Below are 72089 nucleotides of genomic sequence, written 5' to 3' on the forward strand. Positions count from 1 at the left end.
TTATACTAATGTTGCTAATAAGAATTGTGTGAAGTTTCGTATGAAGGAAGTTTTCAAGTGTACGGAGAGAAGAATGATGTGATGAGATGAAGGATGGACAAAAGCTCAAACTTGGGGATACCCATGTCACCCCAAGAAATATCCAAGAGTTATAAGCGTAAAATCTTGAGGATGTCAAAGGCATCCCCTCTTCATCAACAAAACAACATGTCATCTTTCTATGTGCTACATTTTTATTGCTTCATATGTTATGTGTTGTTCTTGGAGTGTTTTTATTTTGTTTTTAGTTTTATTTGTTTTGTTTGATGTAGCATATGGTTGGATCCTATCATTCTTGTGTGTGTGAGAGAGAGAGACAATCCGTTTTTATTGCATAGAACACTCTAGTTTTTACTCTTATTGTTCTGCGAGTGTTCTCTTTTGCTAGTACTGCGTTTAGCTCTAGTTTTTCCACTCATATTTTGTTCAAAGCTTGTTAGTTTTATTTATTAAGGTATGATTATCTCTTTGGTTTTTATTGATTATTATCTATGAGAGTTATTTCAAATAAGTTGATTGGTGTTGGAAACGAGTAAAATATTTCATGCTTATAGTGATGCAAAAGGAAGCTTGTTTAGACTGTGGCATAGACTTTGGCATGTCATGTTGGATGTTATTCTTATCGTATGCTTATTACATATTGTTGTAGCCTTACTTGTCTCAAATAGCTGACAGTGCATAATGTGCCATCGAAAGAATCATGTGATGTTTCCATCATACAAAGCATAATATTGTGGTATTCTCCTTTGATGCTTTATTGGGTTGACTTGGCACATGATTATACCATGTTATGACTACCAAGCAGTCAACTAAAGCCTCTATGATCATTTAGTTTTTGACTTGTAATATCACTTTATGCTTTTATTAATAATGTTTTGTCTCTATGCATGAAGCCTTTCATGTCGCACGCTTTCAACATTGCACTTATTCCTATTTAGTTGATATCATGTTCTTCTGCTTATGGATGCCTAGCGGTGCGAAATAAAATGGAAACTTGTAAGTACATGGAGTTTGTATATATGTTAGAGAAACGCCTGGGCGGACAACTTAAGACATGCATCATTCATGGTGGAAATTTACGGCGAACCATAGTGAGCTTTCTATGAAGCATCTTCAGTAAAAAGATATGCCCATAGTAAATAAAAGGATTGCTGAGATGCTCATTATCTGTTTGTCTTGTCATTTTTGTATGTGATTGCTCCTATATCAACACGAGTACTTCTATATCATGGGGCAGGAGGTACCCCGTTGGCATTCTCAATGATACATGTAAACTTACAATGACAATAACTTATTTGGGACCTAAGTTGAGTAGCATGAGGTTTAGGTACTCGGATTCAAGGGGCACGAGATTTTCAACTTGTGATTTGTCAAGCATATAACTCATACTTGCCCTCACATTAACTTTAACCATTCAAGATGCTTATGATAGGGGTAATGAGAGGTCAAAGCTAATGAGTACCATACTTTTTGGAAGGTTTATAAAACTTGTTAATCTTGCTTCCTTCTACGAAGGACCCTTTCCTTTACTTTTATGTTGAGTCTTCATCTTCTTGCTTTATGCACCAATTAAGAGAGCATAGTTGTCATTCTTAGTATAATGTGCATAGTCCAAAAATCTATTATTGATTGGCTTATGATTATTCTATTGCTTGTTCTCATATTACTTGTATCTAGTCACCCTTTGAACTTTAAAAGTGTCCTAGAATTTATGTTTTGATACTCCATAAAGGACATGCTGAGTACCACTTTGCTATGTTTTATCTATGCTCATAAACAAACAGTTGCTTTCAATGCACAATTATTCATGATCCTTTGTTTGGGTTACTTTTCATGTTATAACATAGTTGCTAAGTTCTATTGTTAGAATTATATCTAGCATGCCTGTGTTTAGAGTACTTTGATCCTAGCTCACAATGTTTTACAATAACTTGATCAAGATTGTGTTGGCTTCATGTCACCTCAAAAATTATTTTTGTTATCACCTACCTACTCGAGGATGAGGAGGAGTTAAGCTTGGGGATGCTGATACGTTGCAAACGTTTTTATACTTATTGATGATCCATGCTTGTTTTACACCAATTTATATATATTTTGTTTACACTTCGTTGCACTTTTATAAATTTTCCGGCACTAACCTATTGACAAGAAGCTACAATGCCAGTTCCCTGTTTTCTGTGTTTTTGTATTTCAGAAAAGTTGTAAAGGAAATATTCTCGGAATTGGACGAAACAAAAGCCAAAGATCTTATTTTTCCATAACGAAGGTGAAGTCCAGAGGGCGGGGAGGGCAAAGAAGCGCCACATGGCGGCCAGACCAGGCCTAGGGCCTGGGCCGCGCCTAGGGGTAGTCTGGGGCCCCCTGGCCTCCACCGACCTCACCCTTCGGCCTATAAGAAGCCTCCTGATGCGTGAACCCTAAATCAACCAGCCTCCACCCACGAAAAGTTCCGTAGCTCCGCCGCCATCGCAGACAATATCTGGGGGATAGAAGTCTCTGTTCCGGCACCCTGCCGGGACGGGGAATTGCCCCCGGAGCCATCTCCATCGAGTCCACCGCCATATTCATCGCCATTGCTGACTCCCATGATGAGGAGTGAATAGTACTCCCCCGAGGTCGAGGGCTTTACCGGTAGCTATGTGGTCTATCTATCTCTCCATGTATGATCTTTATGTGATCATGAGCTTTGTATTCTAGTTGAATAAGTAGATGTTATGCTTCAACTATTGTGCTACTCAAGTGGTTTTATTATGTGATCTCCGGGGACACCTTGTCCAATGGTGTGAAGATGACAGTGTGCACACCATGTTTGTTTCTTAAGCTTAATTTACAGAAATACTTATGAATTGTGGTGTCTAGTTAGTACCATCTTTGTATGCTCAAAGTGACAACGTGGGGAGTCCATAGATTGGGAATGCGAACTTTAAGGAATGCTTATGCAGCTCTACGCAGTGAATTTGTGTTGGTTATCAAACCGGAGAGTGGTTCAGAGTAGCGTAGTTAAGAGATAATATCTATGTATTCAATTATGGTATCATTGTTGAGAGTGTCCACTAGTGAAAGTATGATCCCTAGGCCTTGTTTCCAAGCATTGAAACACCGTTTACAACCAGTTCTGCTACATGTTTGCAATGCTGCCTTTTTTTATTTCACATTGCAATTACCACTCATAATCATCCATATTACTTGTATTTCACTATCTCTTCGCCAAACTAGTGCACCTGTACACCTAACAAGTCTATTGGGTGTGTTGGGGACACAAGAGACTTCTTGTATCATAATTGAAGAGTTGCTTGAGAGGGATATCTATGACCTCTACCTCCCTGAGTTCGATAAACCTTGGGTGATCCACTTAAGGGAAACTTGCTGTTGTTTTACAAACCTCTGCGCTTGGAGGCCCAACACTGTCTACAAGAATAGAAGCGTGCGTAGATATCAAGCACGCTCAGTCCACCTCACTAACTCTTTTGATCAGCCACTAGCAGAACTAACATCATTATCCCTTCGTATCATAGGATCACCCAAAGGACGCGGAGTTCCTGAATGTGCCCATTGCCAACTACGAAGAGATGCATACCATCTTCTCTTTCGGCCTCGCCACCGGAAAGTACGCCGTGGGATCCAGTGAGCCCCTAGGCTCGGCTGCAGCAATTACTTCACTCGAGGATGCTGAAACCCAGGAAATCTGACACGGTCAACCTCGATGGGCCACCTGAGAAGGCTGGCGACACGCCTGAGAAGGTGGCCGCCAGCAAGAGGAAGAGAGGCGCCTTCACCGACGACGAGCTGGTGGCCTTCACCAACATGATTGTTGATGTGAAGGACATCGCACATGCCATCAGGGACAACGAGCCCACGGGCATGCACCCTGACATGTACAATGCGGCCATGGACATGCTTGACTTCACCGAGGATGATCTCATGGCCGCCCTGAGCCACCTCCTCGACCACAAGGCCTAGGGTTCTAGCTTCGTCGGCATTATCGAGCCACACCACGTCCTCTGGCTAAGGAACTACCTTGGAAAGTACCACTCAAAGGTATAGGGATGCCCTTGAGGGGGTGGTTCAGGGGACACATGCATGGAGCTGGTGATGATGATGTACATTCTGGCAGTAGCTAGGGATGAAAAACATTTGATGGCCCCCTTTTGTAACTATGATGAGGTGGTATATACTAACCCCTCAGGTGATGGTGAACTTGCGGTGTTAGGATGACACCCACTTTTGTTGTGGTGGTAGGATGACACCATGGTAGTGTAGGATGAACTTGTGATCAACTTTTGGAATGGTCATGCATGCCCCTGTTAGTTTATCATTTGCTGTCAACACTTGTGTTGTTCTATTGCTCTATTATGAATTGCTTCATGGTTGTGATCGATTACATGTTCTTCCTATGCCATGCTAGTGGTATGTGGTGTTCCACGGACGGGTTCGAGGAATCTACAGCTTATGGAGGGTTTGTCAAGACCAAGACAATGGCTACTCCAACAACAGCTACCGAGGGTATGAAACATTGGAGGAGGCACAACAAGAGTACCTCACCTTCCTAGAAGAGGAGTTCCTGGAAGATCAGGCCATCGATGAGGTAGTGCCATTAGCACAGCTGTCGCCGAAGGAAGTACATGCTCTACAAGGAGCACCACCGATGGCATGTCCCAATCGGGTCAAAGATTACATCACCGCCTTCCTCGTCGTGGTGATCGTGAGGATCTTGTTCTTCTAAGTGGTACCTGATCGTATGTAACATGCTATGACATGGTAATCTCACCCTATTTGAACTGTGGTAAGGATATGGAACTGTGATTTGAGCAACCAAACAACTGATTCCTGTATTCCTGCGTGCAACTTGGGCTGGAAAAGGGCAACCAAACGATGGGGCCTGGCTTCATTCTCCGGCGCACAAAAGGTCACCCAGACTACCAAACGACCTGCGTTTCATGGACCATGGCCATTCGCGACGCGTAGGGAGGCTCATCTCGCTGGCGCAGTGGTGCAAGAATCCCATGCAGGCTACCAAACACGCCCAAAAAGTTTCGAGATGATGTTGCAACGGTATATATTTTAAAGTTGCAAGTTGGATTGCAACTGAGATTTTTCTAGTTGTTAATGGGGTTGCTGAGTTTTTTTAGGTTGCAAGTTGAACTGTAACTGTTGGAGATATGCCCAAGAGGCAATAATAAAAGTGGTTATTATATATCTTTATGTTTATGATGAATGTTTATATACCATGCTATAATTGTATTAACCGAAACATTGATACATGTGTGATATGTAAACAACAATGAGTCCCTAGTAAGCCTCTTAGCTAGCTTGTTGATTAATAGATGATTAGTTTCATAATCATGAACATTGGATGTTATTAATAACAAGGTTATATCATTATATGAATGATGTAATGGACACACCCAATTAAGCGTAGCATAAGATCACGTCATTAAGTTATTTGCTATAAGCTTTCGATACATAGTTACCTAGTCCTTTCGACCATGAGATCATGTAAATCACTTATACCGGAAAGGTACTTTGATTACATCAAACGCCACTGCGTAAATGGGTGGTTATAAAGGTGGGATTAAGTATCCAGAAAGTATGAGCTGAGGCATATGGATCAACAGTGGGATTTGTCCATCCCGATGACGGATAGATATACTCTGGGCCCTCTCGGTGGAATGTCGTCTAATGTCTTGCAAGCATATGAATAAGTTCATAAGAGACCACATACCACGGTACGAGTAAAGAGTACTTGTCAGGAGACGAGGTTGAACAAGGTATAGAGTGATACCAATGATCAAACCTCGGACAAGTAAAATATCGCGTGACAAAGGGAATTGGTATCGTATGTGAATGGTTCATTCGAATACTAAGTCATCGTTGAATATGTGGGAGCCATTATGGATATCCAGATCCCGCTATTGGTTATTGGTCGAAGAGAGTTCTCACCCATGTCCACATAGTTCACAAATCGTAGGGTGACACACTTAAGCTTTGATGTTGTAATAGTAGAACTTGAATATGGAATGTAGTTCGAAGTATTGTTCGAAGTCTCGGATGAGATCCCGGACATCACGAGGAGTTCCGGAATGGTCCGGAGAATAAGATTCATATATAGGAAGTCATTTTATAAGTTTTAAAATGATCCGGTGAATTTATGGAAGGTTCTAGAAAAGTCCGGAAGAATTCACTTTGGAAGGCGGAGTCCCGGTGGGACTCCACCACCCATGGCCGGCCAACCCTAGAGGGGGGAGTCCAAGGTGGACTCCACCAAGGGGGCCGGCCACTCCCCCCTCATGGAAGGGTGGGAATCCCACTTGGGTGGGAGTCACACCTGGGGTAGGTTTCCCTACTACATGGAAGGTTTTGGGTTGGGGTCTTATTCGAAGACTTGTAGTCCAACACTTGGGGGTTCCACCTATATAATGAGGGGACAAGGGGAGGGGGCCGGCCACCACAAAGCCACCAAGCTGGCCGCACCCCATAGAGGCCGGCCACCCCCTCTCCCCAAACCCTAGCCGCCCCACTCCTCCCCTCTCCCGCAACGCTTAGCGAAGCTCCGCCGGAGATCTCCATCGCCAACGCCACCACGCCGTCGTGTTGCTGGATTCAAGGAGGAGCTACTACTTCCGCTGCCCGCTGGAACGGGGAGGTGGACGTCGTCTTCATCAACACCGAACGTGTGACCGAGTACGGAGGTGATGCCCGATTGTGGCACCGTCAAGATCTTCTACGCGCTTTTGCAAGCGGCAAGTGATCGTCTACCGCAGCCACAAGAGCCTCATCTTGTAGGCTTTGGAAATCTTCAAGGGTGAGTCACGTTCATCCCCTCGTTGCTCCCGTCTTCTAGATTGCATCTTGGCTTGGATTGCGTTCTCGCGGTAGGAATTTTTTTGTTTTCTATGCAACGAATCCCACAGTGGTATGAGAGCCGTGTCTATGCATAGATGGTTGCACGAGTAGAACACAATGGTTTTGTGGGCGTTGATGCTTATGTTGTCTTTAGTTTGAGTACTTTGCATCTTTGTGGCATAGTGGGATGAAGCGGCTAGGGCTAACTTTACATGACCGCGTTCATGAGACTTGCTCCTCGTTCGACATGCAACTTGTATTGCATAAGAGGCTTTGCGGGTGTCTGTCTCTCCTACTATAGTGAAGATTCAATTTACTCTTCTATTGACAACACTAGTATCACAGTTGTGGTTCATGTTCGTAGGTAGATTAGATCTCTCTCGAAAACCCTAAACCACGTAAAATATGCAAACCAAATTAGAGACGTCTAACTTGGTTTTGCAGGGTTTGGTGATGTGATATGCCATAATGTGATGATGAATATGTATGAGATGATCATTATTGTATTGTGGCAACCGGCAGGAGCCTTATGGTTGTCTTTAAATTTCATGTTGAGTAGTATTTCAAAGAAGTTGTAATAGTTGCTACATGGAGAACAATCATGAAGACGGCGCCATTGACCTTGACGCTACGCCGACGATGATGGAGATCATGCCTGATGATGATGGAGATCATGTCCGTGCTTTGGAGATGAAGATCAAAGGCGCAAAGACAAAAGGGCCATATCATATCACATATGAACTGCATGTGATGTTAATCCTTTTATGCATCTTATTTTGCTTAGATCACGACGGTAGCATTATAAGTTGATCCCTCTCACTAAAATATCAAGATAATAAAGTGTTCATCCTTAGTAGCACCGTTGCCAAGACTTGTCGTTTTGAAGCATCTCGTGATGATCGGGTGTGATAGAATCAACAAGTGCATACAACGGGTGCAACCCAGTTTTGCACATGCGGATACTAAGGTTGCCTTGACGAGCCTAGCATGTACAGACATGGTCTCGGAACACGTGATACCGAAAGGTAAAGCATGAATCATATGATTGATATGATGAACACTTTGAGTGTTCGCCATTGAAGTTACATCTTGTCTCGTGATGATTGGACTTGGTGTGGTGGATTTGGTTCATGTGATCACTAAGACAATTCGAGGGATATTGTTTTGAGTGGGAGTTCACCTAGTTTTTAATTATGTTGAATTAAAATTTGAACTCAATTTGTCATAAACTTAGTCTAAACTATTGCAAATATATGTTAGATATGGCGTCCCCAATCAATTTTAACCAGTTCCTAGAGAAAGAAAAGCTTAAGAGCATCGGTAGCAACTTCACCGACTGGTTCCGTCATGTGAGGATCTTCCTCGCTGGTGGAAACCTGCAATATGTGCTTGATGCACCGCTAGGTGACCCTCCTGCAGAAACTGAAACCGATGAAGTAAAGAATGTTTACGCGACTCAAAAAACTCGGTACTCTCAAGTTCAGTGTGCCATCCTGTGTAGTCTGGAAGCCGATCTTCAAAAACGTTTTGAGCACCACGATCCTCATGAGTTGGTCGATGAGCTGAAAGCTATATTTGAAACTCATGCGGCCGTGGAATGCTATGAAGCATCGAAACACTTCTTCAGCTGCATGATGGAAGAAGGCAGCTCCGTTAGTGAGCACATGCTCATCATGAGTGGGCATGCGAAGAAACTCAGTGACTTGGGAATAGTGATTCCTAACAGACTGGGGATTAATCGTGTCCTGCAATCACTGCCACCTAGTTACAAGAACTTTGTGATGAACTACAATATGCAGAACATGAACAAAGAGTTACCTGAACTCTTCGCCATGCTAAAAGCTGCTGAGATTGAGATCAAGAAAGAGCACCAAGTGTTGATGGTCAACAAGACCACCAGTTTCAAGAAACAGGGCAAGTCTAAGGGAAAATTCAAGAAGGGTGGCAAGAAAGCTACCACGCCTCCTATGAAACCTAAGAACGGCCCTAAGCCTGATGCTGAGTGCTATTACTGCAAGGAGAAGGGACACTGGAAGCGTAATTGCTCCAAGTATCTGGCTGATCTGAAGAGCGGCCTTGTCAAGAAGAAGAAAGAAGGTATATCTGATATACATGTTATAGATGTTCATCTCACTGGTTCTCGTACTAGTACCTGGGTATTTGATACTGGTTCGGTTGCTCATATTTGTAACTCGAAACAGGAACTAAAGAATAAACGAAGACTACTGAAGGATGAAGTGACGATGCGCGTTGGAAACGGATCCAAAGTCGATGTGATCGATGTCGGCACACTTCCTCTACATCTACCTTCGGGATTAGTTTTAAGCCTAAATAATTGTTATTTTGTACCCGCGTTGAGCATGAACATTATATCTGGATCTTGTTTAATGCAAGACGGTTATTCATTCAAGTCTGAGAATAATGGTTGTTCTATTTTTATGAATAATATCTTTTATGGTCGAGCACCTGAAAAGAATGACTTATTTCTGTTAGATCTCGATAGTAGTGATACACATATACATAACATTGATGCTAAGCGAATTAAATTGAATGATAATTCTACTTATATGTGGCAATCGGCTGCCTTGGTCATATTGGAGTGAAAAGCATAAAGAAACTCCATACCGATGGATTACTTGAATCACTTGACTTTGAGTCACTTGATAGATGCGAAGCATGTCTGATGGGAAAAATGACTAAGACTCCATTCTCTGGTATTATGGAGCGAGCTACTGACTTATTGGAAATCATACATACCGATGTATGTGGACCAATGAGTGTAGCATCGCGCGGTGGTTATCGTTATGTTCTAACCTTCACAGATGATCTGAGTAGATATGGATATATCTATTTCATGAAACATAAATCCGAAACTTTCGAGAAGTTTAAGGAATTCCAAAGTGAAGTAGAAAATCAAGATAACAAGAAGATTAAATTTCTACGATCTGGTCGCGGAGGTGAATATCTGAGTTATGAGTTTGGCATGCATTTAAAGAAATGCGGAATACTTTCACAATTGACACCGCCGGGAACACCACAACGAAACGGTGTGTCCGAACGTCGTAATCGAACTCTCTTAGATATGGTTCGTTCTATGATGTCTCTTACTGATTTGCCGTTATCATTTTGGAGTTATGCAATAGAGACAGCCGCATTCACTTTAAATAGAGCACCATCAAAATCCGTTGAAACGACACCGTATGAATTATGGTTTAATAAGAAATCTAAGCTGTCGTTCCTTAAAGTTTGGGGTTGCGAAGCCTATGTAAAGAAGTTACAACCGGATAAGCTAGAACCCAAAACGGAGAAATGCGTCTTCATAGGATACCCTAAGGAAACTATAGGGTACACTTTCTATCACAGATCCGAAGGCAAAATATTTGTTGCTAAGAACGGAATCTTTCTTGAGAAAGAATTTCTCACTAAAGAAGTGACTGGAAGAAAAGTAGAACTCGATGAGATTGATGAATCTTTACTCGTTGATCAGAGTAGCGCAGTACCGGAAGTTGTTCCTATACCGCCTACACCGGTAACAGAGGAAGCTAATGATAATGATCATGAAACTTCGAACGAGGAAACTACTGAACCTCGCAGATCGACAAGGGAACGTGCCACTCCTAATTGGTATGATCCTTGTCTAAATGTCATGATTGTGGACAACAATGATGAAGACCCTACGACATATGAAGAAGCGATGATGAGCCCAGATTCCAACAAATGGCAAGAAGCCATGAAATCCGAAATGGGATCCATGTATGATAACCAAGTGTGGACTTTGGTAGACTTACCTGATAGCCGCAAGGCTGTCGAGAATAAATGGATCTTCAAGAGAAAAACAGATGCTGATGGTAATATTACTGTCTATAAAGCTCGACTTGTCGCAAAGGGTTTCCAACAAATTCAAGGTGTTGACTACGATGAGACTTTCTCACCTGTAGCGAAGCTAAAATCTGTGAGGATTTTGTTAGCAATAGCTGCATTTTTCGATTATGAGATTTGGCAGATGGATGTCAAAACGGCGTTCCTTAATGGAGACATTGTGGAAGAGTTGTATATGGTACAACCCAAAGGTTTTGTCGATCCTAAAAATGCTGACAAAGTATGCAAACTTCAGCGTTCAGTTTATGGACTGAAGCTAGCATCAAGAAGTTGGAACCGACGCTTTGATAAGGTGATCAAAGACTTCGGGTTTATACAGTGTCATGGAGAGGCCTGTATTTACAAGAAAGTGAGTGGGAGCTCTGTAGCATTCCTGATATTATATGTTGTAAGGGTATTTTACCCTTATCCATTATTTTGGTATCCATGACACCGTGCTAGAGTATTTGGACTAATACATGTCTACAAGATGACTTTCAGGTATTAGCCAAAGAGGTATGATGGTGTAGCAATGGAACAAAAAGGCAACGGGAGACCCCCCCCAATTCGACGAAAAATCAGCAAGTTTTTCAGAGCCTGGCCGGTCACAGATCCGGTCGGACCGGCCCTGGCACCGGACAACCCGGTCACCAACCGGACCCAGAACCGGTGCCATCCGGGCAGGTTCCAGTAAAGAGGGCAAGCCCTCCGGTCGGCGTCCGGTCGCCAGCCCGGTTTTGGACCGCTGCTCCGGTCCATGGCCCGGTCCGACCGGGCACTGCATCGAGCGGCCCGGTCTGCAACCGGACTTTGCGCTGTGCCATCCGGCGCCATCCAAGAACCTCGTACGCCTGCCCGGTCAAGACCCGGTCCCAGCTCCGGTTGGAAACCGGCCGGCCGGATCTCAGGCCCGGTCTGACCGGGCTGTGGACCGGCCTGTCCGGCGCCAAATCCGGTCGACCGGGTTTCTCGACGAATCTGCTGATGTGGCAAGTGACCAACGGCCGTATTTCGAAGAACACTATAAATAGGCCTTCTCCTACCTCTGAACAGTTAGGCACTTAACTACAAGCTGTTCTTGAGCTCTCTCTCTCTTACTCCATTGCTAGAAACACCAAAAGCCTCAGATCTCCCTCCTCCTCCACCCAAACTCAAATCCCTCCGGGGAATCGTTAGAGGAGGACCCGATCTACCGTTCTACCAAGCCAAATCTCATTTCCCCTTGTATTCATTGAGAAGCTTGCTTCCTAGGGTTCTTTGGAAACCCTAGGTGGGCAAGAGGAGTCCGGAAGCATCCGGGCTGTGGATTTGCTCCGGGCAAGATTGTGAAGGTTTGGAGGCTACCTCAAAGTCTACCACAAGTGAGTGAGCTATTCCTTCGTGGGATAGGCTCCGGAGAATAGGGTGAGCCTTCGTGGCGCGGGGAATCCTTCGTGGGACCTCCACTCCTCCAAACGTGACGTACCTTGTTGCAAAGCAAGGGAACACGGGAATACATCCTCGTCTCCGCGTGCTATCGGTTATCTCTAAACCGAACTCCTTACTTGTGATTTAACTGCCTGTGAGAGCCTTCGTGCTTGAGTTAGTTGTATCCTCATATAGGTTGCCTCACCTAGTTTGCATTAGGCTCACCTTTATATTCCGCAAAGCCTAATATTGCAAAGAAAGAATTAAAATCTGTAGAAACCTATTCACCCCCCCTCTAGGTTTACCATCTCTATACTTTCAATTGGTATCAGAGCCTGGACTCTTATTAAGGGCTTCACCGCCTTAAGAGTGAGATGGATAAACTCTTCGAGGGTCTAGATGACGACTCTAACCTTTCGGTTAAAGAGATGAAATCTAGATTCTTGGCATATGATGCCGAGAAGAAGAAAAAGGAGGATGAGTTACAAAACCAAATGACAGAAATGACTGCCATGCTTAAGAACCTAACTGCGGGTGGAACTCCTAGTGGGGCTTCGGCCTCTAAGGAAACCTACCATGATGTTAACCATGACTATCCCAAAAACACTTCACCCATGCCTCATATAAACCATAGTGGGACCGTTCCCCATTATGATGGAACTCACTTTCCACATTGGAAATCTGCTATGGAATCTCATATTCGCAGCTGCAGTGTGGAGCTATGGGAGCTCATTGTTCATGGACATCGGGAGCAACAAGATCCTACTCGGTTGACCTCCACCGAGTTCTACAACCGTCAACTCAATGCATCCGCACGTGACAAGATTAGAAGTGGCATCAACCGCAAGCTTCTTGATCAAGTCGATGACATTGTCTCCGCTAAAGAGTTGTGGGATCGGATCGTAGTACTCCAAGAGGGAACCGATTTGATCCAATCAGCTCTTTATGAGACTGCAAAGCAAGAGGCCCACCAGTTCATGATTCGAGATGGAGAATCCATATCCGATGCCTATGCTAGGCTTGGTGCTCTGAAAGTAAGGGTCAAGGGACTTGGTGCTGAGAAGTACAATGACGGCTTCGAGATGAACGAAGCCTTCATAAAATCCAAGGTCATTGCTATGATTGCCGTCAAACAAGAAGACACCAACCTTGCACTCAACTTGCAAATCATGACCAAGAGTGCCGATCTCAACTCCGATGATCTAGTCTCCTATGTGGCCGCCAATGAAAGCAGGGCCAAAGCCGGAAAGAGGCTCAAGGCAATGAACCGTGTTGATGAAGCCTCACACAACCATGAAGCGTCACACAACCTTGCTCTCAAAGCTAGAGCCGACCATGGAAGCAAAGAAGACTATGAAATTGAAGAAGATGAAGAGATGACTTCAACTAGTGACATTGCTACCGACTTTGCTTTCTTTGCCAAGAAGTACAAGGCAAAGTTCCCAATGCTCCTCAATGACAAGAAGAAGAAGAGAACTTGCTACAATTGTGATGAAGATAACCACTTTGCAAATGAGTGCCCTTATGAGAAAAGGGTAGACAAGCCAAAGTTCATCAAAGGGGTCAAGCCAAGATTGAAGCCGAACCCAATCAACGATCGGTACAAGAAGAACAAGGGAAGAGCTTTTGTTGGGGCCGAGTACTTGTCCGATGAAGAAGAGGAAGATGAGGAGAAGGAGGCCGGAGTGGCCGGTTTAGCTTACTCTAAGCCCGGGTCACTCTTCACATATGACTACTCCAAAGATTACTCCACGGAGAATGATGTTGGCTCTTCCTTCATGGCAAGAACAACTCAAGATGATGACTCCGATGACTCTCCCTCCTCTCCAATCATTGGCTCTTGTCTTATGGCAAGGGAAACCAAGGTAATGGAACCTCCACCTTCCCTATCTAGTGTTCTTGATGATGAAAACGAAGATCAAGAAGAATTAATTGTGCTTAAGGAACTCTATGATGTTAGATGCACCCTTCGTGGTGAAGCTCTTGTCAAGTTTGATTTCTTGATGGACTCACTCAAAGAAAAGGGTGAGTCCATTGAGGAATTAGAATATCAATTGAATGAGAAGGAACGGAGATTCAATCTCCTAAGACAAGAGCTAAAAACCGAAAGGTGCATATCTCAAGGCCTTAAGCAACAAATTGAAACTTATGAACTTGATAAAGTTAAGGACCTAGAAACTATTGATAGGGCTCAATTATTGACCCAAGAGCTCAATGCCTCAAAGGAGGAACTTGAAGTTGCTCATGCTTCTCTCACTAGGGATCTTGACCACCTTGAAAGAGCTAACAAGCTTGTCAAGGATGAGCTCAAGAAACTTGGAGAGAACCATGATCTACTTCAAGAATCCTACAACAGGGCTCTTGGATCAATGAAGGATCCCATTGATGTTGAAAAGCTTGCTTGTTCCTCCATTTCCTTTACTAGTGAGCATGCTAAACTTGTTGAGGAACATATTCGTTTACAAGAGGAACTTTCTTTGCATGTTGAGACCAATGCATATCTTGAGTCCTTGGTGACCAAATATGGTCTAGACTATCATCCTAATGAATCTTCTTGTGAGCAAGCATCTATTCTTGAGGAAAATGTTAGGCTAACAAAGGAACTTGCAAAGTTCACCACCGCCAAGAACAAGATGGGATTGGATGACCTCTTGAGTAAGCAAAGGTCAAACAATCAAAAGTATGGACTTGGATATACTCCCAAGTCCCACAAGAAGAACAACTACAAGAAGGAGAAACCCGCTCAAGATAAGAACAAGAAGGTCACTAACAATGGCAAAGCCTCAAAGGGCAAAGCCACTAGTGGTGACCGCACGGGCCAAACGATCACTATGCATTATTTGTTGATTATTATGGTGATGTCTATGCTAACTATGTTGGCCCTCCTAATGGCTATGCTTATAGAGAGTACTCAATTTGGGTACCAAAAGATATTGTTGCCATTGCAAAGGAACCCATTAATCGATGGGTTCCTAAATCCTCTACTTGATTTTGTAGGGATATTCCTCCGGTGGTCCAAAATGGGTGTTTGATAGTGGATGCACCAATCATATGACCGGAGGAAAAGGTGTGCTTGATCAATTCATTGAAGATATCAACAAGAAGTCAAGCATTACCTTTGGTGACAACTCAAAGGGAAAGGTACTTGGGTATGGCAAGGTAGCAATCTCTAAGGACTTGTGCCTTGAGACGGTTATGCTTGTTGAACACCTTGGCTATAACTTACTTTCTATATATCATCTTGCCGATGCCGGGTACAATTCATATTTCACTAAATATTATGTGCAAGTCTTTAGGAGTGACAATCTCAAATTGGTCCTTGTTGGATATGTGGAGAACAACCTTTACGTGGTTGACCTCTCGAAAGAGAGCCCCTCCTTCTCCACATGTCTAATGGCGGCCAAGCATGACGAAGGATGGTTGTGGCATCGCCGCCTTGGTCATGTTAACATGAGGAATCTTAAACAACTCCTAAAGGGTGAGCATATTGTGGGACTAACCGGCGTTTCTTTTGAGAAAGATCGTGTTTGTAGTGCATGTGTAGCCGGAAAGCAACTCAAGAAGAAGCATCCCATCAAGAGTATTGTTACCACATCTAGGCCTTTGGAGCTCCTTCATTTGGACCTCTTTGGGCCATCACATTATGATACTCTTGGTGGGAGCAAGTATGGACTTGTCATTGTTGATGATTACTCAAGATACTCTTGGGTCTTTCTCCTTAAGTCTAAGGACGAGACCCATAGAGAGTTCATCACCTTCGCCAAGAAAGCTCAACGTATGTATGAATCCGAGATCAAGGCAATTAGGACCGACAATGGCACCGAGTTCAAGAACTACACTATGCAAGAGTTTGTTGATGATGAGGGCATCAAGCATGAGTTTTCGGCGCCATACACTCCTCAACAAAACGGTGTTGTTGAAAGGAAGAACCGGACTATCATTGAGATGGCAAGAACCATGTTGAGTGAATTCAACTCACCCCACAACTTTTGGGGAGAAGCCATCTCTACGGCCATCCACTACTCCAACCGGCTCTTCCTCCGTCCCCTCCACAACAAAACCCCATACGAGCTCCTTACCGGTAACAAGCCTAATGTCATGTATATTCGTGTCTTTGGATGCAAATGCCTTGTTAAGAACAACAAAGGAAAGCTCGGTAAATTTGAAACTAGAACCATAGAGGGTATATTTGTTGGATATGCGGAGAACTCTCACGCCTATAGATACTACAACCGGTCCTCCGGGACTATTGAAGTATCTTGTGACGTGGTGTTCTTGGAGGATAATGGCTCCCAAGTGGAGCAAGTTGTTCCATGTGTTGCAGGTAATGATGATGATCCATCTAGTGCCATCAAGCATATGGGCATTGGACACATCCGGCCCATGGAGGTTCATAATGATGATCAAGATGATGGAGTAGATGTTTCAAGCACGCCACAAGTGGAGCCTAGCTCAACTCAAGCCGAACCATCAAGTGCAACTCAAGAACCATCCTCTACTCAAGATGAGTCTCAATCCGAAGAACAAGAAGAAGATCCTCATTCCATGGAGCAAGATCATGATGACGATCAAGAAACATCCTCAACTCATGATCAAGCTCAAGTGGTCCCTCATGATCAAGTACTAGCAAGAGATGAATTCATTGATCATGAAGGAACCGTTCGGAAGATCAAGGCCGCTACAAGGGCAAGTGACATGAAAGTGGATCAAGTCCTTGGTAGCATCTCAAGAGGAGTGGTAACTCGTAGACACCATGTGTTACTTATCACTTATTGTCAACATCATGCTTTTGTGTCTAGTTTTGAACCACTTAAGGTACATGAAGCCTTGGTCGATCCGGATTGGGTAATTGCCATGCAAGAAGAATTGGAGTGTTTCACTCGTAATGAAGTATGGTCCCTAGTTGAGAGACCCAAGGATCATCGCATCAATGTCATTGGGACCAAATGGGTATTTAAGAACAAGCAAGATGAGAATGGCATTGTTATACGAAACAAAGCAAGGTTAGTGGCGCAAGGGTTTGCCAAATAGAAGGTATGGATTTTGAGGATACCTTTGCGCCGGTAGCCCGTCTTGAAGCTATTCGTCTTTTGCTTGCATTTGCATCTTTCCACAATTTCAAATTATATCAAATGGATGTGAAAAGTGCATTTTTGAATGGTCCCCTAAAAGAAACCGCATATGTGGCTCAACCCCCGGGTTTCGAAGACCCATGCCGACCCAACCACGTGTATTTACTCCATAAGGCACTCTACGGTCTCAAGCAAGCTCCACGTGCTTGGTATGAGTTCCTTAGGGATTTCTTACTACATGATGGGTTTTGCATGGGTACGGTCGATTCCACCCTTTTCACCAAGCGGGTTAAAGGGGGTGGCCTCTTTATATGTCAAATATATGTTGATGATATTATCTTTGGTGGAACTAACCCCAATCATAACAAAGCTTTTGAGCTATTGATGACTAGGAAATTTGAGATGTCCATGATGGGAGAGTTGAAGTTCTTCCTAGGCTTCCAAGTGAGGCAACTTGCAAAAGGCACCTTCATCTCTCAAGAAAAGTATGTGAAGGACATGCTCAAGAAATTCAACATGACCAATGCAAGCCCAATGAAGACACCCATGCCCGTAAAGGGGCAACTTGGTTCATGTGATGGTGAGAAGGATGTGGACATAAAGGTATACCGCTCCATGATAGGATCCTTGCTCTACCTTTGTGCCTCTAGGCCGGATATCATGCTAAGTGTAGGGATGTGTGCTCGTTTTCAATCTGCTCCCAAGGAGAGCCATTTAATGGCGGTCAAACGGATTCTAAGATACCTTGTTCTCACTCCTACTCTCGGGCTTTGGTATCCAAAGGGGTCAACCTTTGAACTCATTGGCTATTCGGATTCCGATTGGGCCGGTGATAAGGTTGACCGGAAGTCTACCTCCGGGGCTTGCCAATTTATTGGCCGGTCATTGGTGAGTTGGTCATCCAAGAAACAAAACTCCACCGCTTTATCCACCGCCGAAGCCGAATACATATCCGCGGCATCTTGTTGCACTCAATTGTTATGGATGAAGCAAACCTTGATAGACTATGGTGTGTCTCTTGGTACGGTGCCTCTTCTTTGTGACAATGAAAGTGCAATTAAGATCGCCAATAACCCGGTTCAACATTGTCGCACCAAACATATTGACATTCGCCATCACTTCCTACGTGATCATGTTGCCAATAAGGATATTGATCTCACTCATGTGGGAACAACCTACCAATTGGCGGATATTTTCACTAAGCCTTTGGATGAAGCCCGCTTTGTTAACTTGAGAGGAGAACTTGGTATTCTTGATCCTAAAAACTTGGATTGATTAACTTCTTGCACTATATTCTTGCATTTATCTTGCTATCTAGCTTAGAGGCATAGCACATATGGGGATAGACATCTTACCATGTCTTGGTATGATGCATACCTATGTGTGCAACATAAATAGACCCAATGTCATTATATGGACCCAAGCATGTCTCTTCGCGGTCACATGATATTTGCGCTTTCACATAGGGGGAGTAATCCCCCGCCCCTCATTGAGCCTTCATTACAAATTGATTTGACTATATAAGGCCAAATGATCTTATTGCAAAAATCATTTTAAAATGACTTATGATTCTTGATATAAATATACTTCGAATCATACCCATTGTCACTATTTATATTTTGTTTGGATTTCATTCCAATGGGTATGCCTAGAGAACTTTGTGTTTCCAACCCCATGTCTATGCTCATCTCATCATCATCTATCTATCTATATGTACATGTCATCATCTGAGCACTCACACACATTTACACAAAAAAATAGGGGCAAAACGAGGCAAAATGACACATTTTTGGGCAAATTGACTCCGGCCGGTCACTGGCCCGGTCGGACCGGCCTTTGCGCCGGGTCGTCCGGCGTCTGGCCCGGTCGACCGGGCGCCCGACCGGCCGTGCGGGCTGTTATGTCTTGGGAGAGGATACCCCTTGGGGATCTTCTTCCTCATTATCCCCCACCTCTCAAACCTCCATGGCCGCCGCCTCCACCATCTCCACCACGCCCTAGGCACTTCCCACCACTAGTTTCTCCCCAAACTTCACACAACCATAGATCGGGATCTCTCAAGCCTCTTCACCAAAGGATTTGGTCCCTCTCAAGCTATTTTGGGAGATCTTGGGGATTTGGCCCTCAAGCCTTCTTCACGTGTTCTTCTTGCTCACTTGGGCAACAAGGACAATGTCATCGGGTAAATTTCCCTTCTATTCCCTCTCCTTCTTGATTTCCCTCTCCCATTGCCACATGTTGAGGAAAATTGAGAAAAGTTAGGGTTAGGGTTAGGGTTAGTAAGTCCTCATGCCACCTAGAGTGTCACACCCCTCCTATGCACATTGTTCACTCTCCTGGTATAATCTATGTTCAAGTTTGTGAGTTTTTGCATGATTTTGTGTCGAATTTCTGGGCAAACATCACAACTCAGCACGACCCGGTTTACAGCCCGGTCGACCGGCCTCTCAACCGGCTGGTCCGGCGCACCGCCCGGTCAACCGGATGGCCAACCGGCTCGTCCGGTCTGTCGTCCGGTCGGACCGGCCCCTGCGCCGGCTCGCCCAGCTTTTTCGCATGATCTCGTCGAAACACTTGAATATAGGCTATGCTTTTGGCTTCCTCATATATGCTGATGACATGTACACTTACCTCATTGCTCTCCTCGTCCTATATTGCTTATTCACAGGAGACTGGAGCGGTGAGGACCGTGACACCACTGCCAAGAGAGGGAGGCATGCAGGACACCCACCACGCCGTACTAGTGGTCGTGCATCTCAGCCCACTGGTGGCAGCTCATCTAGGGGCCGAACCAAGACATCTGCCAGTAAGAGGAAAGATAAACATGCAGCACAGGATGGTGATGAGGTACTGCCAGAGTTCCATGTTGGTGATGTACATATTGGTGCATGGAGAAGACTCAGAGAGTCCAACCCCTATCGCTTTGAGGAACCCACTTACACAGGGGGAGATCAGTTTTTCTGGACCAAGACACAGCAAGTCATGTGGGATGACTACTATGACTCCCACGAGCACATGAAGAAAGGCACCATTGTTATGCCCAAGGCCATCAAGGATGTCACTGGAATGTATGAAGCCACCAAGTTTCGCTTTGTGGTTGCGACCTTGAGGCGGATGGGGTTGTATGATCTTATGTGCTTGACACCTACTGATGGGTGCTATTGTCCAACCTTGGTGAGACAGTTTCACTGCACAGTCTTTTTCCATGATGATGCAGCTCGGACTATGACTTGGATGACTGGCAAACAGAAATACACTTGCAACTATCTTGATTTCTGTGAAGCTTTGGGGTTTGGTGGAGGGAGTGCTTCTGGTTTCAAGATATATTCTCAGCAGAAGTTCAACAGAGGGGACATTGCCTTTTGCTATCCTCTGGAACCCACACCTGGACCTCCCACCATCTCTGGCATGTACTACTCCTACCTTATACTTGCCAAGCTATTCCGTGAGACTCTCATCAGCAAGTCCGGCGATACAAGTGAATGCCGTGCATATCATCTGAACTTGATGTACTACTATCACCCTGAGCACCGGAAACTTATTGATGGCTGTGATCTCATCTACTGTGAGTTACGGCGCTGTGTTCGCGAGCGGTTGACTCCTAATCTTGCCCAGTACGTTCAGCTGCTCATCAACAAGGTTGTGCCCGCACCTCTCAATACTCAAGGTGAGCGGGTCAGGATGGAAGCTTTCAAGGTACCTGCCCAAGGTGATAGACCGGATGTTCCTGAAATGATGCCTTCTGAGCGCCGGTCCAAGGAATGCCATGACCATGCTAGCTCCAGCTCCTCTAGGCGCCCACAGCATGGTGTCTCACGGTTCTTCTCTAGCTTATGGCAGATGTGCAAAAATACCAATGATGTTGCACATCAAAGTCTTTCTTTGAACCAAGAGACAAGGAGGCGCCAAAATGAGTTCATGGCTACTAGGAATGTACCTGTCCCTCCTCCTGGCCCTGAGTTGGAGCCTGTCCACGCACCAAACTGGGAGATGCCTCTTCTTTCTGATGAGATGTTCCAGAACTTTGATCCTTCCCTGTACTTTGGTGGTCCTCCTCCTAGATCTGCTCGTGCACCTCCTGCTGATGCTGATGATGAAGAGGATGAAGGTGATGAGGATGACAATGGCGAGGATGATGATGAAGAGGATGACGATGAGGATGGTGATTGATATGTCTCCGACGTATCGATAATTTCTTATGTTCCATGCCACATTATTGATGTTATCTACATGTTTTATGCACACTTTATGTCATATTCGTGCATTTTCTGGAACTAACCTATTAACAAGATGCCGAAGTGCCGATTCTTTGTTTCTGCTGTTTTTGGTTTCAGAAATCCTAGTAAGGAAATATTCTCGGAATTGGACGAAATCAAAGCCCAGGGGCCTATTTTTCCACGAAGCTTCCAGAAGTCCGAAGATGAGACGAAGAGGGGCCACGGGGTGGCCAAACCCTAGGGCGGCGCGGCCCCACCCCTGGCCGCGCCGGCCTATGGTGTGGGCCCCCCGTGCCGCCTCTTGACTTGCCCTTCCGCCTACTTAAAGCCTCCGTGACGAAACCCCCAGTACCGAGAGCCACGATACGGAAAACCTTCCAGAGACGCCGCCAACGCCGATCCCATCTCGGGGGATCCAGGAGATCGCCTCCGGCACCCTGCCGGAGAGGGGAATCATCTCCCGGAGGACTCTACGCCGCCATGGTCGCCTCCGGAGTGATGTGTGAGTAGTCTACCCCTGGACTATGGGTCCATAGCAGTAGCTAGATGGTTGTCTTCTCCCCATTGTGCTATCATTGTCGGATCTTGTGAGCTGCCTAACATGATCAAGATCATCTATCTGTAATTCTATATGTTGCGTTTGTTGGGATCCGATGAATAGAGAATACTTGTTATGTTGATTATCAAAGTTATATCTACGTGTTGTTTATGATCTTGCATGCTCTCCGTTACTAGTAGATGCTCTGGCCAAGTAGATGCTTGTAACTCCAAGAGGGAGTACTTATGCTCGATAGTGGGTTCATGCCTGCATTGACACCTGGGACAGTGACAGAAAGTTCTAAGGTTGTGTTGTGCTGTTGCCACTAGGGATAAAACATTGATGCTATGTCTAAGGATGTAGTTGTTGATTACATTACGCACCATACTTAATGCAATTGTCTGTTGCTTTGTAACTTAATACTGGAGGGGGTTCGGATGATAACCTGAAGGTGGACTTTTTAGGCATAGATGCAGTTGGATGGCGGTCTATGTACTTTGTCGTAATGCCCAATTAAATCTCACTATACTCATCATGATATGTATGTGCATTGTCATGCTCTCTTTATTTGTCAATTGCCCAACTGTAATTTGTTCACCCAACATGCTGTTTGTCTTATGGGAGAGACACCTCTAGTGAACTGTGGACCCCGGTCCAATTCTCTTTACTGAAATACAATCTACTGTAATACTTGTTCTACTGTTTTCTGCAAACAATCATCTTCCACACAATACGGTTAACTCTTTGTTACAGCAAGCCGGTGAGATTGACAACCTCACTGTTTCGTTGGGGCAAAGTACTTTGGTTGTGTTGTGCAGGTTCCACGTTGGCGCCGGAATCCCTGGTGTTGCGCCGCACTACATCCCGCCGCCATCAACCTTCAACGTGCTTCTTGACTCCTACTGGTCCGATTAAACCTTGGTTTCTTACTGAGGGAAACTTGCCGCTGTGCGCATCACACCTTCCTCTTGGGGTTCCCAACGGACGTGCCAACCACACGCATCAAGCAAATTTCTGGCGCCGTTGCCGGGGAGATCAAGACACGCTGCAAGGGGAGTCTCCACTTCTCAATCTCTTTACTTTGTTTTTGTCTTGCTTAGTTTTATTTACTACTTTGTTTGCTGCACTAAATCAAAATACAAAAAAAATTAGTTGCTAGTTTTACTTTATTTGCTATCTTGTTTGCTATATCAAAAACACAAAAAAAATTAGTTACTTGCATTTACTTTATCTAGTTTGCTTTATTTATTGTCTTGCACTCTATATTAAAAATACAAAAAAAAAAATTTAGTTACTTTTGTCACCATGTCTAGCTCTGAACCTGTTACTTCTTCGCCTGAAGAATTAGTCTTCACTTTTAAACAAGGGGATGAGGAGAGTTTTAAGGATGCTTGGTCTAGAATTTTTACTTCTTATCGTAAAACTGAACCTCAAATGACTCTAAGTTTGCTTCTTAGTAATTTTGATTTTGGTCTTATGGTTCGCTATAGATATGCTTTGGATACTTTAGTGGGAGGAGATTTCCTTCATTGCAATGGGGATCAAGCTTTTAATGCCATAAAGAAGTTGGTTGCATCACATGATTCAGCTAATAACTTTGATTCAGCTCTCACTAGCATATATAGTAGATTAAATAATCTCGAGATAAGTACATCTCGCTTGAATGATAACTATTGCCACGTTCGTAATCGTCTTGAACAAGTTTTAGTGAACTCTAAACTCTCATTGTGGGATCCTGCTGTTAAAATTGTTATCGGTGATCGAACTCTCCATGCCTACTGTGATATTATGTATGAATTTTGCCTTATGCCTGAAAGTATTTATAAATCTTTGAAACTTTGGGGAGTTGATGAAGGAGGAGAAGAAATAACTCTCATTGATAACTCTACTATAATTCCTAAAGGAATAGCCGCAGGTGTGCATACAACCATTTTTGGAAGAACAATATCCATTGATTATCTTGTTGTTGAAACAGGAAAACTTACACTCGGAAGATCCCTGCTGAAACTATTGGGAGCAGTCATTGATGTTGGAGAAGGCACTCTGAAATTCACCTCTATACCGGGGGGAAATCATATATTTCCTAAACCAAAGGGAAAGAAAAACAATAAGAAAGGTAAGGGTAAAGCCCAAGGTAAGGTTGACACACCAACTCTTGATAATACTTGATACACACTTTCTGCGCCTAGCTGAAAGGCGTTAAAGAAAAGCGCTTATGGGAGACAACCCATGTTTTTACCTACAGTACTTTGTTTTTATTTTGTGTCTTGGAAGTTGTTTACTACTGTAGCAACCTCTCCTTATCTTAGTTTTGTGTTTTGTTGTGCCAAGTAAAGCCGTTGATAGAAAAGTAAGTACTAGATTTGGATTACTGCGCAGTTCCAGATTTCTTTGCTGTCACGAATCTGGGTCCACCTCCCTGTAGGTAGCTCAGAAAATTAATCCAATTTACGTGCATGATCCTCAGATATGTACGCAACTTTCATTCAATTTGTGCATTTTCATTTGAGCAAGTCTGGTGCCATTTTAAAATTCGTCAATACGAACTGTTCTGTTTTGACAGATTCTGCCTTTTATTTCGCATTGCCTCTTTTGCTATGTTGGATGAATTTCTTTGATCCACTAATGTCCAGTAGCATTATGCAATGTCCAGAAGTGTTAAGAATGATTGTGTCACCTCTGAATATGTTAATTTATATTGTGCACTAACCCTCTAATGAGTTGTTTCGAGTTTGGTGTGGAGGAAGTTTTCAAGGATCAAGAGAGGAGTATGATGCAACATGATCAAGGAGAGTGAAAGCTCTAAGCTTGGGGATGCCCCGGTGGTTCACCCCTGCATATATTAAGAAGACTCAAGCGTCTAAGCTTGGGGATGCCCAAGGCATCCCCTTCTTCATCGACAACATTATCAGGTTCCTCCCCTGAAACTATATTTTTATTCCATCACATCTTATGTGCTTTTTCTTGGAGCGTCGGTTTGTTTTTGTTTTTGTTTTGTTTGAATAAAATGGATCCTAGCATTCACTTTATGGGAGAGAGACACGCTCCGCTGTAGCATATGGACAAGTATGTCCTTGGTTTCTACTCATAGTATTCATGGCGAAGTTTCTCCTTCGTTAAATTGTTTTATGGTTGGAATTGGAAAATGATACATGTAGTAATTGCTATTAATGTCTTGGGTAATGTGATACTTGGCAATTGTTGTGCTCATGATTAAGCTCTTGCATCATATGCTTTGCACCCATTAATGAAGAAATACATAGAGCATGCTAAAATTTGGTTTGCATATTTGGTTTCTCTAAGGTCTAGATAATTTCTAGTATTGAGTTTGAACAACAAGGAAGACGGTGTAGAGTCTTATAATGTTTTCAATATGTCTTTTATGTGAGTTTTGCTGCACCGGTTCATCCTTGTGTTTGTTTCAAATAAGCCTTGCTAGCCTAAACCTTGTATCGAGAGGGAATACTTCTCATGCATCCAAAATACTTGAGCCAACCACTATGCCAATTGTGTCCACCATACCTACCTACTACATGGTATTTTCCGCCATTCCAAAGTAAATTGCTTGAGTGCTACCTTTAAAATTCCATCATTCACCTTTGCAATATATAGCTCATGGGACAAATAGCTTAAAAACTATTGTGGTATTGAATATGTAATTATGCACTTTATCTCTTATTAAGTTGCTTGTTGTGCGATAACCATGTTTATCGGGGACGCCATCAACTTTTCATTGTTGAATTTCATGTGAGTTGCTATGCATGTTCGTCTTGTACGAAGTAAGGGCGATCTACACTGAGTTGAATGGTTTGAGCATGCATATTGTTAGAGAAGAACATTGGGCCGCTAACTAAAGCCATGATCCATGGTGGAAGTTTCAGTTTTGGACAAACATCCTCAAATCTCTAATGAGAAAAGAATTAATTGTTGTTGAATGCTTAAAGCATTAAAAGAGGAGTCCATTATCTGTTGTCTATGTTGTCCCGGTATGGATGTCTAAGTTGAGAATAATCAAAAGCGAGAAATCCAAATGCGAGCTTTCTCCTTAGACCTTTGTACAGGCGGCATAGAGGTACCCCTTTGTGATACTTGGTTAAAGCATATGTATTGCGGTGATAATCCAGGTAGTCCAAGCTAATTAGGACAAGGTGCGGGCACTATTAGTACACTATGCATGAGGCTTGCAACTTATAAGATATAATTTACATAATGCATATGCTTTATTACTACCGTTGACAAAATTGTTTCATGTTTTTAAAATCAAAGCTCTAGCACAAATATAGCAATCGATGCTTTTCCTCTATGGAGGACCATTCTTTTACTTTCAATGTTGAGTCAGTTCACCTATTTCTCTCCACCTCAAGAAGCAAACACTTGTGTGAACTGTGCATTGATTCCTACATACTTGCTTATTGCACTTATTATATTACTCTATGTTGACAATATCCATGAGATATACATGTTACAAGTTGAAAGCAACCGCTGAAACTTAATCTTCTTTTGTGTTGCTTCAATGCTTTTACTATGAATTATTGCTTTATGAGTTAACTCTTATGCAAGACTTATTGATGCTTGTCTTGAAGTGCTATTCATGAAAAGTCTTTGCTTTATGATTCACTTGTTTACTCATGTCATATACATTGTTTTGATCGCTGCATTCACTACATATGCTTTACAAATAGTATGATCAAGATTATGATGGCATGTCACTCCAGAAATTATCTGTGTTATCGTTTTACCTGCTCGGGACGAGCAGAACTAAGCTTGGGGATGCTGATACGTCTCCGACGTATCGATAATTTCTTATGTTCCATGCCACATTATTGATGTTATCTACATGTTTTATGCACACTTTATGTCATATTCGTGCATTTTCTGGAACTAACCTATTAACAAGATGCCAAAGTGCCAGTTGCTGTTTTCTGCTGTTTTTGGTTTCAGAAATCCTAGTAAGGAAATATTCTCGGAATTGGACGAAATCAAAGCCCAGGGGCCTATTTTTCCACGAAGCTTCCAGAAGTCCGAAGATGAGACGAAGAGGGGCCACGGGGTGGCCAAACCCTAGGGTGGCGCGGCCCCACCCCTGGCCGCGCCGGCCTATGGTGTGGGCCCCCCGTGCCGCCTCTTGACTTGCCCTTCCGCCTACTTAAAGCCTCCGTGACGAAACCCCCAGTACCGAGAGCCACGATACGGAAAACCTTCCAGAGACGCCGCCAACGCCGATCCCATCTCGGGGGATCCAGGAGATCGCCTCCGGCACCCTGCCGGAGAGGGGAATCATCTCCCGGAGGACTCTACGCCGCCATGGTCGCCTCCGGAGTGATGTGTGAGTAGTCTACCCCTGGACTATGGGTCCATAGCAGTAGCTAGATGGTTGTCTTCTCCCCATTGTGCTATCATTGTCGGATCTTGTGAGCTGCCTAACATGATCAAGATCATCTATCTGTAATTCTATATGTTGCGTTTGTTGGGATCCGATGAATAGAGAATACTTGTTATGTTGATTATCAAAGTTATATCTACGTGTTGTTTATGATCTTGCATGCTCTCCGTTACTAGTAGATGCTCTGGCCAAGTAGATGCTTGTAACTCCAAGAGGGAGTACTTATGCTCGATAGTGGGTTCATGCCTGCATTGACACAGGGACAGGATGAGAAAGTTCTAAGGTTGTGTTGTGCTGTTGCCACTAGGGATAAAACATTGATGCTATGTCTAAGGATGTAGTTGTTGATTACATTACGCACCATACTTAATGCAATTGTCTATTGCTTTGCAACTTAATACTGGAGGGGGTTCGGATGATAACCTGAAGGTGGACTTTTTAGGCATAGATGCAGTTGGATGGCGGTCTATGTACTTTGTCGTAATGCCCAATTAAATCTCACTATACTCATCATGATATGTATGTGCATTGTCATGCTCTCTTTATTTGTCAATTGCCCAACTGTAATTTGTTCACCCAACATGCTGTTTGTCTTATGGGAGAGACACCTCTAGTGAACTGTGGACCCCGGTCCAATTCTCTTTACTGAAATACAATCTACTGTAATACTTGTTCTACTGTTTTCTGCAAACAATCATCTTCCACACAATACGGTTAATTCTTTGTTACAGCAAGCCGGTGAGATTGACAACCTCACTGTTTCGTTGGGGCAAAGTACTTTGGTTGTGTTGTGCAGGTTCCACGTTGGCGCCGGAATCCCTGGTGTTGCGCCGCACTACATCCCGCCGCCATCAACCTTCAACGTGCTTCTTGACTCCTACTGGTCCGATTAAACCTTGGTTTCTTACTGAGGGAAACTTGCCGCTGTGCGCATCACACCTTCCTCTTGGGGTTCCCAACGGACGTGCCAACCACACGCATCAGTGATGGCAGCTCTCCATCCGCGGGGCACGAGTTCTATTGATGGGACGCTAGCATCTCTCCTCTTTTCTTCGCCTTTTTGGTGTTCCGATGCCAAAGGGGGAGAAGAGAGTAGAGTCTAGAATTACGGGGTTCTTTGATTGTCACAAGCCATGGGAGTTGCTTTATTTGGATTTTATATGGCTTGTGCGTATTTTCTTTGATTTCTCAAGAACCATTTGCTACTTTGAATAATTCATGTATGGATATGTATGGACGACTATTATGTGTGCTACTCTATGTTAGGATAATCATGCTTTATGGATAATCATGCTTTATGCTTATATATCTTGATATACTTGTCCATACCATGCTTGTTTCCTAAAGATATTGGGGGAGCTTCTCATATTCCACAAATGGTGCACTTTGCATTCAAACGCAAATTCTCCAAGTGCACACATTATGGGGGAGCTGTCGTAATATCTTATATGGAATCAAGGTTTAGAGCTTATCATAATATCTATATGTAACTCTAGCTCGGTTTGTCATCGTATACCAAAAAGGGGGAGATTGTAAGGGTATTTTACCCTTATCCATTATTTTGGTATCCATGACACCGTGCTAGAGTATTTGGACTAATACATGTCTACAAGATGACTTTCAGGTATTAGCCAAAGAGGTATGATGGTGTAGCAATGGAACAAAAAGGCAACGGGAGACCCCCCCAATTCGACGAAAAATCAGCAAGTTTTTCAGAGCCTGGCCGGTCACAGATCCGGTCGGACCGGCCCTGGCACCGGACAGCCCAGTCACCAACCGGACCCAGAATCGGTGCCATCCGGGCAGGTTCCAGTAAAGAGGGCAAGCCCTCCGGTCGGCGTCCGGTCGCCAGCCCGGTTTTGGACCGGCTGCTCCGGTCCATGGCCCGGTCTGACCGGGCACCAGACCGAGCGGCCCGGTCTGCAACCGGACTTTGCGCCTGTGCCATCCGGGCGCCATCCAGTAACCTCAGACGCCTGCCCGGTCAAGACCCGGTCCCAGCTCCGGTTGGAAACCGGCCGGCCCGGTCTGTGGCCCGGTCTGACCGGGCTGTGGACCGGCCTGTCCGGCGCCAAATCCAGTCGACCGGGTTTCTCGACGAATCTGCTGATGTGGCAAGTGACCAACGGCCGTATTTCAAAGAACACTATAAATAGGCCTTCTCCCACCTCTGAACAGTTAGGCACTACACTACAAGCTGTTCTTGAGCTCTCTCTCTCTTACTCCATTGCTAGAAACACCAAAAGCCTCAGATCTCCCTCCTCCTCCACCCAAACTCAAATCCCTCCGGGGAATCGTTAGAGGAGGACCCGATCTACCGTTCTACCAAGCCAAATCTCATTTCCCCTTGTATTCATTGAGAAGCTTGCTTCCTAGGGTTCTTTGGAAACCCTAGGTGGGCAAGAGGAGTCCGGAAGCATCCGGGCTGTGGATTTGCTCCGGGCAAGATTGTGAAGGTTTGGAGGCTACCTCAAAGTCTACCACAAGTGAGTGAGCTATTCCTTCGTGGGATAGGCTCCGGAGAATAGGGTGAGCCTTCGTGGCGCGGGGAATCCTTCGTGGGACCTCCACTCCTCCAAACGTGACGTACCTTGTTGCAAAGCAAGGGAACACGGGAATACATCCTCGTCTCCGCGTGCTATCGGTTATCTCTAAACCGAACTCCTTACTTGTGATTTAACTACCTGTGAGAGCCTTCGTGCTTGAGTTAGTTGTATCCTCATATAGGTTGCCTCACCTAGTTTGCATTAGGCTCACCTTTATATTCCGCAAAGCCTAATATTGCAAAGAAAGAATTAAAATCTGTAGAAACCTATTCACCCCCCCTCTAGGTTTACCATCTCTATACTTTCATATGTAGATGACATATTATTGATTGGGAATGATATAGAACTATTAAGCAGTGTAAAAGGTTATTTGAATAATAGTTTTTCAATGAAAGACCTTGGTGAAGCATCGTATATATTAGGCATCAAGATTTATAGAGATAGATCAAGACGCCTAATAGGGCTATCACAAAGTACATACCTGGACAAGATTCTAAAGAAGTTTAGAATGGACGAAAGTAAGAAAGGATTCTTACCTATGTTACCAGGCAAGGTCTTGAGTAAGACTCAAGGACCGGCTACGGCAGAAGAAAGAGAAAGGATGAGTCAGATCCCCTATGCCTCGGCAGTAGGCTCTATCATGTATGCCATGCTATGTACTAGACCGGATATAGCACATGCTGTTAGTTTGACTAGCAGATATCAAAGTGATCCAGGGATGGAACACTGGACAGCGGTCAAGAATATCCTGAAGTACTTGAAAAGAACTAAGGATATGTTTCTTTGTTATGGAGGTGACCAAGAGCTCGTTGTAACAAGTTACACCGATGCAAGTTGGAACACTGATCCTGATGACTCTAAGTCATAATATGGGTACGTGTTTATATTGGACGGTGCTACAGTAAGCTGGGCAAGCTCGAAGCAGTGCACGGTGGCGAAGTCTTCAACAGAATCAGAGTATATAGCGGCTTCAGAGGCTTCATCATAAGCGGTATGGATGAAGAGGTTCATTGTAGAGCTCGGTGTGGTTCCTAGTGCATTGGACCCACTAGTCATCTACTGTGACAACATGGGTGCCATCGCCAATGCACAAGAACCAAGGTCACACAAGAGGCTAAAGCATATCAAGCTGCGTTATCACTCGATTCGCGAGTACATCGAAGATGGAGAAGTAAAGATTTGCAAAGTACACACTGATCTGAATGTAGCAGATCCGTTGACTAAAGCTCTCCCTAGGGCAAAGCATGACCAACACCAGAATGCCATGGGTGTTAGGTACCTTACAATGTAATCTAGATTATTGACTCTAGTGCAAGTGGGAGACTGTTGGAGATATTCCCAAGAGGCAATAATAAAAGTGGTTATTATATATCTTTATGTTTATGATGGATGTTTATATACCATGCTATAATTGTATTAACCGAAACATTGATACATGTGTGATATGTAAACAACAATGAGTCCCTAGTAAGCCTCTTAACTAGCTTGTTGATTAATAGATGATTAGTTTCATAATCATGAACATTGGATGTTATTAATAACAAGGTTATATCATTATATGAATGATGTAATGGACACACCCAATTAAGCGTAGCATAAGATCACGTCATTAAGTTATTTGCTATAAGCTTTCGATACATAGTTACCTAGTCCTTTCGACCATGAGATCATGTAAATCACTTATACCGGAAAGGTACTTTGATTACATCAAACGCCACTGCATAAATGGGTGGTTATAATGGTGGGATTAAGTATCCGGAAAGTATGAGTTGAGGAATATGGATCAACAGTGGGATTTGTCCATCCCGATGACGGATAGATATACTCTGGACCCTCTCGGTGGAATGTCGTCTAATGTCTTGCAAGCATATGAATAAGTTCATAAGAGACCACACACCACGGTACGAGTAAAGAGTACTTGTCAGGAGACAAGGTTGAACAAGGTATAGACTGATACCGATGATCAAACCTCGAACAAGTAAAATATCGCGTGACAAAGGGAATTGGTGTCGTATGTGAATGGTTCATTCGATCACTAAGTCATCGTTGAATATGTGGGAGCCATTATGGATCTCCAGATCCCGCTATTGGTTATTGGTCGGAGAGAGTTCTCACCCATGTCCACATAGTTTGCGAACCGTAGGGTGACACACTTAAGGTTTGATGTTGTAATAGTAGAACTTGAATATGGAATGGAGTTCAAGTATTGTTCGAAGTCTCAGATGAGATCCCGGACATCACGAGGAGTTCCGGAATGGTCCGGAGAATAAGATTCATATATAGGAAGTCATTTTATAAGTTTTAAAATGATCCGGTGAATTTATGGAAGGTTCTAGAAGGTTCTAGAAAAGTCCGGAATAATTCACTTTGGAAGGCGGAGTCCCGGTGGGACTCCACCACCCATGGCCGGCCAACCCTAGAGGGGGGAGTCCAAGGTGGACTCCACCAAGGGGGCCGGCCACCCCTCCTCATGGAAGGGTGGGAATCCCACTTGGGTGGGAGTCCCACCTTGGGTAGGTTTCCCTACTACATGGAAGGTTTTGGGTTGGGGTCTTATTCGAAGACTTGTAGTTCAACACTTGGGGGTTCCACCTATATAATGAGGGGCCAAGGGGAGGGGGCCGGCCACCACAAAGCCACCAAGCTGGCCGCACCCCATAGAGGCCGGCTACCCCCTCTCCCCAAACCCTAGCCGCCCCACTCCTTCCCCTTTCCCGCAACGCTTAGCGAAGCTCCGCCGGAGATCTCCATCGCCACCGCCACCACGCCGTCGTGCTGCCGGATTCAAGGAGGAGCTACTACTTCCGCTGCCCGCTGGAACGGGGAGGTGGACGTCGTCTTCATCAACACCGAACGTGTGACCGAGTACGGAGGTGCTGCCCGATTGTGGCACCGTCAAGATCTTCTACGCGCTTTTGCAAGCGGCAAGTGATCGTCTACCGCAGCAACAAGAGCCTCATCTTGTAGGCTTTGGAAATCTTCAAGGTTGAGTCACGTTCATCCCCTCGTTGCTCCCGTCTTCTAGATTGCATCTTGGCTTGGATTGCATTCTCGCGGTAGGAATTTTTTTATTTTCTATGCAACGAATCCCTACAGTAACAAATATGTTTTTTAGTTACAAGTGAGGTTGCAACTAAGACTTTTAGATAAATATGAGATTTCAACTGAATTTTTTCCGATTACAAGTGGATCTGCAACTGACAAAAAATGTTATCAAATATTATATTTGCGTCTCGTGATTTTTCTCAAATATAATTTACAAGTGAGTTGTAGCTAAGATATGGTTACATAAATAGTTTGAATTTTTTAAATTGTTTAATGTGTATCATATTTTGATGCACACTATCTATGACATAAGATAGTCCATGGTCCTAGCTTATCACTCTGGGCGTTCGGGAAATCCCGAAAATTCGGGACGGGAAATTCGAGAAAAATATATTTCGGGAGCTGGAAAATGACACCCGAAAATGCACCTAAAAATGTGACTCCCGACAATTCGGGTACCCGATAATTCGGGTTCGGGATCGGGAAATCCTGAATATCCCGATTTATACACAGAAACAAAAAAAAGTAGTGTTGAGATTTGTCGCTGGCTTGTTGGCTTCGTTGCCGTACTTCAAACAAAGCATCGGAGGGGTCCCGGGCGGCAAGGCATCGAGCCATCGAGGAGAAAAGGCTTCGTTGCCATCCTTACATCGACGCACCGGAGGAGAGCAGCGGGGCGTCGAGGAGAGCGGCGGGGCGTCGACGCGCCGGAGGAGAGCGGCGGGGCGTCGAGGAAAGCGGCGGGGCGTCGAGCCGTCTGCCCGTATGACCTCTGCGTGTGGCGGCTGGGAAAGGGGCAAGTCACGAGGGATTGGGGACGATGGAGGATAAGCTCGTGAGTCCTGACCTCGTATAGTAGTCTAGGCTTTCTTGAACATGGGCTGGGCCTCCACCTCGCTACAACATGGGCTGGGCCTCCACCTTGCTACAACTTCTTTCGGGACACTCGGGAAATTCGGGATACTAGCTTACAGGCCCGAATTTCCTGAACTAATTTCGGGAAATCGAAACACGTTCCCGAATTAATGCTCGGGTTTTTTCGGGTTCGGGATATACGGGTTCGGGATCGGGAATTTCGGGTTCGGGATTCGGGATTCGGGATTTATGCCCGGAGTGACTAGCTTAGTAGCCTACTAGGTGAAGGATTGTGCATGAGAAAGGAAAAAAGAAAAGTGATGTTTCTTCTGTATTTTCTCATTTTGCACGCACATGCGAGCTAGACTAGTAGTCACTCTAGTGACCCATGTAAGCAAGCAGAGCAGGTTGCCTCGCATTCTTGCAACGCACACAGTGCTGTGATGGTGGCCGAACGCCCGAACAACCTGCGCAAGCACCTAGGCAAAAAAGAAAACGTTAATATTCTGAAAGCTAGTTTAGTTCCCAGTAAACTGAGCACTAGTGAGACCCTAATATTTGTACTAAACTTTTATACTTTTAAAATGGATTTTGTGAAAAAAAAAATATTTTATAATATTATTGAATGATATTAATTTTAGGGGTTATTTGTTATAAATTTCTAGCATCTACGATTGAACGGTGCAGACATGCCACACTAAATTTATATTTATTTTTATACCATAAGATTTTTATTTTTATTTTTCGAGACATTGCCACTAACAAAGATTAAGTATGATTCCCTTAAACTGAGAAAACCATGAATCTCACACAATGACGAATTAATTTATGATGTTTGTTTTATCTGTAGTGTATATATGTAGATGTTTATACATATTTAATATTATTAGATATCTTGGAGCATAATTGCGAATCATAATTTTTAAGAAATATCTAAATAGTTGCTTCTAGTCGATGAATAGGTGCAAGCAAAAAAACTAGTATATAAGAATTTAATGTGTAGTATATTATCTAATGGTTAGCATGTAATCTTAATAGCGGCCAAATGTGTCTTACATGTTGTGTCTTGTTCAATAATCTGTTTGTTTTGAATTTGGTATGCAAATCACATCTATTTAAACAATGGCGCATCGTCTCAAAATGATCTTATATCCTTACCGCACACTGTGAAGTTCAAGCATTATCGGCCACTTAAGAATATCTCACACGCGAAAACAAATATCTGGCCGTCCATACACCGTAATCTAGTACTGGATATGGTAGGTGGCAGGAGAACAAAAGAATCATGCACCATCATCATTCTCTCCTCATCTCTCCCTTTCGTCTTTCTCCATAAAACCCTAGTATAATACTGTCCTTGAACGGGTCAACCCAGGTGTTGGACAACCGATATGAAGGGATGATGTATCCAGCAGTCAACTCCGATGGCCACCGCGGTAACCCGGCGTGCCGCCACCTGGACTTCTTATTCGTAGCAACCCGGTAATGGACCAACTAATGATGTCGTACTAACATCGCCGCGCACTAACACGAAAAAGTGGCTTTCGATGTAAACCTTAGATAGATTGCCCCCTCTATGTGGAGAGCCTCAATTGGGTAAAGCCTCAAAGAGCCACTCCTTTTTGCACCCTGTGCCTCCCAGCTAATCTATAGCTCGGCGTCGATCGAGCCAGCAGCAAAGAAAAGCAGAAAAACGCGTATGTTTTCACCAACTTTGGCCGGTTCCCAGAGCTTTTAAACCCTCCTGAAACCGGCATATATATCTCAGTTAACGTAGTCGAGCTAATTAAGCTAGCTAGTCTACCGGTCACTAGCTAGCTAGATACTCCAGCTAGATTGGTTAGTGCAATGTACGTAGTGCATTGCATGTGTTGATTGGTCGTGTACGTGTTGTACTCTGCACGGGTGTGATTTGGCTGGTGATCATTAGGTCGTTGATGGAGCAAGCGAGCTTGTGCGGGAGGCGGCCGCGGGCGGAGACGCGCCACCCGGTGTACCGCGGCGTGCGGTTCAGGGCGGGGAAGTGGGTGTCGGAGATCCGGGAGCTGCGCAAGCCCACCAGGATCTGGCTCGGCACCTACCCGACGCCCGAGATGGCCGCCGCCGCCTACGACGCCGCCGCATTGGCGCTGCGGGGCGCGGGCACGGCGCTCAACTTCCCGGACGCGGCCGGGTCGCGCCCGGCACCGGCGTCCATGTCCCCTGACGACGTCCGAGCCGCAGCGGCAGCGGCCGCCGCGTCTGCCACGGCCAGCTCATGGACGACGACTTATCGGAGCGACCAATACTGCCATCACGATGTTCAGTTGCGTGGCGGCGAGGAGGACCGCCGCAGTGACCACATAATGGGCGTCGTGGACGAGGACGACGTGTTCGAGATGCCGCGGCTGATGGTGAGCATGGCAGAAGGGCTCATGATAAACCCGCCGATGCTGGGTCCAGCGGCGGCGGACGGTGGCACGGCGACGTCGTACTACACGGAGGTTGAGGTTGAGGATGAGAATTGTGTGAGCTTGTGGGATCACTCTTGATTGATCGATCACGTAGCTGGAGGTAGTGGAGGAGGGTGTGACTGAGACCGATGGCGACGTCATGACCTGGTGGTGGAGATGTGGGATCGCCCGTGATATGGACGGAGGAATATATTTGGCGTCTTCGCGAAACGTATATGTATACGTTCTGTGATGAGCCCTAGTACGTAGCATGGATGTGAAATGGACGATAGAGACACAAGACGTATACACAGAGATACAAATTCCATGTCATTTTTTTTCTTGAAATCACTTTAGGGTGAGTGCATGGTGTTTATTTTATTGTAAAGCGAAGAAATCATACAAAGTTTGGACGGTTTGATTTAGTTTTTTGGATGGTTAGAACAGCACGAAGATCGTTCCTCCTCGTGTTACTCTTGTGGGCGATGGGTGGTGCCCTAGCTGCCCGGCGCCCAACTCCCCTCTTCTCCCTGGCTGGCATCGTCGGCGGTGGAAAGTTGGGCGCTGGCGGCATCGGGGTGACCTATTCTCCCTAGCTCGGGGATCTCAGCACGGGCTTAGTTCTTCGATCTGGTTGCTTTGTTGGTGAGAGGTGTGGCTGCTCTGGCGGTGTGGAGATCTTATGATGGCGGGGCACATATTAGGCGGAGGCGGCGTTCCAGGCGGTGGCTCATGGCTTCTCATCTAGGAGGTGCCATGGCGGCCAGACGGGTTATTGTCCACAGGAGGTGACGTCATGGGCCCTTTTGGGTCCGATCTTCACCGGGTCAGGTAAGGTGGCCCGCGGTCTTGATCGACTTCTCCGCTACACCCGACTGGTGTTGTGGGTGCTATTGGCTCGGCCTGAATAAATGGGGATAGTCCCGCTATTCTTCGAGTCCCACATTGTCGATCTGCTTCATGTTGGCCTTCTCGATATGGACACCGATGAATTCCAGTCTTCCTCTCGGAGATCTTTGCTGGTGCGCGCGTGATGCCACGGGATATCTAGATCGGAGTTGATCCGGTCATGCGGTCCTTTATCTTCGGCCGCAAAGGAATCATCTTTTTTTTTGAAATGGGAGCTGATGTCAACACCCGGATTTTTAAGTCCAGATGCCTGTTATGCCATACATCGCAATCCCAGGAATATTGTTGTTGCGAGACATAACAGTTGAATATCATAAGTCATCATTCATTACATATCATAGTCGTCTTACAAAAAGATCACATGATCCAATATTACAATAATAGTTGAACTATTGTTTCAACACACATCACAAATACATAGCGGAAGCGTAGATCGAAGGGGACTCTATAGTCCACAGGCCAACGCTTGACGTCAGGAGTGATCCTAGTTGTCGTAGACGTCCTGCTGTCCTTCTTCCGGGGTCTGGTACTCCTCTTCATAGTCTGGCCATTTGAATAGCCAGGGACAAAGCCATGAGTACTTTAAAGTACTCGCAAACTAATACTAAGGTAAGTATTATCAACTATGGAAGGGGATGCTAAGCTCTAGTTTCATTTGCATAAAGCCAGTTTTATTTCATAAGCACTTTAGTAAACAAAAACCTTTATTTGCTCAACTAACTCAAGTGGGAACATTAGTGTCATTCCCACAACTCAGTTGTGATTCAAAGTCCAAGTCACCTTTCAATTCAAATCACAAGTCACCATTCATATTTTTAGAAAAGTTCTGATGACGGAACAGTATGGCCTTTCCAACTGTCCATAACCGCGGACGCGGCTATTCGAATAGATCTACACTCTGCAGAGGTCGTACACTTGTGCCACAACATTTGCAATAATCCGTCAGGGTTAACTGGCCCTGATTTACCACACTCCGTGTGCGGACTACCAACCATAACCTTTCACTTACATATCCTAGTATAGGCATCTCTCCCCATGAGCTTGGCCTCCCAGTGAAGACAAAGCTGTCGGCACAGGAACTGCACAGGGCTTGGGCCGGACATTCACCTCATTTCACGTCATATCACATCATTTCATATCTCGTTGGAGGCAGCCCTTGGCATAACCCCGATGACGCTTGTTTAGAGGGAACCCATACTAAGATACATAAACTTCTAGTTAAGCCCTACCCATATCAGGTATTGTGGGGGTACTTGCAAAATTGGAATGGTATCGCATCCGAACCCAACCATCAGTTTTGGTAAAATTCACCAAGTCATTCACCAGTCATATTCACCTTCAAAATCTTTCAATAGAATGACTCATCATTCCAAGGTTTTCAAAGTCATTTCATTTCACAAGTTCCCAACTAGAGTAGTCATTTTCAATTTAGCACTAGCATCTAAGGATGAGGGGTGCTAAGTAATTTGCTTTGCTTCTAGGCTAACTTTGATACTCTTGTACTAATCTAATACTAACCAAGTGGATCATAAATCAAAAGTACTTTGATAAACAAAAGTAAATAACGCTTGTAAAGTAAAACTGAGAAATAGGATCATAAGCATAAAGTAAATGGGGTAATGCCTTGCTCATGGTGAGCTTTGCACTTTGCAAGGGTATTATCTTGCAAGAATATAGCTTGCAACAATATAACTTGCATTAGTCTAGCTTGCATTGGTAATAGCTTGCCTTGGTTGAGGTGGTGGTCAAAGTTCTCTTCTTCTTCTTGAAAGTAGACTTCCTCCTCCTCTTGATACTCCTCGGTACTAGCGTCTAAAATACGAATACGAGGATACAATCACCAAACAATTCATTGGCTATTCCAAACCTCACATATATTCACACAAACTATTCTATTCACCCAATTAATACAATTTGGTGCATTGGTGGTCTTGCTTTGAGGAAAAAGAATTTCCTCTCATTTTATATGTAAAAGATAGTTTCCATATAGTTCTTGAGGAATAATTTCCTCTCCTTGAATCTTCTTTAAGATTTAATTTCTCAAACCATCACACATGAATTTATGTTGACCTAAGTCAACCATTCATCATCATCATTTGAGAAAATGATTTAAATGAGGTAGGGATACCTCATACCATTTAATAATGCCTATTATGAGTTAAAAACTCCAAGTATTTCATGTGAGAGTATTTGACCAGGGGTTCAAACTTCATATGAAAATACTTGGGACAAGATTTAAATGAAGTGGAACACCTCATATAATTTACCAAGTAAACTAGCATCACTCATTACTATTAAGTGTGTAAGGGTGTTGTTTTCTTATTTAGGAAAAATAATTTCCTCTCATACTAATTAAGGTGTTACTTTTAATTTCTTAGAGAAATAATTTCCTCTCATTATCTTATTAATATTTAAATTTCTCTTATGAACAAAGTGTGACCTAGGTTGACCAAAGTCAACCTCTTCATACTTATCATTTGAGAAAATGATTTAAATGAGGTGAACACCTCATACCTTTTAATCCTAACATGGTAAAGATTTAATATCATCAACAATTCATATGAGACCTAAATGACCAGAGTCTCTACCTCATTTTGAATTGTTCATGACAGGATTTAAATGAGAGAAACACTCCCATAAGATTTAATAATTTGTTGGAACAATTTAAAAGCTACTATGGCAAACATTTAATATTCTTAAGTGAACAAATATGAGACCAAGCAACCAGGGTCATCGCACTACTTCATACAACTTAAGAAGATGATTTAAATGAGGTGCTACACCTCATAGATTTGAAATCTTAAATTTGGAAAATACTTTAAATGGGCTAGTAATGGCTACATAGCCATTATTTGATTCTAACCCATGATCATATGAAACAACTATAGTATTTTATTACATAATAAAATTAGACAACATCAAATGTGATTTTTGAGAGGTGGAACCACCTCAAAATAGTTTATGGTTGATTTTTAAGATTTATTTGAATACTGAAAAGTATCTGTTTTGTTATTTTTGCTATTCAAAAACTACACCACATATGAAGTTGAATCCAATGGGGTTAGTTAGGGCAAATCATAATCTTTCCAGAACATTTTGATTTGCTAAAATTGAGTTTGTAGAATTTGAACTATTCAATTTATAGGATAGACCAGTATTGATTTTCCAAACTAAAAGAATTAATTGAATTCAAATAACTGGGCCAGCGCGGGAAAACGAAGTGGGCTTCACAGGGGTTAAACGGGCCAGCCCAGCTGAGCTGCCACGCGGGCGAGAGAGGGCTGACGGCGGGGTCCACTGTCAGCCAGTGTTTCCCCAGCCGAAACGGTACGTGAGGAGGGCCGTCGGATTAGAGGGGCGATCGGCGGCTGAGGGTCGTCCTCATCCTCGACGAGGCTCACCGGAGACCAAACCCTACCGGCGGCCAGACTAGGGGGTCGGGGAGCTACCTGGAGGCGGGCGAGCGTCGGCGAGGCGGGCAAACGAACTGGTCGACGAAGGCGAGTCGAAGGAGGGTTGCGGCGGCTCCAGGGGTGCTCGGAAACGTCGGCTTCGTTGAGCTGCTGCAGCGGCGGGCTCCGGCCAAATTCCGGCGAGGTGGGGTGTAATCGGAGAGGGGAAGAGGTCGAGGAGGTTCAGGAGGGAGAGGAGAACTCGTTGGTGTGCAGAAATCGTCCGGGAAGCGTCGGCTTTTATAGGGGCGAGGAGGGGCAGCGCGGCATGGGTTGGTCGATCATGGCGACGATGGCACAGTGGCGGAGAGGAGTGGGTGGTGATGCTGCTCTCTTCCCTACGTCACGGGGATCACGACGCGCTTGAAGGCACTGAGAATGGTGGTCTGTAGCGAGCAGGAGCGTGACGCGCGCGTGCTGTACCGTGGCGGACAGTCGTCGTCCGTGACGACGGCGACGGGGCGTGCGAGGTCAGGGGAGCGTGTCCACTTGGTTCCTGACGTCGAGGGGAAGCTGCAGGTGAAAGGAGAGGTCGAGGGGAGCGCTGAGTCGACGGGGCGAGGTGAGGCTCTGGCGCGCTCCGGGGCGTCACCATGCGCGTCCTGTCGCGCATGGGCGTTTCTGGGCGCGTCTGGGCACGCGGCTGCTGGTCAATGTCGACGTCGAAATGGTCAAGGGGTGCACGGTCGTGATCAGTAGGGTCGGGTCATGCTTAGGGACATGGTGGTGCAGGGTGGATGTGAGAGGAGAGGGGAAGGGCATGGGGAGTGACATGAGGCCGGCATGGTTGGGTTTTTGGTCATGGTGACCAAAGCAAGGGCAGGCAAGTGGTGGCTCTGGTGCTGCAGGGTAGGGAGGGTCTCCAGAAGTGCAGGGGTGGCCAGAGTTGGACCAAGTCCAACCAAAATTGCAGCATGGGCACAATCATAGGGGCTGCCCACAAGGTGTTTGTAAAAATGGCCGAAAGAGAAAAGTTTTCAAAATTTTGAAATTCCTTTGGTGGATCTCAAACATATATTCATAGAGATGGAATGGTGGTGGTGGTGGTCAATTTGGTGGAGGTTTGCAAGTTTTCAAAAAGTGGAGGAATCTTCTCTTTGTTTCAAAGTCCTCACTTGTCAATTCTCTACTGGTCAACCTGGTCAACTTCAGCAAGGATGGTCAACATGGAAGTTGTTGACCTTGACATGGTCTTGGATGACATGGTCATAGTTGACCAAGTTTGGTTGAGGAATCAGAAGATAAAAGGGTGCGAAGTGGTGAAGATAATATAAAAGTGACATATGACCATCATCACATGTGAGATGGTTTTGAGATTTCCTTTGATTTGATTCTTGTTTCTTTGATGCAATTGTGTTTGTTTATCACCTATAAGTATTCTACAAACAATAGATCAAGCAATGGTGGCCTTGGTTGAAGATTTGCAAATTTTGGCTAAGTGTATGTGAGTGAATTTGGGATTTTCTCACTATTTGATTTCTCTCCAATTGAGTTGACTTTTGTTGACTCTAAAGTGATTCTTATAAGTTTAGAAACATTTTCAAACCATTAAATCCATTTCAAAAGGTCTTGATCCAAGATTTGCAAAATTGGCCATAACACATAAGAGGTGATGTGTTAAGTTTTATTATTTTTGTAAATTGTTCCCCTTGCTTCACTTGGATATGGGTTAGGGTCAATTTAGGGTTATAATAGGTTGAGAGATGGTTTCCCATCATTTGGTCAAGGTTTAAAGCCATAGGTCAAAGTTTGATGAAATGGCTATGTGTCTCATATGCCTCTATGCATATGTGGCATTTGATTTTTCATTTGAGTGTTCTTGGCCCAAAAGGTGTTCTTGAGTGTTGAAATGGCATATGGAAGTGATCCAATCATTCACAACAAGTCCTAGGGTCAAACTTCTCAAATTCACAAATTTGCACTTTACTCTCATATGCCTCTATGGCATTTTTAGTTTCTCTTTTAATTTCTTTGGAAACCACTTGGAATTGGTTTGGTAGGTACTAGGTAAGTTGTATGAAGGTTTTCCAATCCTCTATATAAAGTGGAAAGGTCTAGGGTAAAGTTTTATAAATATAGCCATAGGCACATATGCCTCTTTCTTATTTAATTTCTTTTTATTTCATTTTAACTAGTAGTGGTGAAAAGAGGGGTGAGGTTTAGGGTTTAGTGGGGTTCACAAAGGTTCCACCATTTAGCATAATTAATAAAGGGAGGGTTCAAGATTTACCTATTGGGGTTATATGCCCCCATATGTCTTTTATTTTATTTTTGGTTTCTCAAAAAGGGTCCAAAGGAAATACTTGGAGAAGGTTAGGGTTTAAGGTTTTTCTTATTTGATTTCTCTCTCTTTTGTTTTATTGGGTTGGTGATCTTCACTTGATCACTTTGGGGTTTTAGGGTTTAGCATATAAGCATAATAACACTCATCATGGCAAAACACAAGATTTGAACAAGATCTATATGTATCAATCTCATTTTAATAAAAGTTTTTGTTGGTTCCAAAATTTGGAACTGGGGAAATTCATTTTGTTTGTTTTGAAATTTTTGGGTTGTTACAGCTGACCCCGGCCTCTGCATCATTTGATGCACGCAACCCTCTTTTATTACCCAGATAACATCATCCTTAGTTTTACAATTCACAAATCACAAAGCGTGTACACAAAAACTAGCCAATGAAAAATAAGAGAGACTCGCTTATACATCTGAAAGTCGTTTAAAAGGACGCCAGCCATCCTGGTTGTATATAGCCCGTGTCACCGCATCCAGTTGGCGCATCCAGCATGCATAGGCTCGTGTTGCGTCTCCGACAGTAAAAGAGACCATTCGTGGATCCAGTGTGAGACCATACGGGTAACCTGTAAAAAATTAGAGTTTGTACTCTTGTTAGACAATATCATTACGGCAGATCCATATAGCCCACATGAGCGCGCAAAACCCAATTCTAATTCTGAACTTGCATAATTTGTCAACTTTCGTTTAACCAATTTCCAAACATATTTGTAACATTTGTTGGAGGAAACAATATTGAAAGTGAACTGAATAACTCTCCAAATAAGTTTAGCGAAGGGACAATCAAAGAACAAATGACTGATTGATTCCGATGAATCATAGAACGCACATTTCATGCAACCATTTCAATTTCGGCGAGCTAAATTATCTTTAGTGAGTATAACTTTGCTACGAAGAAACCACATAAAAATCTTGACTTTGGTGGTATTTAAAGTTTCCAAATATATTTACGAAGATAGATCGTATGGCCATTCATATAATCTTCATACATGGATTTTCTGTGAAAGATCCAGACGTTGTTAACTTCCATACGAAAATGTCCTCCTCTGACAAGGTTACAAGAATAAGGCGTTGGACCAATGCAATCCAAGCATCCCACTTGTTTCATGTCAAAGTTCTTCTAAATTCTATATTCAGAGGTGTATTTGAAAGAACATCGGTGACTAAAACATTTTTCGTCGGACGATATTATACAGTAAAGGATATTGGGATGCCAAAGGAGCATCACCCAGCCAAGTGTCTTCCCAAAAGCGTACTTGCTGGCCATTCCCAATTGTGAACGAACCTCGTGAGAAGAAATCATCTTTCACTCCCATAAGTCCTTTCCAAAAGGGAGAGTCGGTGGGTTTCGCAGTCACTTGTGACAAAGTCTTGTTCTTGAGGTATTTATTGTGTAAAAGTTCTTGCCAAACTCTTTCTTCATTAAGAAGTTTATATAGCCAATTACTTAACAAACATCTATTTTTGAGTTCCAAGACCTCTACCCCAAACCCCCCTTGCTCCTTAGGTCTACAAATAATGTTCCATTTAGTCAATCTGTACTTTCGTTTTAGCTGATCGTTCTACCAAAAAAGTCTAATATTTTCCTAACCCCTTTGGGTATTTCAAAAAAAGATAGCATGAACATCAATAGACTTGTTAGCACTGAATTTATCAAGACCAGCCTTTCTCTGAATGAGACAAGCTTGCCTTGCTAGCACCCCAATTTACGTTCGAAACGAGTTTCAACGGAACTCCATTCTTTGTTCAATAATCGTCTATAATGGATTGGGATGCCAAGATAATTGAAAGGAAGTGTCCCAGATTCACAGCCAAAAATCTGCTTGTATTTATCTTCCACTTCTTTCGACTTACCAAAGCAAAAAAAATCACCCTTGTGAAAATTTATTTTCAGCCCAGATAAATGTTCAAAGATACAAAGTATGACCTTCATGTTAACGGCCTTCTCAAGATCGTGCTCCATGAATAAAATTGTATCATCGACATACTGCAAAATAGAGACTCCTCCCTCTACTAAATGAGGTACAAGTCCCCCTACTTGGCCACCTTCTTTCGCTCGAGCGATTAAAATAGCCAACATGTCCGCGACAATATTAAAAAGAAGCGGAGACAGGGGGTCACCTTGTCTCAGTCCTTTCATAGTTTGGAAATAATAGCCAATGTCGTCATTAACCCGTATCCCCACAGATCCTCCCTCAACAAATGTACTTATCAAATGACACCATTTTTGGGAGAATCCTTTCATACGCAAGGTTTGTTGGAGAAAAGACCATTTAACCTTATCGTAGGCTTTTTCAAAATCACTTTTGAAGAGTACACCATCCATTTTGTTACGATGAAGTTCATGGATGGTTTCATGCAACACTACTACCCCTTCTAAAATATGTCTCCCCGGCATAAACACTGTTTGGGTAGGTTTTATCACCTTAGGTGCAACACTTGTAATTCTAATCGTGCCAACTTTCGTAAAAATCTTAAAGCTTACATTAAGTAGGCATATCACTCTATATTGTTGAATTCTATTTTTTTGGTATCAACGTAATGATTCCAAAGTTTAGTTTGTAAAACGTCAACTCACCGTATGGCAATTGGACAAACAAAGCCATAAGGTCATTTTTAAGCACCTCCCAAAAGCATTGATAAAATTCAGCCGGGAACCCATCTGGTCCCGAAGCTTTATTATGTTCCATTTCCATAATAGCTTCTATCACTTCCTTCTCGGTGAAGGCAGCGGTTAGAATTATATTCTCCTCAGGAGTTACTCTAGTAATATCCGCAACTAAATCCTCTCTCATAGTAAAATTATTTTTAGCCGGTATTGGGCTTCCAGTAAACCCCGGGTACCATCTTTGGCAGGCCCATTTGGGATGCCTATGTCAGCCGGTGCTCCAAATAACTTTTTATAGAAATCAGATATGTATAATCTAAGGTTTTGCTCACCAATGATTGTCCCTTCTTCTCGCTCTAATTGGAAAATTCGCTTCTTTCTATATCTACCATTAGCCATAAGGTGAAAATATTTCGTATTATTTCCACCTTCTTGGATAAATTTAACTTTAGCACGTTGAGCCCACTTTGATTCCTCATCACGTCTAAGCTTTCCGATCTTATCATTTGCACTCCTTAGCATCTTACTCTCTGTTTCATTAAGGGGTGATGATTCCGCCTTAATATCAAGATCATCAATAATTTTAGTGAGTCTGTCTCTCTCTTTTTTATATACCCCATTTTTATTTTTCGCCCATCCGCAAAGAAACCGTCTCAAATGTCTAATCTTTTTTTGCCAAATATCAATGGGGCTGAAGCCGTTCGCTACAGAGTCCCATTCATTTTAACCAAATCAAAAAAAACCTTCTTCCCTTATCCATGACAATTCAAAGGAAAATAGAGCCTTATTCCCTAAATGGGCATGATCTCCTGAATCAAGCAATAGAGGTGTGTGATCCGACCCCGTACGAGTCAGTGCGCGCACAGAAGGTAACGGAAATTTTTGTTCCCACTCTACGCTAGCTAGGACACGATCTAACTTTTCGTAGGTGGTATTCTCACGACGACTCACCCAATTGAACTGTCGGCCCGACAAAATCAACTCGCGCAGGTTAAGTGAACCTATGATTGCATTGAAGACAAACGGCCACTTTGCACTATAATTCCCGTTATTTTTCTCTAATGGACTTCGAATAATATTAAAGTCTCCTCCTAAAAGCAAAGGTGTTCCTGGACTATCAGACAGTCTAACTAACTCAGCCAAAAAGGCTGCTTTGTGAGCCTCCTGAGCTGCCCCGTATACAGCCACAAAGGACCATTCAAAACCATCTTTTTTTGATCGTAAATTCAAACGCACTAAAAAATCACTATAGTCCACGTCTTTAACTAAGAGTGTTTCAGCGTTAATCCCCACTAGAATTCCACCAGATCTTCCGTGTGAAGGTAAGCAGAACCAGCTGAAGTCCTTGCCAGCCGAGAGATTTGAAAGAAAAGAAGTCGAAAAATCCCTCCTTCCAGTCTCAAGAATAGCGACTATATCTAGATTCTTTTCCCTAATATTTTCATGAATAATAGAATGTTTACCGGTATCTCTAATGCATTCACTATTCCAAATAAAAGCTTTCATTTTTTAAAGTCTAAATTTTTAATTTTCCGAACTCTCGAACTTCTACGAAGTATCGGCTTATCCACTACTACTTTCTTACTAACTCTAGTCTTTCTCTTTGCTACACCTTTGGCCTTCGCCTCTAAAAAATCATGGCATATCTGGTCCTTATGACCATCATCAATACCTATCATTTCATCCTCTGTAAGGTCTTCCTCTGCGAGGTCTTGACAAAGACCAGAAACTTTAGAAACAAATAAATTTTGAGGATCTGTTTCCTCTACACTATTCTTTTTATTTAGAATAACCAACTCTCTCTCTCTCTGATGTTCCACTTCTTTGATATCTCTAACCGAAGTTCCACTTCTTTGATATCTCTAACCGAAGACAACGCAGCTACATAAGAATTTCCAAGCGAAACGCTTAACTTACTGGCTCGATTTACAATCAAATTATCTGACATCTTCAAAATAGAAAGGTTATGTTCAAAAGTTGAACCTGGAACTTGACGTTGCTGCGCAAGGTGCATGACCCTCTCCAACTGCGGCTGATCCGCATTAGGTTGCGCACCTATGCGATCACTCGATCGAGCCCCAAGCGCCGAGCTCTCCGGAATGCTACCATATGCGACAATATCTTCATAGGAGTGCTGAAGCGGCCTCGGGGTAAAATTGTTTGACTTCAAATTCAGACCCCGCATGGAGTCTTAATTTTTGGCGAAGGAGTCTGCAAGAAAAATTGGAACTTGCTTGTATTAACACTTGATGCTAGAATAGAATTTTGCAAAGATGGAATAACATCATGATCTAATACTTGAGACGTAGGTGAAGTAGAAGAAACTTTTTCCATCTCGACACGGGCCTTCACCAACTCAGTGGAACAAAAATTCGGACCAGAACTTTCCCCGCCCGAATGCTCTGCCACGGCAGAGAAAACAGGCAGAAGGTCTGCCGCGGCAGCAACCGCTGTCATGACACGCAACTTTCATGGCTCGGCAGGGGAAGATATGCGAGTAGAAATACCATCAGTGATCACGGTAGACGGAGTAGATCAGAGCCTGGCGTTCTAGGCAAGCCAACCCCATCTCCATCATCAACAACCAGAGCACAACCATTCGGTTTTGTCGAAGGAGAGATATAAAGTCTTCGGCTCGAAATAGGGGTCGGTGTAGATCCGGTAATCTTCTCCAAACCCGCCTCCACAACACTGCAAGGTGCAAGATCAGGAAATGTCTAAAGAGCAGTCGTACGCGCACCCTTATTGACATCAGAACCTCCATTGCCCCCAGACATAGGAAAGTCATTTTTTGCCTGTGGCTCTCTTGATGAATTTACATTCTTTGAATTATCTTCCTTGGGGTCCTTTCTCTTCTCATGGTCATTTTCTCAAGAATTAAAGTCTTTATCATCTCCATTTGTAGGATCATCATCCTCGACCATGTCCACCTCTTCCTCAATCTCAAAAGTAAGATAATATCCCTCATCTTCATGGAAAATCAATTTCTTGTAAGGGATACTTGCAATGTCAACTACCTTAACAAGTGCCCGAACCACACCATATTCTCTAGTATATGATATATCAATCTTCTTTGTCTTGCTGGTAAAACGACCCATACCCCAGCAAATAACATAATTTTGATACATACTCTCCGGAGCTCCACTAATTAGAACCCAAACTTCCTGTAGTTGGACAGTCGGTTTCACTACAGATTTCCACTCAGCAAACACAAGAACGCAAGCTGAATCCTTCACGGGAAATACTCCAATCCTAACAGCACTCTGTAACTCATTCTTGCTCGGAAACTGAGTTTTATAAATATTTGTCCCATGTGGCTGCACATCCCACTGAAAAATATCATCAATGCACCATCGCAGACGCTCAATGATCTTGTCAATGGACAGTGATCCTCCTGTTACTGTAATCCTACACATACGTCCATTATCCGACTTTGGTTTGAAATCGGGAGTAGGTTCAACCTCAACAAATGCAACCTCCTCATGGCCGTATCCATATAAGGAGAGCATCGGCTTCTTCATCTTATGCAAGGGACACTCATCATCCTTATGCTCCGATGACTCACAGAAAACACAAATCTCAACTTTGCATTCAATGGAGAAATGACCAGGATCACCACAGCGAAAGCACCTCAACTTCTCAGCAGATTTATCCTTTTTTGGCACCTGTAGCTTCCTTTTCTTTCCCCGAGTTAGAACCCTCGCCATCCATGATCACCTTCCGCCGTTGTCTGATGTCTACGCACGCTTCTATTCCTGTAGACAGTGTTGGGCCTCCAAGAGCAGAGGTTTGTAGAACAGCAGCAAGTTTCCCTTAAGTGAATCACCCAAGGTTTATCGAACTCAGGGAGGTAGAGGTCAAAGATATCCCTCTCAAGCAACCCTGCAATTAAGATACAAGAAGTCTCTTGTGTTCCCAACACACCTAATACACTTGTCAGATGTATAGGTGCACTAGTTCGGCGAAGAGATAGTGAAATACAAGTAATATGGATGATTTTAAGTAGTAATTGCAATCTGAAATAAAAATGGCAGCAAGCAAACATGTAGCAGAACTTGTTGAAAACGGTGTTTCAATGCTTAAAAACAAGGCCTAGGGATCATACTTTCACTAGTGGACACTCTCAACAATGATCTCATAACTGAATAAATAAATACTACTCTCAAACACTCTCTTGTTGGATAACAAACACCATTCATTCTGTAGGGCTGCAAAAGCACACCTCAAGCCGGAGTAAACAAGCTCCACAACGTCATAAAGGAATCACACACGATGCGCACACTGTCACCATCACACCGTGGAGAGTTCATATTAAAGTAACCTCTAAAGTGAATAATAGACAAGAGTAACATCTACATATTCAACTAGATTACAAATCTCATGATCACATAAAGATCACACCATGGGAGAGAGAGAGATGAACCACATAGCTACCGGTAGAGCCCTCAGCCTCGGGGTAGAACTACTCCCTCCTCATCATGGGAGACAGCAACGGCGATGAAGATGACGATGGAGTCGATGGAGATGGCTTCCGGGGGCAATTCCCCGTCCCGGCGGCGTGCCAGATCAGAGACTTCTGTCCCCCGAACTTGGCTTCGCGATGGCGGCGGCTACGTAACTTTTCGTGGCGGAAGACCGATATCTTTAGGGTTTTCGCATCTGGGAGAATATATAGGCGAAGAGGCAGCGTCGGGGGAGCCAGGGGGTGGGCTCCCCATACCCTGGCGCGGCAGGGGGCCAGGCCGTGCCGCCCTATGGGGTGGCCCCCCTGCTGGCCGCCTCCGACTCTTCTTCGATGTTCTGGAATCCTCCGTGGAAAATAGGGCCATGGGCTTTTGTTTCGTCCAATTCTGAGAATACTTCCTGTGTAGGATTTCTGAAACCAAAAACAGCAGAAAACAGGAACTGACGCTTCAGCATCTTATTAATAGGTTAGTACCGGAAAATGCATAAAAATGATATAAAGTATGAATAAAACATGTAGGTATTGTCATAAAACTAGCATGGAACATAAGAAATTATAGATATGTTTGATACGTATCAAGCATCCCCAAGCTTAGTTCCTACTCGCCCTCGAGTAGGTAAACGATAAAAAGAATAATTTCTGAAGTGACATGCTACCAACATAATCTTGATCAATACTATTGTAAAGCATATGATATGAATGAAGTGATTTAAAGCAATGGTCTATAGTTTGTTAACAAATAGATAATGACTAAACAACTGAATCATATAGCAAAGACTTTTCATGAATAGTACTTTCAAGACAAGCATCAAAAAGTCTTGCATAAGAGTTAACTCATAAAGCACTAGATTCTTAATAGAAGGTTTTAAAGCAACACAAAGGAAGATTTAAGTTTCAGCAATTGCTTTCAACTTTCAACATGTATATCTCATGGATAATTGTCAACACAAAGTAATATGATGAGTGCAAATAAGCAAGTATGTAAGAATCAATGCACACAGTTGACACAAGTGTTTGCTTCTAGGATAGAAAGAAGTAGGTAAACTGACTCAACATAAAGTAAAAGACAGGCCCTTCGCAGAGTGTAATATCCCAGGTAATGGGGTTACAAAAATAGAGGAAACAGATGTGTGCATTGCATTCATGCATAGAAAATCTGGGGAATTTTCGCGCTTTAAAGTAAAACAGTCACAGTAACTGAAGTTTCACTTGACCTTGGTGGAATTGAAGTAGCTCATCAAGTCAAGCGCTATAAACCTCAATGTTACTTTGTTAAAACCTTGTTTTGGGTAGAGATGATTTGATCTAAGGGGTTAGATCAAATGGAACTAATAATCAACACAACACCACTTTACTGAATGATCAATTGCTTGATCTTATAAAAGATTATAATATGGTAATCCTTGTCATAACATATGAACACCAATTCAATTGCAATTCAAGTAACAACAAGTGGAGAAACTATTCCTAACTTATCTTTTCCATGTCTTAAACTAATCCATGATCTTATCATGAACCTCATGGTATTCATTTTACTTCATTCTTGGAAACCTGACAAAGGAGATCAACTCTAGAATATATATTCTTCTCTATTCCAAATAGTTAAGCATCAAACCTAGAGAGGTGAGAGTTCTATTCTAGTTATTAGAGAAGCATTAACAAACCTTGAGTTAAACCTTGGATATATATCCAAGTATTCAAATCATCATCTTTAAGAGGAACCCTAGGATCTTACTCAAGACATTCCTAGAGAGAGAAACCATTTATTTTAAACATAGATATTGATGATCACATCAATCCCTATGGAGCCTAACCTGAAGTTAGTATTAAAGTCCTTCCCAAAATGAGAGAGACCATTAATACCAATCCAAGCTTTACCTATTTAAGAATAAAGGACAACATTTGAACTAAATTATTAGGTTGAAAACCATTTTCCTTGGAGTGGTGAGTTAACCTAATATCACATGGAATAATACCATATCAATGAATTGATAAAGTAAGGAGGAAACCAATCCAATTTAGTTAGACAAATAGAATCTTAGCCTAGATACCTAAAGAGATCTTGTGAGTACACCATAAACCCTAGAATAACTATTCCCATATGAGAGAATTCAACCTATGGTGTTATACTCAAGATAGTTGAGGCAACACTTAAATTTAAGGGAGAGAACTACCCATATGTCCTGATAATTAAATCATAATTGTTTAAGTAGAACCCTAACAGAATATCTCAGGCATTCTCCTGCGATATAATTTATTGAGACAACCATAGCCATGTCCAACCAAGAAGCTATAAGAGAGATAGTATACCCTAGTTGATCAAGACAATACTTGATCATGGAAGTGAGAAACCTATTTAATGAGAGCTACCTTAGGAAGCCAAACCTGGGTCATTATAAATTGAGTGATGATCATAAACCCTAAGAACTTGAGGTAGAGATAAAAAGAACAAGTTGATCATGTCTAATCCATGATCATGCTCTTGAGATATGCGAGGATAAGTTAAACCCTAATAGGATAAACAGATATCATTCACCGCATGAAATCATAGGGAGGTAACTAGTAAGCAACCCTAGGCTTATATCCCAACCTTAACTTGTGAATCACTATGGTGATCATAATAAATAAACATAAACCCTAATTGAGATCCAAACCAATTGCCATTAGGTGAATATGATGAGAACCCTAGAATTTTTCACTAATTAAAGTTCATGATTAATTATGGAACTTAAGTATAACCTAGTGCTAAACCATTTGATTAAACTCATGGTGGTGATCAACCACTTAATTAAGACCAACCCATAATAAGAGTAGTATCTACCTTAGGTATCTCAAGGTGCTATTTAAATACAATCCTAGTGCCACCTTTGAAATATGGATATAATAAAATCTACAAAACCATAACAAGCAAGTGCTCACATAAGATTATGTACAAGTGACAACATTCCCATATAAGAGGCCAAATCCTTAGACACATATTAGTACATGAAATCATGCCAGTAAAGCCACCTTCTTATTTGCAATTCAGTAATAAATATTACCATGAAATTGTTTCTTTCAAAGTAATACCAAATAAAACCTACATATCACTAAGTGAGAAAAATATCATTGGGAAATAATTTGAACATTCTCAAGATGATATTCAAATTCATGTCCATAGGAATATTTAAATCCAAATACCCATAGTAATTGAGAAACCAATGTTTTAGTACATATTAAATTGTTAATACATAACAACAATCTTTAAGTGCCTGGAATGAATGTTACTTGAATTCAATCAATCAAATTTACAAAAATATGGTTGAATTCAGCAGGAGCCCATCAGCAGCCCAACAAGCTTACCTGGCCGCAGGAGCCCATCAGCAGCCCAACAAGCACGGGCCAGCACAGCCCAACCTGGCCCGAAATACCTCTTCGTCAAAAAAAAGAATGGAGGGGGGTCGTCCTCATCCCCTCTTCTCGCACGGTTGACAGCACGAAGCCGTGCCTGGCTTCCTCTCGCTGCTGTCGACGCCTCCTCGTCCGACGGCGTGACGACGCGCGCCCTGCGCCTTATAAAAACCCAACGACGAACCCTGGCCGAGTTCTTTCCTCTCTCTGCTCCAAATTTCATCCATACCGAAACCTAGCTGAGCCGGCCGCTCTTCGTCGCCGTCGATTGGGGCATCCCCGGACCTCGCCCCTATCACCATCGTCTCCGCCATCCTCGATATGCTCTCTGTGCATAAGGAATCGGACCGGGGCGAGCTGTAGCCTCGCCGTCGGGCTCATCTTCTCTGACGGCCGGAGCTGTCAATTCCGGCGAACCCGACCGCCACGGACCTCGCCGTCAAGCCCTGCGTCCTCCTGGTGAGCCGCTGAACCTCCTGGCATGCTCGCTTTGCTCCCTAGCTCGCCGTAGTGCCGCCGCACCATGTCCCTGTCCGCGCCGCCGCTCGGCCTCGCCGACGAGCAAGCTCCGGTGACCTTACCGGAGCGGCGCCGCCACCTTTTGGCTCCTCGCGGTGCGCTGGTTCGAATGGAACCAGTCGCCCAGCCGAGCTTGGCCGGAATCGGCGACGCCGGCGACGTCTGCCCGCCGGCCAGGAGCTTCCCAGGCCACCCCACGTGGCAGCTGACCTGGCAGCAGCCCCACCAGTCATAGACTGTGGGTATATGCTGGCCGGGTACGTTTAGTACTTCTTTTGTTTAATTTCAAATTCATAAATTGCTGCAACTTTAAATTATTGTAGAAAATTCATAAAAGCTCAGAAAAATACAAATAAGATATCAAAATTCTTATAAAAGAAAAATCTATACAATAAAAATATAAAATGAAATTTATATTTTTAATAAAAATTCAATTATTTAATACTTATTATTTAAGCCTTATTTATTAATTCTAAATTCAATTAAACTTCAATAATTAAGAAAAGTTTCTAAAATAAATAAAAACCAGTAAGAAGTTGAATAAAACATTATAACTTATTTCCTTTAATTATTATTTTGTTAAATCCTTATTAGAAGGATTTAAACCTAACTAATAATTATCTTAATTATTAATTCATTAAAAATAATAATAATATCAAATCCAATATTATTTTTATTTCAAAGTTATTAATAATTTCAACTTGATAATGTAGTTCTTAACCTAAGAACTAAATAGTAATTATGAACCCTAGTTCCATTTTCAATAACATTATGGTTTCATAATTTCATGTGAACACTAATACCCTAATTCTATTATGAAACCCTAGTTCCACCATTTTCTGTGAAACCCTAAATGGTTTCCAAAACCTAAACACTAGATATAACATGATATCATGTACTTCCTCTTGATTCATAGAACCATAATTATCAAATTAATACTTGCTATGTTCACATAAAATGTAGGAGTCCTATTATCAATAATTTAATATTCCATGTATGCATACCTATTCAACCTAGTTGATCAAGTAGGATCAACCAAATCTAAAACCTAGCTCCTATTCCCAAAACCATCATCCTTAACTAACCTTGGTTAGCATCACACCATTATGATGAACTTCAATAGAAACCATACCAATATTGTGCATTCTATTCCATACACACTAAACCCTATCAGTGTGAGATAATTATTAAACATCCTATATAGGAACCAACCATTCTCTACTTAGAAATCCAATAGCTAAATCAAGATAACCTCAACCTTAATTGTAATACTTCTTATTACTTAAGAAGTATGTTCTTCAAAAAGTTATTCTTTTGAAGTAAACAAAGAATCACCATCAACCCTGCTTATAAGAACCTATAAACCCTAGCTAGCTATCACCAACAAGATGAATCAACCTTGATAGCAACCTTGTATAGATAATTGCTTAAGATGCTTAGGCTTAACTCAGCATTACCAGCCCTAGGTGTCGATGAATCCATCATTACTGGGATCCACCTGATACTTACTCCAGCAACTACATGAAACTATAGTCAACCATAGAACTCCAACCTAATTATCATACTTGTTCTTTATTAAAGAATATGTTCTTCCAAAGTTATTCTTTTGAAATATATAATAAGTAATCATCAACCATGCACTATAGGATTTAAAATTGACAACTGCTCCTTACTTATTATACAACTACTATTCCTGGGTGTTTATGATTGTTACTATGCATTTTACCACTTGCTTAAGATTCTAAAACAACACAACCCTGAATAAGAACCTTGTTTGTGAATCATTCTAAAAGTGCAACACACCCATAACTAATCAGTACCACTCACTAATCCTAAATCATCGGGGTTAGATCACGCTTAGAGCGATTGCATCTCATACTTATGCATTATTGCATCCTTGCCAATCTTTTAAACATCGTCCTTACCGGACGATGATGCTATTTCAGAATTTGGAGTTATTGCGTATCGAAGACCTTGCCTGCATAATCTTGCAGTCAAGAAAGGCAAGTTCATCACTTGCTCATGTCATTTGAGTATCTTTATCAAATTACTTGCAAAGTACTATGGTTATCACTATTGCATAAAAACCAAAACCACTATTTTCATAACTATGAATATGACTATGTGGTGGGCAATGGAACCATGGATTGTGTGGATATGGTGGAGGTTCCATTGCAAGGGTTTATATCCATCTAGGATTAAACAACAAATGTCGTCCAGTGATTCTTGTACCGTAATACCCGTGTTAACCATAAGATCCGGAGTGGGACAGAGTAGTCAAAAGTGTTTCCACCTCTCGTTCATCAACGGATGCGCTTTACCGTAGACACTTGTATCTGTCAGGGCAAGCGGTTGGCTGGGGAAGCCTTAAGTCCCCACGGCATAGTCCGTAGACACTTGTCGCTCGAAGAACAAGCGGTTGGCTGGGGAAGCCTTAAGTCCCCACGGTATTGCGGTCTATGATGGGTTGCAGCTACCGGCGAAGGAGTTTGGTTCGATCCCAGACTGTCGTCGTGGTCGGGGTCCACCCGTGAGTGGGAATAATGGGACCGGCGAGGACCCAGGGTCGGGGCATGCAACAAAGGGTGGGTGTTCGAGGTAGCGGAGGAACATGATTGGCTAGACCTTATACCGGGCCTCACACCAAAGGAAGTGTGGACGAGAACATGACTCGGTTGGCACCAAGGTTAAGATCTCTTATGGGTAAAGCAACACACCTCTGCAGAGTGTAAAGAATCATGACCTGTCACTCCCTGTTTCGGGATATGGAACTGCGAACGCGGCCGGAAAGGAGCTCCATGAAGTTCTAGTAAACCGGTGAAGGCTGACGGACATAGTTATTCTGAATAAAAGCAACCTTTTGAAGAAATGGTTATGAAAACTTGCATTGGTATTAGACTTTCTAGTCTAATGTTGTAGCTAGTGCATTAAACACCTCTTTCCTATAATGAACTTGTTGAGTACGCTCGTACTCATCCCACTCTTAAATCCCCTGCTTAGATATGGAGGCATCGAAGGAGGATCTACAGTGCAACTCGAAGACCGAGGAGTCAATAACTATTTCAAGGGACAGGATCCTGCCAGAGGAGTAAGATACCACATCCAGCAAGGAGAAAACCTAGATTAGCAATAGAAAGGAACTAGCTTCCTAAACCTAGCTCCTATTTAGCTAGAATCTATTCATAGCCTTACAGCTAGTCAAATACTCTAGAAATAGAGTTCGTGATAGGATTAGGATACGAGTCGTTCTTCTGGAGTTTTCTTGCAGATTTACCTCATTGTAAAGTAGGAGGATGTGCTGATCTTATGTAACAGAGTCTGTATGTAATTCTATAGACATGCCTTGGACCCGCATATGTTTCTGTTGTACCACTCTGAGCGATATAATACTAGTGGAACGGTGTTTCATTGGTGTTATATCAGACTTGCATACTACACCATGCAGTGGTATGCCGGGTCACCACAGTTGGTATCAGAGCAAATGCTTTGACCCTAGGATTAAAACCCTTTAAAGGAGACCTATAGGATTGGTAGTGTCTATAGGAAGTGGTCCTAGGTAAACCAAATAATTCTTATGACTTGAGATGGATATTCACTTGAGAATAATCCTGACACACTTGAGCCAACATTACCTACCTATCCTTCCTAAGTGAAGTTAGTTAGCTAATCCAAAACATGTAGCACATCAATAAGTCCTTAAAACAATAGATGGGTAGATCACAGTTGGTATACAATACATGGTAGTCCAAAGAGAGGATACAACCATAAGGAAGCTATCCTATTGGAAGTTGTGTACCAACATATGTTATGATTAAGTAAGAGTTATCCAGACCTGTAATAGGAACGACATCAAGTGATAAAGATAGGTAAATAAAATATCCTACTAGAATGTGTATACTAAAATAAGTAATGAGTAAGTAAAATTATCTAGACATGTGAAACAATTGGTAGTAAGTGATAACTATGAGTCATATGAGGTAGTATAGACCATGATGAGTCAATCATGGGAGGTAAGGAAGAGAGATAGGAATAAAAGATGCCTACTTACATGGTAGAGATAGAAATCATATATGATTCACCTGAGAATCGTTATGTGATGGACTGGAATGTCATAAATACTTAGGAGGAGTTTGATAAGAAGTTAGACGCGAAACAATAGAGTAAGATTTGTGTTCCAAAACCATGGGAACTGTGTCAATTACATCAGAACCCTAGTTATATGGTAAGAACATATGGAAGTATATGAGCTATATTTCCATAAGTTATGTGTTTAGAGTAGCAATGTTAGAACCTAGACATATCATGTGAAGTAGTCCTCAACAAAATGGAAGCTAAGCTAATAATTCCAAAGAACTTTAGGTCAACCACAACAATTCTAGACCACTTTGTTTCAAGTTTATCTCATTGCAATTGTGCAATTAAGGTAAATGTTGAGACAAATAGTAGAAATCCACATATTCGTGCTAAGTATCACGATATAAACCTATCTTATGTGGTGTTATATACTACACATCAGAGCCTGATGTTTAGAGATGTCTTATGATGCGCGTGGTTGACGTATTGTCTTTCCGTTCGACACGCGTCCGTTGGGAACCCCAAGAGGAAGGTGTGATGCGCACAGCGGCAAGTTTCCCTCAGTAAGAAACCAAGGTTTATCGAACCAGTAGGAGTCAAGAAGCACGTGAAGGTTGATGGCGGCGAGATGTAGTGCGGCACAACACCAGGGATTCCGGCGCCAACGTGGAACCTGCACAACACAAACCAAGTACTTTGCCCCAACGAAACAGCGAGGTTGTCAATCTCACCGGCTTGTTGTAACAAAGGATTAGATGTATAGTGTGGAAGATGATTGTTTGCAGAAAATAGTAGAACAAGTATTGCAGTAGATTGTATTTCAGTATAGAGAATTGGACCGGGGTCCACAGTTCACTAGAGGTGTCTCTCCGATAAGAATAAGCATGTTGGGTGAACAAATTACAGTTGGGCAATTGACAAATAGAGAGGGCATGACCATGCACATACATATTATGATGAGTATAGTGAGATTTAATTGGGCATTACGACAAAGTACATAGACCGCTATCCAGCATGCATCTATGCCTAAAAAGTCCACCTTCAGGTTATCATCCGAACCCCTTCCAGTATTAAGTTGCTAACAACAGACAATTTCATTAAGTATTGCGCGTAATGTAATCAATAACTACATTCTTGGACATAGCATCAATGTTTTACCCCTAGTGGCAACAGCACATCCATAACCTTAGAGATTTCTGTCACTTCCCCAGATTCACGGAGACATGAACCCACTATCGAGCATAAATACCCCCTCTTGGAGTTACTAGCAAAAACTTGGCCAGAGCCTCTACTAATAACGGAGAGCATGCAAGATCATATACAACACATAGATATAAATTGATAATCAACATGACATAGTATTCTCTATTCATCGGATCCCAACAAACAACATATAGCATTACAGATAGATGATCTTGATCATGTTCGGCAGCTCACAAGACCCGACAATTAAGCACAATGAGGAGAAGACAACCATCTAGCTACTGCTATGGACCCATAGTCCAGGGGTAGACTACTCACACATCACTCCGGAGGCGACCATGGCGGCGTAGAGTCCTCCGGGAGATGATTCCCCTCTCCTGCAGGGTGCCGGAGGCGATCTCCTGAATCCCCCGAGATGGGATTGGCGGCGGCGTCTCTGGAAGGTTTTCCGTATCGTGGCTCTCGGTACTGGGGGTTTCGCGACGAAGGCTATTTGTAGGCGGAAGGGTAGGTCAGGGGGCGTCACGAGGGGCCCAGGAGACAGGTCGGCGCGGCCAAGGGTGGGGCCGCGCCGGCCACCCTCCTGGCCACCTCGTGGCCCCACTTCGTTGACTCTCCGGTCTTCTGGAAGCTTCGTGGCAAAATAGGACCCTGGGCGTTGATTTCGTCCAATTCCGAGAATATTTCCTTACTAGGATTTCTGAAACCAAAAACAACGTAAAACAAAGAATCGGCTCTTCGTCATCTTCTTAATAGGTTAGTTCCAGAAAATGCATAAATATGACATAAAGTGTGCATAAAACATGTAGATATCATAAATAATGTGGCATGGAACATAAGAAATTATCGATACGTCGGAGACGTATCAGCATCCCTAAGCTTAGTTTCTGCTCGTCCCGAGCAAGTAAACGATAAACTTCTGGAGTGACATGCCATCATAACCTTGATCATACTATTGTAAGCATATGTAATGAATGCAGCGATCAAAACAATGTAAATGACATGAGTAAACAACTGAATCATAAAGCAAAGACTTTTCATGAATAGTACTTCAAGACAAGCATCAATAAGTCTTGCATAAGAGTTAACTCATAAAGCAATAATTCATAGTAGAGGCATTGAAGCAACACAAAGGAAGATGAAGTTTCAGCGGTTGCTTTCAACTCATAACATGTATATCTCATGGATAGTTGTCAATGCAAAGCAATATAACAAGTGCAATATGCAAATATGTAGGAATCAATGCACAGTTCACACAAGTGTTTGCTTCTTGAGGTGGAGAGAGATAGGTGAACTGACTCAACAATAAAAGTAAAAGAATGGTCCTTCAAAGAGGAAAGCATCGATTGCTATATTTGTGCTAGAGCTTTGATTTTGAAAACAAGAAACAATTTTGTCAACGGTAGTAATAAAGCATATGTGTTATGTAAATTATATCTTACAAGTTGCAAGCCTCATGCATAGTATACTAATAGTGCCCGCACCTTGTCCTAATTAGCTTGGATTACCGGGATTATCGTCGCAATGCACATGTTTTAACCAAGTGTCACAAAGGGGTACCTCTATGCCGCCTGTACAAAGGTCTAAGGAGAAAGCTCGCATCGGATTTCTCGCTATTGATTATTCTGAACTTAGACATCCATACCGGGACAACATAGACAACAGATAATGGACTCCTCTTTAATGCTTAAGCATTCAACAATTATTAATTTTCTCATATGAGATTGAGGATATTTGTCCAAAACTGAAACTTCCACCATGGATCATGGCTTTAGTTAGCGGCCCAATGTTCTTCTCTAACATTATGCAATGCTCTAACCATTCTAGCGGTAAATCTCCCTTACTTCAGACAAGACGAACATGCATAGCAACTCACATGATATTCAACAAATAGTAGTTGATGGCGTCCCCAGGAACATGGTTATCGCACAACAAGCAACTTAATAAGAGATAAAGTGCATAAGTACATATTCAATACCACAATAGTTTTTAGGCTATTTGTCCCATGAGCTATATATTGTAAAGATGAAGAATGGAAATTTTAAAGATAGCACTCAAGAAATTTACTTTGGAATGGCGGAGAAATACAATGTAGTAGGTAGGTATGGTGGACACAAATGGCATAGTGGTTGGCTCAAGGATTTTGGATGCATGAGAAGTATTCCCTCTCGATACAAGGCTTAGGCTAGCAAGGCTATTTGAAACAAACACAAGGATGAACCGATGCAGCAAAACTCACATAAAAGACATATTGTAAACATTATAAGACTCTACACCGTCTTCCTTGTTGTTCAAACTCTTACTAGAAATTATCTAGACCTTAGAGAGACCAATTATGCAAACCAAATTTTAGCAAGCTCTATGTATTTCTTCATTAATAAGTGCAAAGCATATGATGCAAGAGCTTAAACATGAGCACAACAATTGCCAAGTATCACATTATCCAAGACATTTTAGCAATTACTACATGTAGCATTTCCCGATTCCAACCACACAATTTAACGAAGAAGAAACTTCGCCATGAATATTATGAGTAGAGCCTAAGGACATACTTGTCCATATGCTATAGCGGAGCGTGTCTCTCTCCCACACAATGAATGCTAGGATCCATTTTATTCAAACAAAACAAAAACAAAAACAAACCGACGCTCCAAGCAAAGCACATAAGATGTGATGGAATAAAAATATAGTTTCAGGGGAGGAACCTGATAATGTTGTCGATGAAGAAGGGGATGCCCTTGGGCATCCCAAGCTTTAGACGCTTGAGTCTTCTTGATATATGCAGGGGTGAACCACCGGGGCATCCCCAAGCTTAGAGCTTTCACTCTCCTTGATCATGTTGTATCATCTCCCTCTCTTGATCCTTGAAAACTTCCTCCACACCAAACTCAAAACAACTCATTAGAGGGTTAGTGCACAATCAAAATATACATGTTCAGAGGTGACATGATCATTCTTAACACTTCTGGACATTGCACAGAGCTACTGAAAGTCAATGGAATCGAAATATCCATCGAACATATCAAAACAAGCAATGCGAAATAAAAAGGCAGAATCTGTCAAAATATAACAGTTCGTAATGACGAATTTTATTGAGGCACCAGACTTGCTCAAATGAAAATGCTCAAATTGAATGAAAGTTGCGTACATATCTGAGGATCACTCACGTAAATTTTCATAATTTTCTGAGTTACCTACAGAGAATTTTGCCCAGATTCGTGACAGCAAAGAAATCTGTTTCTGCGCAGTAATCCAAATCTAGTATGAACCTTACTATCAACGACTTTACTTGGCACAATAAAACATTAAACTAAGATAAGGAGAGGTTTCTACAGTAGTAAACAACTTCCAAGACACAAATATAAAACAAAGTACTGTAGTAAAAACATGGGTTGTCTCCCATAAGCGCTTTTCTTTAACGCCTTTCAGCTAGGCGCAGAAAGTGTGTATCAAGTATTATCAAGAGACGAAGTGTCAACATCATAATTTTTTCTAATAATAGAATCATAAGGTAACTTCATTCTCTTTCTAGGGAAGTGTTCCATACCTTTCTTGAGAGGAAATTGATATTTTATATTACCTTCCTTCATATCAATGATAGCACCAACAGTTCGAAGAAAAAGTCTTCCCAATATAATGAGACAAGATGCATTGCATTCAATATCCAAGACAACAAAATCAACGGGGACAAGGTTATTGTTAATAGTAATGCGAACATTATCAACTTTCCCCAAAGGTTTCTTTGTAGAATGATCAGCAAGATTAACATCCAAATAACAATTTTTCAATGGTGGCAAGTCAAGCATATTATAGATTTTCTTAGGCACAACAGAAATACTTGCACCAAGATCACATAAAGCATTACAATCAAAGTCATTGACCTTCATCTTAATGATGGGCTCCCAACCATCCTCTAGCTTTCTAGGAATAGAAGCTTCGCGCTCTAATTTCTCTTCTCTAGCTTTTATGAGAGCATTTGTAATATGTTTCGTGAAAGCCAAATTTATAGCACTAGCATTAGGACTTTTAGCAAGTTTTTGTAAGAACTTTATAACTTCAGAGATGTGGCAATCATCAAAATTCAAACCATTATAATCTAAAGCAATGGGATCATCATCCCCAATGATGGAAAAAATTTCAGCAGTTTTATCACAGGCAGTTTCAGCAGTTTTAGCAGTTTCGGGTAGTTTTTCGCGCTTTGCATTAGAAGTGGAAACATTGCTAACACCAATTCTTTTATTATTATTAGTAGGAGGTGCAGCAACTTGTGGAGCATTAGCATTACTAGTGGTGGTAATAGTCCAAACTTTAGCTATATTATCTTCTTTTTCATTTTCTTCTTTTTCCCACCTAGCACGCAATTCGGCCATCAATCTTATATTCTCATTAATTCTAACTTGGATGGCATTTGCTGTAGTAAAAATTTTATTATGATGATTTTCATTAGGCATAACTTTTGATTTCAAAAGATCAACATCAGCAGCAAGACTATCGACTTTAGAAGCAAGTATATCAATTTTCCCAAGCTTTTCTTCAACAGATTTGTTAAAAGCAGTTTGTGTACTAATAAATTCTTTAAGCATGGCTTCAAGTCCAGGGGGTGTGTTCCTATTATTGTTGTAAGAATTCCCATAAGAATTACCATAGCCTTTGCCATTATTATAAGGATATGGCCTATAGTTGTTACTAGAATTGTTCCGATAAGCATTGTTGTTGAAATTATTATTTTTAATGAAGTTGACATCAACATGTTCTTCTTGAGCAACCAATGAAGCTAACGGAACATTATTAGGATCAATATTAGTCCTATCATTCACAAGCATAGACATAATAGCATCAATCTTATCACTCAAGGAAGAGGTTTCTTCGACAGAATTTACCTTCTTACCTTGTGGAGCTCTTTCCGTGTGCCATTCAGAGTAATTAATCATCATATTATCAAGAAGCTTTGTTGCCTCGCCAAGATTGATGGACATAAAGGTACCTCCAGCAGCTGAATCCAATAGGTTCCGCGAAGAAAAATTCAGTCCTGCATAAAAGGTTTGGATGATCATCCAAGTAGTCAGTCCATGGGTTGGGCAATTTTTAACCAGAGATTTCATTCTTTCCCATGCTTGTGCAACATGCTCAGTATCCAATTGTTTAAAATTCATTATGCTACTCCTCAAAGATATAATTTTAGCAGGGGGATAATATCTACCAATAAAAGCATCCTTGCATTTAGTCCATGAATCAATACTATTCTTAGGCAGAGATAGCAACCAATCTTTAGCTCTTCCTCTTAATGAGAAAGGGAACAATTTTAATTTTATAATGTCACCATCTACATCTTTATACTTTTGCATTTCACAAAGTTCAACAAAATTATTGAGATGGGCAGCAGCATCATCAGAACTAACACCAGAAAATTGCTCTCGCATAACAAGATTTAGTAAAGCAGGTTTAATTTCAAAGAATTCTGCTGTAGTAGCAGGTGGAGCAATAGGTGTGCATAAGAAATCATTATTATTTGTGGTTGTGAAGTCACACAACTTAGTATTTTCAGGAGTACCCATTTTAGCAATAGCAAATAAAGCAAACTAGATAAAGTAAATGCAAGTAACTAATTTTTTTGTGTTTTTGATATAGCAAACAAGATAGCAAATAAAGTAAAACTAGCAACTAATTTTTTTTGTATTTTGATTTAGTGCAGCAAACAAAGTAGTAAATAAAACTAAGCAAGACAAAAACAAAGTAAAGAGATTGGGATGTGGAGACTCCCCTTGCAGCGTGTCTTGATCTCCCCGGCAGCGGCGCCAGAAATTTTGCTTGATGCGCGTGGTTGACGTATTGTCTTTCCTTTCGACACGCGTCCGTTGGGAACCCCAAGAGAAAGGTGTGATGCGCACAGCGGCAAGTTTCCCTCAGTAAGAAACCAAGGTTTATCGAACCAGTAGGAGTCAAGAAGCACGTGAAGGTTGATGGCGGCGAGATGTAGTGCGGCGCAACACCAGGGATTCCGGCGCCAACGTGGAACCTGCACAACACAAACCAAGTACTTTGCCCCAACGAAACAGCGAGGTTGTCAATCTCACCGGCTTGCTGTAACAAAGGATTAGATGTATAGTGTGGAAGATGATTGTTTGCAGAAAACAGTAGAACAAGTATTGCAGTAGATTGTATTTCAGTATAGAGAATTGGACCGGGGTCCACAGTTCACTAGAGGTGTCTCTCCGATAAGAATAAGCATGTTGGGTGAACAAATTACAGTTGGGCAATTGACAAATAGAGAGGGCATGATCATGCACATACATATTATGATGAGTATAGTGAGATTTAATTGGGCATTACGACAAAGTACATAGACCGCTATCCAGCATGCATCTATGCCTAAAAAGTCCACCTTCAGGTTATCATCCGAACCCCTTCCAGTATTAAGTTGCTAACAACAGACAATTGCATTAAGTATTGCGCGTAATGTAATCAATAACTACATCCTTGGACATAGCATCAATGTTTTACCCCTAGTGGCAACAGCATATCCATAACCTTAGAGATTTCTGTCACTTCCTCAGATTCAAGGAGACATGAACCCACTATCGAGCATAAATACCCCCTCTTGGAGTTACTAGCAAAAACTTGGCCAGAGCCTCTACTAATAACGGAGAGCATGCAAGATCATAAACAACACATAGATATAAATTGATAATCAACATAACATAGTATTCTCTATTCATCGGATCCCAACAAACACAACATATAGCATTACAGATAGATGATCTTGATCATGTTCGGCAGCTCACAAGACCCGACAATTAAGCACAATGAGGAGAAGACAACCATCTAGCTACTGCTATGGACCCATAGTCCAGGGGTAGACTACTCACACATCACTCCGGAGGCGACCATGGCGGCGTAGAGTCCTCCGGGAGATGATTCCCCTCTCCGGCAGGGTGCCGGAGGCGATCTCCTAAATCCCCCGAGATGGGATTGGCGGCGGCGGCGTCTCTGGAAGGTTTTCCGTATCGTGGTTCTCGGTACTGGGGGTTTGATGTCTACGCCCCCCTCCTTTTCCTGTAGACAGTGTTGGGCCTCCAAGAGCAGAGGTTTGTAGAACAGCAGCAAGTTTTCCCTTAAGTGGATCACCCAAGGTTTATCGAACTCAGGGAGGAAGAGGTCAAAGATATCCCTCTCATGCAACCCTGCAACCACAAAGTAAGAAGTCTCTTGTGTCCCCAACACACCTAATAGGTGCACTAGTTCGGCGAAGAGATAGTGAAATACAGGTGGTATAAATAAGTAGTAGCAACGGCACCAGAAAAGTGCTTTGCCCAGGACAGTAAACAAGCAGTAATAACGCAGCAGTAGTAACGCAGTAAAACAGTAAACAAGCAGCGATAACAGTATTTAGGAATAAGGCCTAGGGATCATACTTTCACTAGTGGACAGTCTCAACATTGATCACATAACAGAATAGATAAATGCATACTCTACACTCTTGTTGGATGATGAACACCATTGCGTAGGATTACACGAACCCTCAATGCCGGAGTTAACAAGCTCCACAATATTCAATGTTCATATCTAAATAACCTTAGAGTGCAAGATAGATCAACACAACCAAACCAAGTACTAACATAGCATGCACACCGTAACCTTCACACTATGAAAGGAGGAATAGATCGCATCAATACCATCATAGTAATAGTTAACTTCATAATCTACAAGAGATCACAATCATAGCATAAACCAAGTACTTCATGATGCACACACTGCCAACATTACATCATGGAGGAGGAATAGACTACTTTAATAACATCACTAGAGTAGCACATAGATGAATTGTGATACAAAACTCATATGAATCTCAATCATGTAAGGCAGCTCATGAGATCATTGTATTGAAGTACATAGGAGAGAGATTAACCACATAGCTACCGGTACAGCCCCGAGCCTCGATGGAGAACTACTCCCTCCTCATGGGAGACATCAGCGGTGATGAAGATGGCGGTGGAGATGGCAGCGGTGTCGATGGAGAAGCCTTCCGGGGGCACTTCCCCGTCCCGGCGGCGTGCCGGAACAGAGACTCCTGTCCCCCAGATCTTGGCTTCGCGATGGCGGCGGCTCTGGATGGTTTCTCGTACCGTGGCTTTTTTCGTCTCGAGGTTTTAGGTCCAGGGGCTTTATATAGGCGAAGAGGCGGCGTCAGGAGGTCAACGGGGCGACGACACTATAGGGGGGCCCCCCTTGGCCGCGCCGGCCTATGGTCTGGTGGGCCTGTGGCCCCCCTCTGGCGACTCTCGGGTGTTCTGGATGCTTCCGGGGATTCTAAGATCTTCGGCGTTGATTTCGTCCGATTCCGAGAATATTTCCTTACTAGGATTTCTGAAACCAAAAACAGCAGAAAACAGCAACTGGCCCTTCGGCATCTCGTCAATAGGTTAGTTCCGGAAAACGCATAAAAACCACATAAAGTATGCATAAAACATGTAGATATCATCAATAATGTGGCATGGAACATAAGAAATTATCGATACGTCGGAGACGTATCAGCATCCCCAAGCTTAGTTTCTGCTCGTCCCGAGCAGGTAAACGATAACAAAGATAATTTCTGGAGTGTCATGCCATCATAACCTTGATCATACTATTGTAAGCATATGTAATGAATGCAGCGATCAAAAAAATGGTAATGACATGAGTAAACAAATGAATCATATAGCAAAGACTTTTCATGAATAGTACTTCAAGACAAGCATCAATAAGTCTTGCATAAGAGTTAACTCATAAAGCAATAATTCAAAGTAAAGGCATTGAAGCAACACAAAGGAAGATTAAGTTTCAGCGGTTGCTTTCAACTTATAACATGTATATCTCATGGATATTGTCAATGTAAAATAATATAACAAGTGCAATATGCAAGTATGTAGGAATCAATGCACAGTTCACACAAGTGTTTGCTTCTTGAGGTGGAGAGAGATAGGTGAACTGACTCAACAATAAAAGTAAAAGAAAGGTCCTTCAAAGAGGAAAGCATCGATTGCTATATTTGTGCTAGAGCTTTGATTTTGAAAACAAGAAACAATTTTGTCAACGGTAGTAATAAAGCATATATATCATGTAAATTATTTCTTACAAGTTGCAAGCCTCATGCATAGTATACTAATAGTGCCCGCACCTTGTCCTAATTAGCTTGGACTACCGGGATTATCGCAATGCACATGTTTTAACCAAGTGTCACAAAGGGGTACCTCTATGCCGCCTGTACAAAGGTCTAAGGAGAAAGCTCGCATTGGATTTCTCGCTATTGATTATTCTCAACTTAGACATCCATACCGGGACAACATAGACAACAGATAATGGACTCCTCTTTTATGCACAAGCATGTAGCAACAATTAATTTTCTCATATGAGATTGAGGATATATGTCCAGAACTGAAACTTCCACCATGGATCATGGCTTTAGTTAGCGGCCCAATGTTCTTCTCTAACAATATGCATGCTCTAACCATAAGGTGGTAGATCTCCCTTACTTCAGACAAGACGAACATGCATAGCAACTCACATGATATTCAACAAAGAGTAGTTGATGGCGTCCCCAGTGAACATGGTTATCGCACAACGAGCAACTTAATAAGAGATAAAGTGCATAAGTACATATTCAATACCACAATAGTTTTTAAGCTATTTGTCCCATGAGCTATATATTGTAAAGGTGAAGAATGGAAATTTTAAAGGTAGCACTCAAGCAATTTACTTTGGAATGGCGGAGAAATACCATGTAGTAGGTAGGTATGGTGGACACAAATGGCATAGTGGTTGGCTCAAGTATTTTGGATGCATGAGAAGTATTCCCTCTCGATACAAGGTTTAGGCTAGCAAGGCTATTTGAAACAAACACAAGGATGAAGCGGTGCAGCAAAACTCACATAAAAGACATATTGAAAACATTATAAGACTCTACACCGTCTTCCTTGTTGTTCAAACTCAATACTAGAAATTATCTAGACCTTAGAGAGACCAAATATGCAAACCAAATTTTAGCATGCTCTATGTATTTCTTCATTAATGGGTGCAAAGTATATGATGCAAGAGCTTAAACATGAGCACAACAATTGCCAAGTATCACATTATCCAAGACATTTTAGCAAATTACTACATGTATCATTTTCCAATTCCAACCATATAACAATTTAACAAAGAAGAAACTTCGCCATGAATATTATGAGTAGAGCCTAAGGACATACTTGTCCATGTGCTACAGCGGAGCGTGTCTCTCTCCCAAACAAAGAATGCTAGGATCCATTTTATTCAAACAAGACAAAAACAAAAACAAACCGACGCTCCAAGCAAAGTACATAAGATGTGATGGAATAAAAATATAGTTTCAGGGGAGGAACCTGATAATGTTGTCGATGAAGAAGGGGATGCCTTGGGCATCCCCAAGCTTAGATGCTTGAGTCTTCTTGAAATATGCAGGGGTGAACCACCGGGGCATCCCCAAGCTTAGACTTTTCACTCTTCTTGATCATATTGTATCATCCTCCTCTCTTGACCCTTGAAAACTTCCTCCACACCAAACTCGAAACAAACTCATTAGAGGGTTAGTGCATAATCAAAAATTCACATGTTCAGAGGTGACACAATCATTCTTAACACTTCTGGATATTGCTCAAAGCTACTGGAAGTCAATGGAACAAAGAAATCAATCCCACATAGCAAAAGAAGCAATGCGAAATAAAAGGCAGAATCTGTCAAAATAGAACAGTCCGTAAAGACGAATTTTAAAGGGGCACCAGACTTGCTCAAATGAAAATGCTCAAATTGAATGAAAGTTGCGTACATATCTGAGGATCACTCACGTAAATTGGCATAATTTTCTGAGTTACCTACAGAGAATTTTTCCCAGATTCGTGACAGCAAAGAAATCTGTTTCTGCGCAGTAATCCAAATCTAGTATGAACTTTACTATCAACGACTTTACTTGGCACAATAAAACACAAAACTAAGATAAGGAGAGGTTGCTACAGTAGTAAACAACTTCCAAGACACAAATATAAAACAAAATACTGTAGCAAAATAACACATGGGTTATCTCCCAAGAAGTTCTTTCTTTATAGCCATTAAGATGGGCACAGCAGTTTTAATGATGCACTCGCAAGAAATAGTATTTGAAGCAAAAAGAGAGCATCAAGAGGCAAATTCAAAACATATTTAAGTCTAACATGCTTCCTATGCATAGGAATCTTGTAAATAAACAAGTTCATGAAGAGCAAAGTGACAAGCATAGGAAGATAGAACAAGTACAGCTTCAAAAATTTCAGCACATAGAGAGGTGTTTTAGTAACATGAAAATTTCTACAACCATATTGTCCTCTCTCATAATAACTTTCAGTAGCATCATGAGCAAACTCAACAATATAACTATCACATAAAGCATTCTTATCATGAGTCTCATGCATAAAATTATTACTCTCCACATAAGCATAATCAATTTTATTAGTTGTAGTGGGAGCAAATTCAACAAAGTAACTATCATCAAATATAGGAGGCATATTGTAATCATAATCAAATTTATCCTCCATAACAGGCGGTACCAAAAGACTACTATCATTATAATCATCATAAATAGGAGGCAAAGTATCATCAAAGTAAATTTTCTCCTCAATTCTTGGGGGACTAAAAAGATCATGCTCATCAAAACCAGCTTCCCCAAGCTTAGAATTTTCCATAGCATTAGCAACAATAGTGTTCAAAGCATTCATATTAATAACATTCCCATTAGCATGCATATAAAGTTCCATGGGTTTTTTTAATTTTCTCTTCAAACACATCATGTCCTAATTCAAGATAAAGTTCATAAAGTTCTCTCATATTTTTGTTGTTTTCCATTATGCCTAACTAGTGTAAACAAGAAACAAAAAGTTGCAATTGCAGGATCTAAAGGAAATAGCTTCGAGCACAAACACAATGGCGCCAGAAAAGTACTTAACCTGGAACCGAAGTATGAGTGCCTTTTACCTTTCCTCCCCGGCAACGGCGCCAGAAAATAGCTTGATGTCTACGCCCCCCTCCTTTTCCTGTAGACAGTGTTGGGCCTCCAAGAGCAGAGGTTTGTAGAACAGCAGCAAGTTTTCCCTTAAGTGGATCACCCAAGGTTTATCGAACTCAGGGAGGAAGAGGTCAAAGATATCCCTCTCATGCAACCCTGCAACCACAAAGCAAGAAGTCTCTTGTGTCCCCAACACACCTAATAGGTGCACTAGTTCGGCGAAGAGATAGTGAAATACAGGTGGTATAAATAAGTAGTAGCAACGGCACCAGAAAAGTGCTTTGCCAGGACGATAAACAAGCACTACTAACGCAGCAGTAGTAACGCAGTAAAACAGTAAACAAGCAGTGATAGCAGTATTTAGGAACAAGGCCTAGGGATCATACTTTCACTAGTGGACAGTCTCAACATTGATCACATAACAGAATAGATAAATGCATACTCTACACTCTTGTTGGATGATGAACACCATTGCGTAGGATTACACGAACCCTCAATGCCGGAGTTAACAAGCTCCACAATATTCAATGTTCATATTTAAATAACCTTAGAGTGCAAGATAGATCAACACAACCAAACCAAGTACTAACATAGCATGCATACCGTAACCTTCACACTATGAAAGGAGGAATAGATCGCATCAATACCATCATAGTAATAGTTAACTTCATAATCTACAAGAGATCACAATCATAGCATAAACCAAGTACTTCATGATGCACACACTGCCAACATTACATCATGGAGGAGGAATGGACTACTTTAATAACATCACTAGAGTAGCACATAGATGAATTGTGATACAAAACTCATATGAATCTCAATCATGTAAGGCAGCTCATGAGATCATTGTATTGAAGTACATAGGAGAGAGATTAACCACATAGCTACCGGTACAGCCCCGAGCCTCGATG

General features: G+C 42.5%; 1 protein-coding gene across 1 annotated transcript; it reads left to right on the plus strand.

Moving 5' to 3' along the window:
* Nucleotides 1-35589: 35589 nt before the first annotated feature.
* LOC127306847 (ethylene-responsive transcription factor ERF024-like) lies at nt 35590-36585 on the plus strand. The gene has a single exon (XM_051337558.2). The coding sequence runs from the start codon at nt 35741-35743 to the stop codon at nt 36332-36334; it is 594 nt and encodes a 197-aa protein (XP_051193518.1). The 5' UTR covers nt 35590-35740; the 3' UTR covers nt 36335-36585.
* Nucleotides 36586-72089: the final 35504 nt, after the last annotated feature.

The sequence above is a fragment of the Lolium perenne genome, chromosome 1, assembly GCF_019359855.2.
Source record: "Lolium perenne isolate Kyuss_39 chromosome 1, Kyuss_2.0, whole genome shotgun sequence".
Lineage (NCBI taxonomy): Eukaryota > Viridiplantae > Streptophyta > Magnoliopsida > Poales > Poaceae > Lolium > Lolium perenne.

What these genes read in the sequence shown, in the direction of transcription:
- LOC127306847 (XM_051337558.2), top strand. Translation starts at nt 35,741, where the DNA reads ATGGAGCAAGCGAGCTTGTGCGGGAGGCGGCCGCGGGCGGAGACGCGC.